This window comes from Aquila chrysaetos, chromosome 10 (genome assembly GCF_900496995.4).
Source record: "Aquila chrysaetos chrysaetos chromosome 10, bAquChr1.4, whole genome shotgun sequence".
In the NCBI taxonomy this organism is placed as follows: Eukaryota; Metazoa; Chordata; class Aves; order Accipitriformes; family Accipitridae; genus Aquila; species Aquila chrysaetos.
Window position 1 is genome coordinate 5,235,240 of NC_044013.1, and position 50,755 is coordinate 5,285,994.

The following is a 50,755-nucleotide window of genomic DNA, read 5'->3' on the forward strand; positions in this document are numbered from 1 at the left end:
TGGCTGGGGCGAGTTACGGAGATTACACGCCGCTATTGTCAGCCAAGCCTGAAGTCTTACTCGGAAAGTTGATCTTCAGTCAAGTAACTCTTGTCTGAAGTGAATAGGCCCTTGATTAAGGACAGAACAGGCTTTCATTAAGACTTTCTTGGCCTATTCACGTTAGATGTGAACTTGTTATGCTTGCTGAAGTAAATATTGCATCCGCTGTGAATACTGGCTCGTACGACGCACAATAGGAGCCCTTATTCTGCAGCTTCTCGTTCTGGGCAGAGTTTTGTTGTCTCTCTGGGCTCTTGCTGCAGCCACAAGTTATCCAAGTGAAGCCCGGCAGCCTGACAGTAAACAAAAGGACATTGTCAAAGCTGCTTAATAAACATGCTCTGCGCCCAGGGGCCTGGGCAACAGCAGGGCCCACAAGCCAGCAGAACATGCGAGCACCTGTTTAATTTCATTTGCAGCCAGCAAATTGCTGAAGCAATGGGAGAAGAGTAAGCAGCAGCTTATTTTGGTGCAAAGATGCTGTGCTGGTAGGTCACTTGTACCTGCAGATGACTTTGGAAGTGGCTTTTTCCACACTGTAAGTGGGGCAGAACGGAGTCTTGTGTTCTCTACGTCTCCACAGGCAATGCTGTATGCATTAATCTAAGTGCTTGAAGTGTATGGCTTGCTATAGGTGCGAGATACTGTGAAAAAGACGGAGCCCTTTGTATATGTACCTGTACCTTCAGAGTTAGTTGTCTTCCTCTGCCAGGGAGGAAGGGCTCTCCTCCCAGCTTGAGTGGGCCCAACGTGGACAGCAGGGATGGCTTCCCCCACCACGGGGTGGGCAGGAGAGAGGACAACGGGTCCCGTTTGTGGGAGAAGCTTGTGCACAAAAGGGCTTGGGCTCTCCCTCCTCCTCTTTCACAGACCCATGTTTGATAAAAAAAGGCTAAGATGCTTTATTGCTCCAGCTGGAGAAGGACCTCGGTTGCAACAATGATTTAAAGAGCACATCTACGGAATGCTAAAAGTGCCACTAGTGCTAATGTTGGTCCTTACCCTGCTCCACTTCCCTGAAAATGCCACCGTGGCTCTGAGCTCCCTCCCTCTGCCAGTCTCCACTGTGCTCTGTTGAGTATGAACGCAGCATTGGGATAACTACAACAAACCATCACACTTGTGAAAGATCAGTAACTATATTCTAGTTTATTGACTGCAGTCAAGTTTTATTATGCCTCAAATAATTAAATACTGCAACTGTGACATTAAAAATACAGGCCAATTTACCAAAATAATTGTATTCTGAAGATTATGTACATATTATACATTTTACAGTATCATGTAAACTTTTTTTTATACATAAGGTAAATCTGATTTATGGTAACTAGAAAACCCAAAGTACTTGCCGACAAAAATATTCCTATGAAACATAAGCACTGTGTCTGGGACATTAGGAAAATTGCAAAGAATGGAAACCAACTATAAAACATAATATAATTGAGTTAGTAGAAAAATGAATTAAATTACATTCATATAAAAAGTTAAACTAAAAACATTGCTATGCATCATCATTAAAAAAGGGAAAAAAAATCTCAAACGTTCTCCTTTTATATATTAACACACACTTTCACGGGGAGCTACTGTGCGCCTCATTTCCAGCAATGGGGCATAGCCTAGGAAATCCAGATTCCCATTCTCCTTTTAACATATATTAAATAACTAGGGTCTGTACCAATACAAATATTGTATATATTCATGCACTGTGATTATGTTCATAGTAGCCTACCAAGGCACAATTTTTGTGTGGTTCCCCCCCCACCCCACCCCCGCCCCTTATATTTTGGCATGCAGTGCTAGAGATGTTTGCTGTTCAAAAAAAACTTCTGTAGGATTAGGCTCTAGTCTGATTTTCACACTAGCGGACACAGAAATCCTTCCAGCATAGACTTAAAAATAAATAAGTAAAAGAAGGTAAAGGCCTTAATTCAACATCTTGCACCAATCACGTCAACTCAGTTAACATGACCTAACTCTTTCTACAGTTTCCAGAAAGCATGTCACTGAGGTGATGTAATTATACTTCTCCGGTCAAACATTTTATATATTAACTAGAACAACAAAATTGTTCCTTCTGTAAATCTTCATTCATGTGACAGCTGTAGTGTTTTGATTTGGCATAATGGATCTTCAAGTCTAAATTGGTTTCTAGCTCACATCTCATCTCGGCATACCACCATTTGCATTATCTGCTATGTAGTGCATGTAATTAAAGTACCTAGGTATGCTCATTAAAATAAATGCATAATTTAACTGTATATAAACAGCTGCCAAAATTAACAGCTGTTAACCTGGCTGTATTTTGAAGGCTTGTAAAACTTGCATATTTTATAACTGTTCTGCACCATAAAAGGCCTGGTCCTGCAGATTGCTAGGCATGTGCTTATCTTCAAGGATTTGAAGAATCTCATGAGATAATAATGAATGAAACTACCCCTGGGCCTCTACGAGCACCGCAGATCGTGCCTTGGACGGGTAGTGTGGCCAGCCATTAGTCATAAAAGTTGTGTCAAGGAAGACAATGAGAGTTGGGGTGACTAATGTCGACTGGGTTTAGGCACTAGATATATTCCCTCAAGTGTTGAATGTATCTGAAATTAGACCAAACGCCTCTGTCAGGCTTGGACAAGGTAAAAGTGTATTCCAAGATGGCCTTTATAAAACATGCCCAGCATTACAAAAAATTAAACCTATGATGTCTGTTTATGTACAGTTTTAATAGAAAAGAAATCCTAAGCTAGAGTATCAAAATACCATATTCATATAAACATATGAGAGCATCTAATAGAAAAGTAAAAAGTGTAAAACACAAACTTTTTTGGAAATTAAATATCCTAAAAAAGTTGTTGGTTTTTTTAAAATAAACAAAAACCAAAACACAGGAATTTGTGTGCTTAAAAAAAAAAGACTACATCTCCCCTCGTCTACGAGTTTTTGCTGCAACAGCTCGGCCTTCCTCCTCTTCCTCCTCTTCCTCCTCATAATTTTCTTCATGAACTTCTTTCTGGTTGTTCTCTTCTTGCATTTCTTGATCTGCTCCTCTGTTACTCTTTTCATCTGCCTGATTGGGGGCAGGGGGAAACAAAAAAAACCCAAAACACAGATTCAGTACAACTGCCAGTTTCCTTATAGTTTATTTTAGGGTGATGAGATGAAGTTAAGGAAAAGGAAGAATGACTGTCAGCTGGGGTTGTTACTGCTGATGGACAGAAACAGGAAAAGATTTTTTCAAAGTCCTCCAGGCAGCAAGAATTGATGTGGGGGTGGAAGGATGAGCAAAAGGAAGTTGGGACAGCATGAAATTTTAAGGTCTTTGATTGAAAGCAAGCTACAACAATTATTACATAAAGTCACTGTGACATGATTGCAGTTATGTTAAGTGTTTAATCGTGTCACCGAGTTTGTGGGTTTACACAGTACTTACATTTTCGTCATTTTCACCATATGGCTCTTCAGCATTGCGTTCCAGTTCTCGTTTCTTCTCTTCAGTCAAATCTTCCTGGATCTACAAAGCACAGAGATGTTCTGTGTATTTTGATTTCCTTTAAAAAAGTAGCCTGTGGTGTAAATGTACATGTTTTCACAGCTATACTTTCACAGAATGATGATTCAAAAGAAAGGGAGGAGAGGGCATGGAGAGGTTAAAGGAGGAAAAAAAACCCCAACAAACCACCACCCAAAAATTGGGAAACTTGCATCCTCTCAGACCATACTTAACTTTTAACTACAATTTTCACAGCTAACACATTTAGATTTCCATTCCATGTTTTAACTTTACATACATATTATTTTCTCCTTGTCCTTCATGGTAAGACTGTCATGACATAGCAAAGAGACATTACTGACACTTCCACTGCCCACACCCCCTGTGGACTCCTAGAACTATTTCAGTTCTGAGATGCAAGGTAGGTATTGAATGGTAACTTTGTCCACGTTTTCCCAGCAGTTGAGTGATCCTTCTGCTAATTGCTCCTGGAAAACCACAAAGGAGCAAGGGGGGACTGGGAGTGAAGAATAATCTCTTCCAACTCTATCCTTGAAGAGAGCAGGCCACACTGACTCTGTTTTCCAGGTGTTCAGATCTTGATCCAGCACTTCTTTTATGTCAGCGCTCTCCCTCGCTTCCATGTCCCTTTACGGTTAGGTGCAGATTTGAAAGAGGCATGCTTTTCAAAGTAAACTTGATTTTCTTTTGGACAATGCTGTTATGCATATCTGCTCCAAATGGTGTCCTGCAAGCTGGGTAAGATGCTTCTGTAAGGCCATACAGCTGTCCCCATGGAAAAAAAAGCTGTTTCACCTGGCTGGGAAACATTCACCACTCAGTGCTGCCACCTACCCCTGCCACAAAGAGCAAGGATGAGATTGCTGCTTTCGACAGGGCTCCCTGCCTCTAGCAGCTGCCATCACCTTCTCCTGAACAACAGCAGCAACGGCCTTCTCAACATCATCGGTAGCAGGAGAGTGTATTTACCAATTACTTCCAACAGGAGACAAAGCTGCTTGTGAACAAGTTCTCTGAGGTTAGGTATTGCTGCCAGCAGAAGGGCAGCCATCAAACCCGGATTGCTTTGAGGGATATATGGGAAAGATCTGAACAACAGCAATGTATAATATTAGAGTCTACCTACTAAAGAGACTATTCCTGATTACAGCATCTTAACTCTTTCTTGATTGCTCATTCAATCACTGTTCACTCTTTAATACTTCCAGTAAGCACACTGGTCATAGTCCTTTATGAAACATGTATTAAATTACTTCCTGTAAGCCTAAGAGTAGTTGCCAAAGGCCAACTATTCCCAGTTCCTAATGACCTGATTTGATTTAAGCTACTGTATTTTGAACTGGTGAATTCTAAGTGCATACCAGCTAATCTAGACAAAGTGTTCCCCATAAGGGAGTAATGAGTAGCTGCTTCTGTTGCTTTTTGTAAATCATTATGTATGAAGTAGAAAATAGCAATTGATTAGGTATGTATTGAAGAACTGCAGGGCAACTTATGCTAGCACATGCATAATGAGCATGCCATTCAACATTCAAAAGAAAAAGTCCCTTCCCCTCCTTTTCTCCTCCAGTTCAAAGCAATGTGCTAAGAGCTTCCTGACTATTTGACTCCACTAATAGTAGGGGCTTACAGAACTTGGATTGCTTAGGAGGATAAATCAAAGTCAGAGCTAAAGAGCAAGTAACTGGCCAAGGAAGCAGTTTGCCCAGAACAGCAGTGTGCGATTAGAGATGCAAAGTTGGGGTTTTTTAGTGACCTGCAGAGGGCTTGAGGTTTTCAGGAATTTTTCCTTCTATTGTGAATGGCTTAATCTTTTCAATTATTGCACAATTAATACCATGTTGCATGGAAGACTAATAGATTGCAGCACGTAAGTATGAGTAATACTAAATATGTCCAGAAGTGGACAGCAGAGTAATGGCAAAGACTTCCTAGGTTTCACGAAGTCAGGCAAAGCTATTTGGGTTCATCTTGCAGTTACAAAAGATACCAACGTTGAACATGAATGGAGTTGTGCTATGCTACCTGAGTCCACATATGCCTTATGTCTGTTTTCTTACCTCCTCTTCTCCCTCTTCCTGGTATTGTTCATCCACATTATCTTCCTGCTGGTCAGGATTTCCTGCCATCTGCAGAAAGATCATATAAAAATTCAGTTCTGTGTGCATGCCTATTAGCTTTAGAAGACTGAAGGTTAAAACTTCTTGTTCTGGAACTAAAACTTTATGTAAAGCTAAAGTAACAATAATAGCATAAGAACTTATAGTGCGTTCATTAGCATTAATGATAGCCTGGCTACATGATTTAGAACTGCCCTGAATTAAAAAATAGACAGCAGAATGATTATAATAAAAATCACTTCACAGAATAAAGCAAGACTTTCCATACTAAGCAGGAAGACAATGAAATAGTCACACCATTAAAGACTAATGCCATAAAAATACAGGTTCTCTCCCTGGAGGAGTTCACAGTTTAAACATGGTTGAAATGCACAGCATTCACCGGAATGGCCACAGAAGGAAAGTGATGCCACTGCTTACAGTTGATTGAGTGTTGATGGTGTGGAAGCGGCATAGAAGGGATTTGTGCAAAGACACGATTGTATGAATGGGTGTTCTTGCAGGGGCTTGTGTGAAGGTAAAACACAGGGGCCCTGAACTATGAGACTACAGAACCTCACTGAGTGGAGCCAGTGATGAAAGACATACCAGTGTATCACCAGGAGTAATTCCACACTTTACCTGTGCATGTCATATGGCTTAAAAGAGATCTTTAGAAGTCAAAGTTCAGTGTTCTCTCACCAAGCTGTGCTAAACTGTCCTTAAAGAGGACCTACAAATGTTTCCTTTCCCTTTACTGACCACTAGGTGCTCTTCCATTCCTGGATGTCCTTGTTTCTGACTGGTTTGCTTGTGCTTTTCATTTTCATCTGGTAGATTTTCTTCTCTCTCTTGCTCAGCTTCCTCAAATTCATCTTCTCCCTGATTGTTGGGGTCATCAGCAGGATTCACATCTTCCACGGCTGCTTTCTGTAATTTTCAGAAGTGAATGTTAAATACTTACTTTTATCTCACAGTCAAATTCCATTTCACTTGAAAGCTACCCCTAGCATGAGCTACGTTAGAGCCAACTCCATACCCACTGAAACCAGCTGGAACCTCTCTACAGGTGTCAGGGGTCAGTAGATCAAACCCTAGCCAATCCACAAGTGTCAGTTCCTGAAAGAAAAAGTACTTCAGCACCGAACACAGACAGAACTGCAGTATGGGTATCTGCTAGAAAGCGGATTGAATCTGATGACTTATTTCACATAGGCTGTAGAACTCCTTTTGTTTACTGACTATCTGACAACAACAATGCCTGATAAGACCAGGTGCAAAAAAGATAAGAGTTTAAATGCTCAGAGCTCAAAAGAGCTGATGTGATCTTTCAGTACCAGTCTGTCCTGCAATATTGACCTTGTCTATGTCTATAATAAAACAAAAGAAAACAACACTTGCTCTTGATCATACCTTGCTGTTCAGAAAATGAGCATTTTCTTTCTGCTTATCATTCAGTAAAAGCATTTCTGATATCTTCATAGCTGACAAGTTAAAGATCCTTTAGAAATATTTACTATACAACTCTAATTTGCTGAGGGGGAAGGGAGTAAAGATGATACGCTTTGTGTTCCACAACGTCAAGTAAGATGGAACCTGGGGGAAGGCGTAGGACTGAATCTCCTGCATCCAGATCTCTGTGCAATCAATACCATGGCTGTGTTCAGTGCTGAGGTATGTCTTCTTTCAAGATCTCGCACTTCTTCTGTACTGACTCCAGCTGGTTTCAGTGGCTATTCAATTGGCTCTTACCCTCTTAACTACTCATAGCATAAAAATACCGTCACCTCTCTTTTTGACTGACCACCAATGAGTTACTCCTGTTGTTTTTTCTTGAATCCAAGTTTATCTGTTCAAGTCCCAGCTAAGTCCAAATCCTTTATTCCACCTAAAGCATGGATCAAAGGAATGTAGAAAAACAACTTCCTTCCAACAAGGAAGCTTTTTTTGATTCCTTCCCAAATCAGTAAGGACAACTTTAAATAGATCTTAGATGTAGTTTTAAACTGTCAAACTTGTCTTCCTAGCAGACCTCTGGTTCATCTTATTTCTGTAACGTGCAATTATGTTAGATGAGACTTCTGGGTTTTCACTTCAGTAACGACTGCAATCCATAGCATCTTAATTCATACTCACTGATTCATCAGCCTGCTGATTTTCTACTTGATGTTCTGGTTCTTGCTGTTCATTTGGATTATTTTGATCATCATCTTCACCTTCATCCTGGTGGTGGTGGTCACGTTCATAAGCTGACAAATTTTTGACATTATTACTGTATTACAGCAGTTTTTAGTTAGCCTTTTTAAGACCCTCCTATATACTAGCTTCCATACGTGCTTTTAGCAGTAGGCAGCCTTTACCTAAAGAGCTTACCTAAACATATAATGCTAACAGAATTGTTTTACTGCTAGTAGGATACTGACAGTGAAAGATTATACAATTTGAAGAGATCAAACAAAATCATAGGCAGAGCCAGGAATGTAACCAAGATCCACAAAGCCCTATCCTAGCAGCTCAATCACAACGACACTTTTCCTTTCAGGAATGTGGATATGATCTTTAGCAATTCCTGTATTTCACTCAGTCAGTTCAACCAGTGTTATGTGAGCTTCTGATTTTAAATTGTGAGTTTATATTTCACTTGAATCCAAACTGGGTATGAAATGAATATTAAAATCTCACAGGGAACCTGCAAACATGGTAGGGACATACATTTTATCTTACCTCCTTCCTCTTCCTGAATACCTTGCTCTTCTTCCCCTTGTACAATATCATGGTCCATGTTATCATAATGAGCCTGTTGGCTGAGAAAATTAAATGCAAATACATCATTTTGGTTTCAAAACAGTGTGGTTTTGCTTTAATAAACAAACCATCCTACTGCATCTCTGCCCCTTGCAGCTCCTGCCGGAATGGGTTCCAGTTTAGCTTTCTATTACCTAGCATGTTTTCACATCACCTTTCCTGAAAGAAGATAAACTTCATAGAACAAAGACTTTCTTGTCCTACTATACTAACTTCTGTGCTTGTATTTCTCTATATATCAATAGGATCCACTTTGTATTTTCAAAACTCCTAAGCTAGTATATTCCATAATCAAAGCACAAATACTATGAACTGGAAGCAAAGAACCTCTCAGATAAAAGGTCTTAAAGACAGACTACATGGATCAGTTATTCTGTTGAATAAGCAGTTTTAGCTTTCATCTTCAAAGGAGTTTACTTGTGTGGTTGTTCTTGCAGGACTAGTATTTTGACTATCAATTTATGAAAGGTGCTCTCATACCAAAATCCTTCTAGAACATGGGTCAAGTTAATAATTAATATTTCAATGTTTCAGCAAAGAAAATTCAATGGGCTTAAGATTCCAAAAGACAAAAAATTGTCACTAACAATTTTAAACTAAGCATAAGGGAATATGACTGGGAGGGTAAAAGGCATATAGAAGCTACAATATCATGAATGTAACTGCATTCACAATTTTATGACACTAACAGGGTGTTGGTTTCTCCTGAAATCATGCTTTTGTCTCTACAGTGCAAATAACACTAGTCACTCTTGTCCAGAAAGTCCTCGTGGAATTACTTAAAAACAGCATCTCACATTTAAAAGGAACTTTAGCTTAGGTACTTAATGCATATCTGATACTGGAGCTCCTCAGTACGAAGAGATCATAATTGCTGCTTAGCAGAAAATAATTACTAATTTAAAGCAAGCTTTAAGACAAGGGACATTGTATGTCAGCCCCTAACCTCTCCCAAGGATGTGCATGGCAATGTACACTCATTACTCCAGACTTCAGAGGCTTCCAGAGCAAGAGGAAAAAAAACCTTAAAATAGCAATCAGATTGATCCTTGGAAAGGAGGAGATAAGGCTCACTGAATTTAGTTTATGGGTAGTCTAGGTTTATAGTGTTAAACCACCCTCTTTGCAAAGGTGGTATGGTGGAAGCCATAAAACCTAGAGCACAGAGCATGACAAACTCATGTCGAAGGATTTAACCTTAGCTGGTTTTTATAGAGTTTTTCTCCTTGTTCTGCCTGTTTCTGCAGTTGAAGCTCTTTTTCTTGAAGCTGTTGCTGCCGTAATAGCTGTCCTTGCAGTCTTTGCTGGTGTAGTGATTCCTGATGTTCTCGTAGCTGATTGGCTTCCTCTGCTCTTTGGGCTGCAAGCTGTTGCTGCTCTAGTTGTTGTTCATAAGCTGGCTTATGTCTTTTTGTTACAGCTTTTGTTGACGTTATCTGTCAAAGAAATGTGTTAGTCATAGATTAATCATAATTTCAATGATCAGAAACAAGCACGCAGAAACCTGTGACAAGACAGATGCTACATGCAGTAGGCAAAATTACAGCAAAGTTATTTTAAGTTTTCTTGTCTCTGCTTAAAATTTAATTATTTTTTTGAACACAGACTGGAAGTGTTGGTATGTTTGTGGAGGACATGGGGAAGGAAGAGGAGATGCTGGGAGAAGCCATGCTTTTCTTACACATCAATAATAATAAAATGCCCCAATGTATTACCAGTAAAAGGAAGTTTTGATGGCTGACAATTAAGACAGCGAATATGCTTCCATTGATTTAACTGGTAATTTCAGTAGGGGTTGCTTTGAGCCTTAAGTGAGACACTGCACATTTTCTACAGCCAGCAGTAACTTAAAACTAACTCTAGTTTCACAGCTTAACTTATTGCTGCTGTTCTAATCCACTGCATCTCTTCAACAATGGCTTCTCATCACACTGGAGTTATACAATTAATCTGCTAGAAGAGTGTTTACAAAGCCTAAACTGAGATCAGTAAAATGTATTTTCCACTGGAGATCTGATCTAGAATGTAAATCCAGGATTTGCTGGTTTTATTTAAAGCTGCATAGACCAAGACTTGCCATTGCTGCGCACTGATTTCCCCTGGCTATTTTAGTCATGTTCATCTTGCAGTTAAAATTTCCTGTCAAATGACAGCGAACGTTTAGATGGAAATGTGTTTACAGAAGGTAGTTATATCTGACAAGGAAACACACTGCAATTTGCTGAGATGCATCAAATTAGTAAGGCAGGACAGCTCTCCAAAGTGCTGAAGCTAAGTCTCATTCTGTCGTCTTCCCATCAGCTACCACAGGCCTCAAATTTAAAGTAGGAGATGGGATTCAACCTGACTGCTCTTTTTTTCCATCTGTTGCTTTTTATCAGCAGAATTAATGTTCATTAAGCTGCATTTGGCAAGCACTGCAGGATGTGTGTGCTGAAGTTGAGCCTGAATCCTATGCATCCAAGTGCTTTGAATCTCAAATTTTCTATAAACATGACACTGATTTTACCTAGAAACAGGCAAGTGTAATACAGGGCCAGCAATGATAAGAGATGCCTCCATTTAAACAGCAAATCTAATAAATTAGTAGAGAAGAAAAGAGCTCCATACCTCTGAATGGAGGTGATCACCCAACATGTTCGTTTCTTCTTCTTTCTGTTCCTGTCTTTTCCACTCATGCTCTTCTGGTACTTGATCCTGTTCCTCCTCCAAGTGCTCAGGCTGACCTGCCTGCTCCATTTCTTCCTCTTCAAGTTCTTTTTTGCGTTCCTCTTCAACTTGATCAACACGTTGCTCATCATCCTCTCCAGCTTCCTGTTGCTCCTGAATATTTAGTTCTTTGGCACGCCGGCCCTCGTTAGCCCTTCTTTGCAGATGAAAAGGCTCAGCTCTGTCTTCTTTTTCCTGGGTATTTATTTCTTCTCTCTCTTTTGGCTTCTCATTCTGCAAAACATACACAAGATTACGTGTGCAGAAGATATTATGGATTTCATATTTTGAAGAGAGCCAAGGACCAGATACGGATGCCGTTATTCCAGCCTGCACTAGTGAAGCTGTTGTCAGGAGAGCCAAATACCTGCTTTGGAACAAGCTACCCCTCCTGCGAAACGGAATCAATACCTGATTCTTGACTCGGCACAGCTACAAAAGGTGTTGTAGAATTGCATCATAAAGAAGATTAAGCCTTGTTTTATCTGAAGTGGAACAAAACTATTACAATTCCGTATCTACAAAGGAAGTTTTGTATTTTTATTTCCTGTAGGTTCTGCTGGCCAAGAGCTCTTGTAAAACAAACCCATAACTAATATTTTAACTTCTAGACTTTACCCACAACTTTTGTTTGTTTCTTTTTGAACAATGGATAGTGTGCCATTTTTAAATATACTGACTTAAGTGTGCCACTGAAACTTTATAAAACACATGAAAAGGCAATTTCTTCAGAACTTGTTAAAACTTTTCTGTACCACGAGTCATCTAAAATTTGAGAGACGACTTATTATTCAAAAAATTAAGATTTTTAGCAACTTTTTAAAACAGCTTACATAAATCAGTTTTAAGCACATTTACAGTCATGTGAGAAAAGGTCATCATGAATTTAGTTTTCCACTACTCAATAAGATTAAACTGTTCCTTACTACTTCACTCAAGAACTGACAAACATGTACAATTAAACATACACTTCTATTGGAAGTTAAGCACATAGCTAGTATTTTGCTGAATAAGAACCATTTCTTATAGCGTCTGTAGCCAGTGAGTACTTTATACCTCCTTCTGCTCTTCAGCCACAGCTTCATGGTGCGTTGGCAAGTCACTGCGGGGAGACGGTGCTCGCACCTCTGGTTGCTCATTTGGTCGTTCTAACTTCTCAGGCTGTCGGAAACTTGGCATTTTGTTGAGCGTGTCCTTCAACTGTTTGTATTCCTCCACCTGGGACTAAAGTCAACACATTAATTATAGTGTGTCCAAATCAATTTCTTAACAAAACGTAGTCACCTTGGAGTAAACTTGCTGGCAAGACACATAGTAGAGAGACTCAATATTCACATTAGAGCAAATATCAGGGAGGAGAAGGGACGGAAGCTTTTAAAATTGGTTGTTTCCACACGCTAGATAACATTGATTCATCACAATCTTTTCAGCCAAAGTGCACATGCATACAAAGTATATTAGAAAAATCTCTGTGGGACAAAGATGAAGATTTGTTTTATTCATGCCAAGCAGGAGAATTGTCAAAAGGGGATGATGCAGTTTTCCTGGCAGACTAAAGCGAGGGAAATCGAGAGCACCACAACTTCTCCTTTACTGGTAGAAAGAAGTGCAGTTCTTTCAGAAACAGTAGTTTTAAAGTATATATACACATTATGAAAACACCAAATCCTCAACACTTAGACAGGTGTTACACAAGACAACAGCCAATGTACAGAACTGAGGCAAAGGAAGTCATAGTACACTGTTGGTGAAAAGCAAGGAAAAAAAAGAAGGAAAAAAAAAGAAGAAGAAGAAGAGAGAAAATGTACATTTCTAAAGTCTTCCTGAAATTCAATAGTAAAATGTTGTAATTTGATTTGCTGTTTAACTTTGTACAAGATCAGGATACTTTCAAAAAGCTTTAAACTGCAGTGTGAGAATCCAGACTGGTTGGTACACCAGTCCCTGTCTCTGCAGCAGATGTACAAGAAAGATTATCCCGTAAAGTAAAATTTTTGAGATGGACAGGATTTATAAAAGCTGACCAGCTGCATATACAAAAGGTGGTGCCCCATGAGAGGGTTTCTCTGTTGCTCCAGGGGAGGTGGTGGGTGTGTTTACTACCCATTTTAAACTCAGAGGTGCATCTCATAATCCTTTTTAAAATTCAGGTTAAAAAATGGCTACAGTTTCCACTCAGTGACTGTGTATGTCATTTTGTGTGTTATGTGGTATCATAGCAATCAATAGTACAGCAGACAGGCATGATGCATTGATGTACAATGCATAATACTCATACAAAACAATATCCACAGTGCTACAGATTGACATGATGCAATGCATAACAGCTCCGAAGCTAGACGCACCTCGAAGCATCTTCAAAAGACTATGGCATCCATTAAAACAGACGGGCCTAAAAGCAAAGCAGAATGCACAGTAATTACTCTTGTCATTCCAGAGGGATACTTCTGCTTCCTGATTAACTGCTGGAGAGTCCAATAAGAAATTTTAGAGGAAAAAAATAGTATTTACTTAACATAAGACTAATAAGCAGGTGTCTTGATTTCCCCCCCCCCCCACTCACTGACCATGCAGACACTAATATGCTAGGATATTTAAACAGCACACAGCCAGATCAGAATTCAAGTACTCCGTTCTGCTGCACGACTCGCTAAGCTGAACATTGTGATTCAAGGCCATAGCTTAAAAGGTATTAATACTGGCAGAAAGACAGGGTTTATAAAAATATATAATGAATCTGTCTGGCTGTTTGAGCTATGGAAAAATACAAAGATTACAATGCCTTAAAGATTCAAGTGACAAATTCGTTAGTGCAATATTGACTACTGATATGTAATGTCTAGGATACACTTAGAAATAGAGGGGTCATTTATCGAGCTGTGTTTCTAAGCAATAATCCCTTGTGAACTTTCTGTAGCTGGTGTGCAGGAGAAACTATGCAACTGTGCTACATACCTTCTGTTCTGAAAGAATGTGCAAGACCCTTCTCTTGAAGGAAAGGTTCTCTATATGATAAACGCCACATTCTGATTGCAGATAGAAAGGCTTTGTGTGACACAGGTTTTCTAATTAAAGAACTGAATCAATGCCAGGAGAAGTATATGGAGCTTCCCTTTGGATTTGGTGAACCTTAAATCAGACCCTGCATCTGCCCTTGTGGAATTTCAGATGTTAGCAAATACATACCAAGTAGCTAATGTGGCCAGTGGGAGAAGAGCTTAAAAGTAGCTGCCAGCATATTTTAGTACTGGAAATTAAGATTCGTCTTATATTTAGTCTATGAGGGACCTTCCTGGTCTTGCCCTGTTTTTTGAATATCTACACATATGGATATGCACCGCAAGCAGAAAAAAAAAAGATCCAATGCTTTTAACACTGCTAATGATTTTGTGGACCATGAAAATACTTAAATGAAGAAAATTCATCAGGAATAAAAATAACTTCACAATGCCTCATTGCCTTTCCCTTTGATCTTTCACCAATAGTCTTCCTCTGCTCCAACGTTACTCCTGCTTTCAGATTCCCTGTGGGCCACACAGCTTGTACTGGCACACCTGACTGAATCTGCAATAGTCTAGCAAAGTTTGCACTTCATGGTTAGTTCACTTGAAAATGACATTCAAGAAAGGTAATGCTGTTTCCTCCTTTTAATTAATTTGAGTTCCACCTGGAGTTTACATTCCTCCATATATACTCTACCTCTGTTGCACTGATGTATACAGCCTTATAAATCTCCCAGTCATACACAAAAAGAGACTTTATAGTATACCAGCACCCAGGCCTTCATAAGTGATACACGTGAATGTCAGAGTATGGGATGTTAAACTGAGAGAAATTCTATCAGAGAAGACAGAGAAAGAAAGGTATTTGACAGCTCTCATGGAAGCAGAGATACTCTTCTTATCAGTAATACATGCATTCTTGGGCCTATAACACAGCTTTTCATTTTCTGACAGCCCTATGATTTGTTGCAGCTTCTTTTTAAGAGCAACCCTTTAACTCATGCATTTCCCTGCAGTGTGCAGCATGGTGCTAACTGCAAATACCCCATGCGAAAGGCTACATGCAAAACATTACAGTCAGCTGAACTAGGAGAAACAAGTTTTAGGGAGGTTAGAGCCAGTAGAAGCTGCTTTCCTTTCTGACCTGTGCAGCAGCTAGTGCACTCTTGTGGTCTTCCAATGTCACTACAAGCTGGTTGTGTTGGGAGAGTAAGTTCTTATGCTGTTGCTACACAAAAAGAAGAACATTACATGTTTCACATAAAGTTCATTCTAAAGGTAAATTAGGTAGCCTGGGGGATTTTGAACTAGGAAGATAATTCAATTTATTTCGAAAAGAAAATCCTGAGTTGGAATGACAGCATTTATTTATTTCACATGGAATGCATATTAGACAGAGAAAGCGAGCACGCCAGGAAAGAAAATTCAGAGGCCAGGATTTGCTTAACAAATAAAGTTAAAAGTTGGAGTAGATGTTGATGAACGTTTAAAAAAAATAAGGGCTGGAAAACATTAATTTCAGCAAACTTAGTTTGCCAAAATACAATTCATAACTTGCAAAATCAAACTTCCAATTCCAATTTCTATACTAAATACTTCTCTTTTTTCTTTTTCTTTTTTTTTTTTTTTTTTAAAAAAAAAGAGCATGTACCTAGAGTGCAGCTGGCAAAAGCCAAGAAATCCAGTTCAGCCATATTCTTCTCCTTTTTGCCACATAACAGAAACTACAAGTCTTCAGCATAGCCCATTTCTGGCTTGTTAAAACTTGGGAAAATTTTTCTTTTCTTAATGGTCTTAAAAGTTCTCCTCAAAACAAAGCCTACCTTGACATCTTGTAGCTGGGTGTGAATGTCTTGGTGAGCTTTTCTCAACTGTCTGTTCTCCTCCCGTAAGTTATACAGGGATTCTGTTTAAAAGAAATTACATAGAGAATTTAAACCCGGTCAGATTTACAATACTAGATTAAAGGCCAAAATTAAGACTATAACACAAACTACATAAAATCCTACACAATTGCTACAGTAAAAATGGATTAGAGTAATTGTATCGTTTGTTTACGTTACATCTCTCCCCAGCCCCATAAAAAGCTTTACATTTTCAAGCAGAAAATTTCATATTAGTGCCCCCAGTCTGCAACTGGAATTATGCATCACTGTTCACGCTAGGGACTGCAGACGGCAAAATTCATTACGGTAATCTGAATCTTTTAAAGGCAGAGAGGAAGCCACCCTCCTTTCTTCCCCCACATCGCATCTGGTGAGTGAGAATTTTATGTCATAGGACTAAGCTATTCTTTTGGAAGAGGTGCCCAGATGGCCAGCATACTTAAAAAGCTTTACATTCTGGGACCAGGGAGAGGGGCTTCTCTTCCCACTTCTTACATTATGTTGATGTGGAATATTGCAAGCAGACACAGGCAAGCTCTTCCCACACTGCAAGCTGCTAGGCAGCAATCCAGCTCAGTCCAAGAGCTAGCTGTATGACTTCATTGGTGTGGTGCCAAGGCAGAACCCATAAACACAGCCTCTGCCTGCAAAATACTGTGCAGACAAAACGGCAGACAGCTCCAAAACTAACTCACTCATGTGTTAGTGACACACAGCAGAAAGTGGCTGAAGGCCCTCGATGGAGAAAGCCTCATCCTTTTGTTCTGTGCAATTGTGTAATTAGGATTGAAGAGGTCCGCAAACTGCAAAGAATCTCTTTAATAGGAAACTGGACACCAAGAGTAAAAAATTAATACTTCATCATCCAAGTACACAGATGCAACATGTTTCAGAGAAGCTGATACATATGAGAAAATTACGACTAAAAATGAGGTATGTAAAGTCACTTCATAAAGAGGCACAATTAACTCTCTGATAGTAGTGGCATTCTTAGATTACCCTTTTTTGTAAAAGAAAGGCAAAGAGGCACGTCTATCTTTCCAGGTTCATACAAGTCTTAGTACTAAAAATGAAAGACTGGATAAACCATCCTCTGACAGTTGATGGGCTTTTAAGTGCTGTGCTTCTTACTATTTCTCTAGTCTAGATAGAAACACGAAGCGCACGTATGAATTCAGAAAGAGGCCACAGAAAATCATCCAAGAAAATGTAACTTATCATCAGGAGGGATAAGATGCATGAATGACCTGTTAGTGAGAACAGAGATGATGCCTTTCTGTCTCACATCACACAAAACACAATGACAAATACACATTTTAATATGGACAGCCAGATACAGGTTGCATTTACCCTTCAGCTTAGAGATCTCCTGCTCTTTTTCCTGCTGCAGTTGCAAGTATCTCTCCTTGTGATCACTGAATGTTCTGCTAAACTCTTCTCCTTGTTTTCGGTGATCTTCCTCAAGGTCAGCATGCTGTTTCTTTAGTTCTTCATGTTGACTCTGCAAATACCAAGTTGGAAACTGGAACAGTTCTGTATCTGCATATCTGGCTAATATTGTCTTTGGCAATTTGTTAAATAAGTCCAGATGAATAGGAAGCATTCATAACAAGAAGTTTATTATTCAAAGCATGCATATTGCAGCTCCTCTCAAACACAGAATGATCTCTGTGATGAGTAGTCTCCTGTTCTAGGGCTATGTCACCTCACCCTGCAGTTGCATTGTCCCATTGGGAGCTGCTGAATGTGTCTAAGAAATTCCTTACATGCCAAACTATGTAAAGTCTGATAAGTCAGCATACCATACAAGTAATTGCATTTGATAAGATTAAATTACCCACTGGGAAGCCTGACTAAGAAAAACTGCAGTAAATCATCTTTTAACGGTTCTGTTGTAAGAGGAAGGCACCATCGATGTACTGACATTCTGGAGCGAATTACCAGAAGCCAGTGAGGCTGTATCTCCCTGACACAGCAGAATACCAGTGTCCTGTGAAACTGGGTTTCTCAGTTACCTACCTTCAACATCTGGTGTTGTACACTGAGTGCACTGTATCGACTATTTGAGTCTTGCTGTAAAATAAAAACACTAGTGTTAAACAGAACAATACTGTCAATTCCTCTAACCTCTGTACATGCAGTTATTTAGGAGTCACAAGCAGGGACCTAACTCCCCAGGAAACAAATTAATCTCTCCACTTGCTTTGGAACATAGCAAGCACATACACTTTGCGCTTACTGCGGCAACAATGTATTTTAACTTAGGTTACTCAGCTCACAAACTGCTCCCCAGTTTCAACATGAAGTAGCCATAAAATCCTAATTTACTCACTTTATAAAGAGTTCTCTACAGGTGTCTCAGTCCTTTGCCAGATACAGCTTTCCTTCTGGCACTTGGTATATAAAACAAAGTTTCTTGATGTTTTCACACTTGCCAGTTCAAAGACCACGTTAGAAAGTTGTCACTGTCCTTTTCCCTGTGGACTAGGCTACAAGAAGATTTCTAATGCCTTCTTATTCCCCCCCTTCCCCTTAAAAATAGTAACATTATGTTTGAATTACCACAATATAAACAGGATGATATTTTCTAAATTAATTTTCTGGAAAGATATTAGTACCTCCTGCTACAGCTTAAATGATTAGGAATTGCAGAGCACTTATCCATGCAGAGTAGAAATGGGATAAGTGAGAGCTCTTTCAATTAGTATTTTGTAAGACCTCTTCCTTTGAACAGTTATAATTGCAAAGTATTTCCTTTTTCTTGCGACACAAATAGCATCGACTATTAAAAACTTGTACTAGGAATGATGACTTACCCTTCCTTTATTTAGTGTTTCCTGTGCTTCTAGTTTATAAACAAGAAAATCTACAACATAAAAGGGAAAATACTGATTAAAAAAACTGACGAAGATTAGAATCTGTACTTAAATAACATAACTGTTGCATACATAAATTCTCTTAAAAGCTGAATACTTAAGCAGTTACAATTTTCCAAAAGATCTTAAAAAAAAAAAAAAAAAAGCTACGGAGAGTTTAACCAAATGCTCAAATTTTGACAAAATATTTTCATTAAAGAGTTTCATAGTTTCATAAAATATTTTCATATCTTAGTGTGAGATATAGCGGGTACAGGCTCAAGACTACAGACAGGTAATTAAATCTGTTACATGAACTCTCTCAGTAGAGGCCCAGCAGCATCATTCAAAAGTAAAAAGACATTTATAAATCGTGTATTCTTGTATTAGGATAAAAAAAAAAAAAAGTACTTTAAGAAGTGTGAAAGTCTAGACTAAGTTTAAATAAAACAAAAATTTCTCCTTTCGTTCCCTGATCCTCTTTTCAGGATTTGAAAATGCCAACTCACCCTTGCATAGCAATGGGACAGCTCTACACTAGATGGCACCAGAAAGCTATCGAGAACTGCACAATAAGAATAATTTCTTACAGGTTCTTAATCTTTGCTAAAGTAGTTGTTTTAATTCAGCGGTTGAGTCCTCAGTTTTAGCCTTAGTTTAGCCTAAGTTTCAGGCTTTACTCTGAAAATTGTAGTGAATTCAACATAACAAAAGACTCAGAGAGAACTCAGAGAATTGCATTCTGCTGAGGTTTCATAGAGGGTAGACGTGTAAGAAATACAATGTGTGCCAACATTTCCCCCTCACACACACCTAGAACTTAGTTTTAATTGGAAAAAGAATGTAAGCATGTGTTTACCCTTAAGCATGTGTAAAAATTCTGATTCAGGGTCTAATTTCACATTGATGGAATGCAGGAAAAGATCCCATGGTTTTGGTACAAGTTTTAAATTTTCAGCATGCCGGAACAGGATTTACACATGCCTGTACTCCACATACATGTTAGGTTTATGTACACCGATATATACATATTCTCTATGTATACTATGCCATGTTGCAGTGATCTGTAAACAGTACTAAAATGATGAATACTTTTTCAAGAGTTAAAAAAATAAATAAAGAGATGTACTAAAAAGACCACCACAGATCTGCCAAGGTGGTCCTGCTAACGTGTTATACGTTGGTAACTCATTTAAAATGGAACAAAATACATCTGAAGTTACTTTCTAAAGTAATCAAGTTATCTTAAATGTCAAAGTGAAAAGCACTTTTTTACCTTCTTTTGCTTTCTTATGTTCAAGCCTTTCCTTTTGTAATGACTTTTCTAATCTTGACCTGTGCTCATATACAACTGAAAAGAGAAATTTTGTACACAATTCATTTTAAAAGTAATACATACATAAAACATCACCCACCCCCAGCATCCCCAGAGAGCATTGGCACAGAAAGTACCAGGAAAATACAAGTGGAATGAGGTCATAGGATAAAGGACTGTTTGTGTCATTTGGGACAGTAACTTTTTTTCTTTTTTTGCATGCTTTATTGATCCTGAATTCTGGGTTATTTCCACTGCATAAACATAGAATGTGATAACCATGTAAGTGATTTGTTTACAGAGACAGTCAGCAATGGTGGATCTACATGAAAGCTACCAAATCCTCTTTCCTTCTTAGGTATGCAGGTACACATTTTCCCGTGCTTTCATTCTCTCCTGCCTTGTTTGTAAAGAGACAAGGAAATAAGACAGGACAACCTTACTGCCAGCATAAATCCCTGCAGCAAACAAATTGTCACAAGGAGGGAAGAGAGATGCACAAGAGCAGGACAGCTTAGAAAGGTGCAGAAGTACACCAGACAGGCTGCTTAGACTAAGACATGGAGAACCTGAGATCCATTCCTAAATTATTCCAAAAACTTGGACAACTCAGTTTTCTGCAACCTTCTTTTTTGTAAAGCCTGGGTAACAGTAGCCTTTCACACCACAGTGCTGTTGAAGACCCACAGACTGCACAATTAAATGCTTAGGTATAGTGTCCTGTATTTCTTAGTAAGCATGCGCTGACAGCAAGTATACATATGCTAAAGCACCCTGTTCTCACAATATCCGTGTAATCTGAGGAGGATTTGGGGGGGTTTTGAGGGATTTTTCATGCCCCAGTTAAGGAGATAAGGCAGGAAGAACAAAAGAAATCATCTGAAGGGCTAGGATAGCTAAAGTATAAAGCTAAAGTGGATGTTTCTCTGTAAGGCTAGGGTATATGAGACTGCTCATCATGAAATCATTTCAGTTTGAGAGTAAAATTTAATCTTTACTGATTTTTAAATGCATTTATGCATTTTCTTTAATGGAGTCAAAATACCCATACGATAGTCTAGAGATGAATGAAGAAGTGGTCTGCGTACAGCGCTTCAGCCAAAAAGCAACAGCAACAGCAAAAGCTGAGGTTTTAGGGGCACTACTCATAGTAAAACCCGCAACATCCTCAGCGGACCAGGTAACAGTAGTCATGCAGTGTGGCACGCGGTGTGTCACTGTCCCCTCCAGCGGGGTCACTGACTACAAAAAAAAATGCATGTTTTTTTTGAAAAGATGCTCTGACATCTTTGCCAAACTCTACAAGCCCTTTGAGCTGACACTGCTACCAGAAGAGGTGGTTCTGCTGCTTGTTCTCATACTGTCCTTCCCTTCGCTCTCACTCCTGTGGGTGATGGGACAGCAGGACCTAGCAGCTGGGGACAGGGTGCGTAACGATTTCTGGTGGCGGTGCTGGCTTGTACAGTTCATAAGAGAGCAGTAGTGATGACTGGCAGTGACCTGGAACTCTGGGTGGCATGGCAGGAGACGGACTGCTCCAGGTTTCATCGCAGAAAGCAGAGACAACCTTATTTCTAGGTTTTTTTTACCGTATGACAACTGCTCTTGGTTGTATCAACGGTCCAACGGATCAACCGTGCCATCTCTCAAGACCTGACAAGAGCAGATGCCTAATATAGACTTTACACAATGAGTTTACAGTATTTCTTTGGCGCTGTCTCCCAGCAATTTATGCCTCCCAAAGACTGTCCGAGGTGCCCGCAGGTCCTTTGCATACACCATACCAAAATCGATTTTACATTTATTAATTTGTCTAATTGTTTGTTGTATCCATGTGTACTTAGGACATCCAATATCCTGTGGCAGGAAGTCCCACCATTTAGCTGCCAGTAAAGCAGCATTTCATTCAGCTTGTGTTTTAAACATATAGTTTCTCACAAGTGATGGGGCACATCAGTCCCTATTTACCCTTTCCTCACCGCTCACTAGACTGAAGGATCAGTTTCTGAAATAGCCTACCAAGTTTGCAGTAAAGCAAAGATACTAATTAAAACTCCTGCAAATGTACAATTATATTGGTTCAAGCTCAGTTTAACACATGTACATTTCACTGTCCAAATTATAATTTGCACTCCTTTAGAGAGTTATTAATTTGTATTAATGGAATGCATGATTTTTCAAAACTAGGAAACTCATTTTCCGAGAAGTAAACCGTTGGTGAACATAAGCCTTTAACAGGAAGCATCAAATAAAGACTTGTATCTTGCCAGCCACAGAAAACTCCTCTTGCACCTTAAAACGTGTTCTTAATTCCACCAAGGTGCATTCTGCAGGCTCTTTTGCTACTGGCTTATCTACAAGTGTTTACGTTTTGGCTTAGGAGCTGGATTGCTAATCAATCCTTGTCACCTATCTCTACTTTGCTATTTATCTTCTGAAGTCAAGGGCATCAGTCAAGATGAACTAATGTATCAACATCCTCTGCAACAAAACAAGCATGTAATGAATATTCACAAAGTCACCAGCGAGTAAGCTTTCAGAGGAGGGAAAAAAAAATGGCAGCACTACAGTAATGGTTTTATCTAGGCACCAAAGATTGTGAATGCTGAATTACATTGCAAAAGGAACAGTAGTTGTAGCATAGCAACTCAGGACAGAAATGAAAATCTATAATGGGTTTCCCCTCCCACGCAATCAGGGGCAGAAATAGGCTTTTTGGCAAACAGACTAAACCACAAACAGATTCAGAGGTAATATTTTGCATTTCACTTCTTTGTCTGCAAGCCTACCTTCCTCAGCTCCTCCTAGTGTTTTAACAAGTAGGGGGGAGGGGGGAAACCCTGCACAACAAACCCGTAAGAGCAGGAAGAAAGGAGAAAGAGAATGCAATAGTTTGGGTTTTAGGGACCGCGGTGCTCTGTACCTTTCACAGCTAATTGCATCTCTGCTGAGCTTCGGCTTTCCTGTCTTCACCCTGCACTTTCAAGCAATGTCTCTACATCCCTCCCAGGTAGTGCACCCTCACTGCTACCTTCTGCGAGCTAACCTTTGAAATATTGGAACAAAGCTGGCAAGGTCTTAAAATAGCCCTTCAGATGGCCAAAAAGGACTAAGAAAAACTTCTTCCTACACCTCTCCCCTTCTACTTCATTTACTTGTCGGTTCAGCAATGTTTTTCTCTGATAAAAGTTCATAATGTGCAACATAATGAAGATTTTGATGAAGAATAATTATTAAGAACGCATGACTTCCATATTTTCTCACTTGCTCTTTTGGCAAGTAGGTTGCAGGTCAGATTTTTAAGTACATATAGGAGTTTATCTCCCATAAACATAAATTATTCCCACCAGTCAGGAACTTCCTAGACAAGAAGAGTCCAAACTACAAGGCTCTTGTTACTACAGCAGGGGGTTTCTCTTTCTTCACTACCAACCTGGATATAAGATGTCTGAGCAAAATTCTCCAAGAAATAAATACACTAAAAAACAAGTTTTCTATTATAGGTTTCCCAGCTGGGGGGCAGAACCTATATAAGGAATTTGACAAATTCCTACTGGTGTGATGCACCGACAGGGCACTTCAACTTCACAAATAATTTGTTCCTAGGGTAAGTTCTTAATTTTGTACTGATCATTGCACAAATACTTGAACTTCATTTCTATGTTATATTTAATAGAATGGTACACTGGTCATCTAATGGCTAATAGGCACTATTCCAAAGCTGCAATAACTGCAGGTTTCAGTTTATTCTTTAAGTTACCTATATAATGTAACCTACATGAATGAACAAAGAACAACAAACTCACAGAAAGGTGATCCAGTCTCAGAGAGCAGAGCCCAGAAACAGAACTGGTAACATCACAGCTAGTTAAAACACCCTTCTCCTTCAACAAGGAAATATTTAACAGTTCTTGAATTGATCCCAATTAAACCAAGTCCTTGATTTAAGATTTTTCTCATACAGAAAAGAAAGTGGAGGAGAAGGGGGGCGGGGGGTGCGATGCTCTGTAGGTTCTCAGAAGATTACACCACTTTGACCACTGCTGAACGTTAACTGCAATACAGGAGTCAAGCGATGTGATGAAAGAAAGCTTATTTAACGGTCATGGTTATTTCTCTTATCTTTGCTTTGCACATCTAAGCAGTAAAACTGTTATTGAGCAAAATACGCCATTATTGTACATTTAAAAGAAAGTATCTCCTATTTTACATTACCAGCAATTTTGCAGCTGTGTTACTTTGGTATTTTGGTCTGTCAGAAGCATGATTCCAGAGTCTAAAATACCTCAGTTCCCACTATCTTACATACTGGAAAATTAAGTTTACATTGGGATTTAAATATACATGATGCAAGAAATTTTATTAATTTCAATGTTATTGTTTCTTATGCAATTCTGCAATCTTTCTCTGAGCTTAGAGTAATACCTTTCATTTAAAACCAGCAGATTTCAGTAGTCTTGGCAACATTCAATGTTGCTTTCTCACAGACTGTGGCAGAGTTGAACTGAACCAGCAGCGTGTGGTAAGCCACACTGGCACTTTTCTAGTAACACTATGAAGGTCTGTAGAACATAGACTTGTTATAAAAATACAGATAATTTCCAATTCTTGTCACTGCAAATAGAACCATTTAAAATGTGAACCCATGCAAATAGCTTTTCTGCTGAGTGCAAAGCATTTCCATGAGCCAAGGAAGAATCCCTTCAATATGGCATGTAGGATAGATTTTCTAGTCCAATGACAATAATTAAAATTTTGATCTCAGAAGATATTTCTTGACTCATCTGATGCTAACGTTTCATGCTGTGAGAACACGTTATTAATATAACAAGACCTCCTCCCCAAGCTTCCAGCTCTGTGTTAGATTAAGTCAGTGAATTTGGCTTCAAACAAGGAGATCCACTATTTCACTACTAATAATCTTATCAGAAACAGATTATCAAACTGTGGGTAGCTCCTGGACAAGTATCAGGATTCCCTACCACAGTACAACCCATATGGTCACAGCATATACTCCATCTATTTCAAAGACTCTCAACTGAGAGTTTAGCAATAAATGGATATTCCAGTGACATTGCAAACATCTAAGAAACAATGGATGTATTCCCACAATAAAGACTAGGAAAACTGTGGTTTAAGTATAGCGCAAGAAAATAACATTACAGAAACCATATATTTACAATATACTGAACAAAATATTGAAGCTGTTTCATATTTTATACCCTTGAAGTTTTCAGTTTTGAATTTATACAAAAAGGGCAGAAATAGAAGCTAACATAATGTGAAACTGATTGCATGTGAAAAGCATTTTTCTGGCTTAATTATGGAACAATTTTACATACAGGCAGGGATGGACTGCTCTCATTTTGCTCACTGAAAACCACAACTAGCATTGCATGACAATTACATTTACTTTAAAACAAACTCCTACGCTTTTCAATTTACTCACATGAAGAATGATCAAGTAATAGCTTTGTCAAATTACAGCCAGTCACTGCAAAAGAGCAGAATTCCTCCTAGCAAACTAAACCATGCATCAGCAGTTGTGCTCAAAAATAACCAGTGCTTTGACTTAATTCGCTAGGCATTTATGTTGCTCAGAGTATTAATAATTTTAAGAGAGAAGTTTGTATTTAATACCTGGATCTTCACATTCAGGGCTTTTGTAGTGTCTGTCATAGACCTACCACTGATTTGAGTTGCACAAGGAGAAAGCATAACATCTACTGCTTTCAAAGATCCTGCACCAAAAATAGCCTATCAATTAAAATAAACCTGTTCCTCTAATAAGTTAGTCAGTACTCCAGTAAGAAACTACAACTGATGAATGGGACTTGAGCAAATTATGGAGATTTGGGTCTGACTAGCTTGAGTGCAGGCAGCTAGCTGTACACCAGAGCGACGTCCTGCCGCACCATGCTCCCAATGCACAGAGTGGTTCTGCACGAACGAGATGCACCACTGCTGCTAAAACAGCTCCACACAGAGCTGTAGACGGAGACGGATCAAGTGCCTGCACTTAGGTCAAAGTTTAGCCGTGAACTACTTACGATCTACCCGAAGATAACAGAGAACTGACTATGTGCATTTTTAGGTAGTATTTTCCATCTTGGAACACTGGAATTTTTTCTGGGTAAATTGGAATATACCTGAAAAACCAAAGAATAGTTTGGGAATTACCTGTATCCTGGTAGTTGACATGACACTGAGTGTTGGGAATCCATTAAAGCTCATAGCTGACTCCTTAACTAAAGCTCTGAGACTCCTGCTTTTGGCTCTACAAACTCCAACTCAGTCCCCGGTGTCTTGCCCAGGACAAGAATTATCACTGATGCTCTCTATGAAACTTGCTTTCTATCAAGGGTTTTTTTCCCACACTAACATTGCAGAGCTTGGTAACAGATTAGACAAGGTATCAGAGCCATGACAGAGAATCATGAGAGAACTTCAAAAAGCTCTGGAATGTGTGGAGAGTTCAGATAAGCATATAAGTATATTCACATGCTTATCAAACCTTCAGCTTTGCATCCTCAAAAAGAAAAGAGGAAATCTGAAGCACAACGTGGAGAAGCGTTGCAGATCTTAAAAGTTTTGCTTTGACTGCAGTTCTGGAAATGGGGGAATGCTAGGGAGTTTGGCACACTGATGTAGTTTGCCCCAGAAACACATGCTTATATTTCTAAGAAATAGTTGTCACCTCTATTCAATTATAAGGATGACATGCAAATTAATTTCTAAACTGGAGTAAACACCTACATTTAATAGAATCCTTTTACTCCACCCTGCCTCATGTACTCCCTTTCTCAGAAGTCAATAACGCCTCTAGGAAACAACAGATTTAAAAACAAATTGCAAGATATGTTGGGATATAGGGAGTTATTTATCATGTTGAAGCAGTAAACTGTAATAGCTGCTGCTAAAAATAAAAGTTTGAGAAGCAGTATTAAATGCGATTAAATATTTAATCCCTAACAGTTAGGCTTCAGACATGACTTTTATTAGGAAAGAGACCATGTTTTCCATCCCAGAAAAGATTTCCTGCACATTCCACAAAAGATTTCTTCCAATCTTTGATGCCACCCGCGGTTATGACATGCTGGGTCAGATTAACATCTCACCTTGCATATGCTGTTTTCTATACACCTATCTATGCTAAAGATTTTCTTTTGAAGTGATGATAAATGCAAATAGTTCAAACAAAACCTGTGTAGTGATTTTAGACTTAAATTCTTAAGGTTAGCAGATTTACTTCTAGAATAATTTCATTCCCTTTTCTTTTTATGATTTTCCCTCCATTATTCTGCCATTTTTGCCATGACACACCAGATCATTTTGAAGAAAACACACAAACATTCAGAAGAGCTGCAGAGACAAGTTTCCTTCTCACATCATCTCTGAATGTCCGAGTCTGCTCCACTCTCAGCTCCAGGAAACAAGGGCCTGTTCTTTCTCTCAAAAATTGTTTTAGCCTTTTTTTCAATTTTATGCAGAAGTCTCATGATTCTGTCTACATGGTGTTAGGATCTATGTAAATATATATATATATATCAAAAAACTAGTGCAAAATCGACACTGAAGAAATGCGGCGTAATCTGTATATACACACACACACGTTGTTTTAACGGTCTCTTCTAACTGAAACATACATCTGCATTTTTATTGTAATGGAATATGGCAAAAACTGATGTAATAGCTATGGTTATCACCTTACAAAACTGCTAAACCACTTCCTTAAATTAGTTCTCAAGAGCTCTAACACAGGGGACTTGGAGTCACCTCCAGTTGTATGTTTTGAAAAACTGCATACAGAAATCAATAGTTTGAGTTAGTGGTTCATTATTTATTTACTTTTTTGGTAACAGAATATCACTGTCAAACCTCAAAATATGCATCCAAGTATGACAGATTAACTGAAACACTGAAAATAGCATTTTTCAGCGTCGTGGCATGGATAGGAATAGACTATGCCCTCCAGGAGCACAAGCAGGCACAACATCTCTGTAATTAAGCCCTGGAAATGACTGCCAAATTCGGGGATCTGAGTCACCTCAGGAAAATAAGATACTAGGCTAATTTCAGATACCTTGGTGGGGGGGTAGGCAGAATGCAGAGGAAGAGGTGGAGTAATTGCAGTTTCTTTTATTTCTTAATTAATGATACATAGTAGAAAATCTTGGGAAGTTTGGTTTATGCTAGATCACCAGAAAAAGATCAGAATTGCATCCAGCTCAGAAGACCCTTCTTTAAACAAGGAACAGCATCCAAAAAGGCTGAATTCCTTAAGTGCTTACCTTAGGCTCCAACATGGCTAGCAAATTCATGCCCTGAATCCTAAAAATCCCAAGAAAAATCACCTAACAAAAGATTCTGCCTTAATTAGTTGTTCTGCATAGTTCATTTTTTTCAGTAATCTGAATTATTTAGCTTTCATTACCATTAAACCTCAAAACAGCACCTGACTTTCAGCAGGACAGATTTAATTACTTTTTCTATGCAAGGATCCTATTCCAAAAATGAGCAAAGTGAACTATATTAGCCACAAATTGCTGGCAATATCTTCACCACTATGTAAGAGATGCTATAATGCGTACTCAAATCTCAGAGTGGGTGGAAACCTTACTCATAAGGTTGCCCCACCCAGACATACATACCCCTGCCCAGCAAAACAACCAGCCCAATGAGACAATGCGTTTGGAACATCACATTTAAAACTTAAGAATTCAATCAGTTTTGCTTACGTAGGAAGTAAGGAAGCAATTCCACTCTGTTGTTTAGGCTTTGGTTTTAACAGTAAACCAACAATCTCCGCACCAGGAGTGCCTAACTCTCAGATATTAACTTTAAAGTTTTGTCAGTACAATTGCAAAGTCACAACCCCCCTAAGACTCTTCCCACATTGTGTGCTTAGCACAGCCAGACATCGCTTAAGCTACGCTGTTGCCTACAGGATTTCTGGCTCAGTTCGCAGCTACAATTGTCAGATCATGACCGTGGCAGTTTCATCCTCTGCTTCTCTACTGGTCTCCCTCCGACAAAGCTGATGATGTTTTAGGTGATGCAGAAGCTTCTGTCAAACCTTTGCCTGCTAGGAACGTGTGACAGAAGTCGACTGTCAGAGAAGCCAGAATGCAAACTCACCAAAGCATCCACCCATCTTGCCTCCCTTCTCCTCTCTCAGCTCCGAAGTCTTCATAATCACAGACAGATCAATCACTTAGAAGCCTTAAAAGGCTTAAATCATCATCAGTAACAAATAGTTCCAGGATATTGGCTCTATCTTGCATCAGTCTGCTAGCTACCAGGCCCAATATTAAACTGGGGAGAGGGAACAACAAAACCCAGGGAACAAAACCACCCTATTACCTCATGCTGCTTAATATTCCTTCAGACTACATGCTCTGTGATCTTCAGCCCAGATTCCAACTTGGGTGCAGATGTAACATTGCAGCACTGGTAGAAATTTATCCTAGAATTATTATGTCCGCAAGGAAAGTGATTGAAGGGCACTCAGGCACACATTACAGGAATTAAAAGAAAAAAAAAAAAACCAAACCAAAAAAACGGGCATTTGCTCAATTTATTTTTCCAGTCATAGGATTCAGCTGCTGGGACTCTCACTTACTATGGACCTAGAAGCAACAAACCAGCTCCCTGAGTTAACTGAACCAAACAAAGCTCTAGCACCTTTTCTGTACCCGGATTATTAAGAAATGTTGGTAATTCCAGAAAACCTGAAATCTCCAGGCTGAGCTGCAAAACAGACATATATCTATCAAAATACACATTTTATACATACATATATGTATGTACAAATGCATATATGCATACACATTTACAGCATATAGATCTTCCATACTAAAATTTTGCACAAATAATTTCAAACGTTTAATGTGTTTTAAGCATTTAGAACATTAAATACCCAGTGGAAAATGTGAACGGAAGTACAAAAGACAGATTCTTAGATGAGGTTACACACCAAAGCATACCATTTCAGGAAGCCAGGTAGCAGAATTAGGGATGCTGTATTTACCATTTCCTGCAGTACTGTACTTGGTGTTGAAGTAGACCCACGTGCCAATAGTACACAGAGTACTAACCTCTACTATTACAGTGCTACCACAGATCTTTCAGATCTCAGATAGCAACAAAACACAATCAAAATAAGCACTGTAGTGTTACGTGCAATCTGAAACCAATAGGAATGACAGGAATTCAGGCTGCTGTTATTATGGAGAACAACCAAACCATACAGGAGCTGCACAGATGTAGCTCTACTTGTATGACGCATGTGAAAAATAAGCCATCAAAAGTACTGTTAGTTCTTCCTAGCTCTGCCAACTTACGGTACAAGTTTAAATAGAGTAATCTAAAAGAGGGGTGAGATAGTGAAGTACATCCACATCTGTATGTACTTCACTAAGAACAGCTTTGGCATCTATGTAGTTAGCATGCAGACAGACATAATAAATATTAACCAATAAAGTGACACGGAACTATGATCTAGTGATGTGTGATGTGAACTATGAACCGTGATGCATTACACAAGCCTCTATACATAGAGCTGTTATAGATCTGATCAACCTCTAGCAGGTCACCTCCAAGAAGGGTCCTCGGTTTAGGACAAGTGGCACAACAGGCACAGAGGAATTCTACATTTGCTTTTCAGCTGGTGCTTTGTAGCACTGGTTCAGACAGCTTTGAGGAAACCCACACCTTGTCTACAGTAGGACAAACTCTGAACTCTCAAGTCCAGAGTCCCTGCTGGCTGGCTCCCAAGATTACAGTACGGTCTCAGACTGCACAGAGATTGCCTGAAGCTACCAGATACGTTAAGACTCCAAAGATAAAGAGCAAGAAAATTAAGGTAGTAAAAGGCACTAAATGTAGGCTGCTATTAGGATTAGGGATTAAAACAGATTAAACAGATTAAAATAGTACACAAGGGGTTACTTAATACCCAGAGGATGAGAAGACAGAAGCTGTAAGGGCTAAAAAGACATTTGTAGATACATTCAATCTTGAAGCAGTCAAAGATACGATCAGGTTCATCTATAGCTGTTAATGCATTTCTGTTCGAGCAACTGAAGTCTGTTCCTATATGGCCAATAATTTAAGACTTAGTTTGATGCATCTTTGTAGGAGGCAAAGAGTGTCAAATTTTGGTTTTATCGTTTTAAGAAATACTAAATAATCTTATCTTCATGTTTTGAACATATAATGCTCAGAGAATGAGATTTAAAAACAATCGGCTTACTGGGAAGATCAGCTTCTCTATGAAAGACCTTATAGATATGAATGACTTCAGGTTTTCTTAGCAGCCAAGAAATTTTGTGTCATCTCTAAATTTTGCCTCTGGCATTCCCTTTGTGGGTTACAAAAGCAGCCCTACTTTCTCCATGCCCATCAGAACTTTGTTAAAGAGATAAAAATGCCAAAGTTTGACATTCTTTTCTGTGGGAAGTTTCACTTTCAAATACAAAACCTTCTACAACGTGAACTGTCTAAAGGAGGCGAGCTTAAGATCCCAGCCTCCCCAAGCCAGTTGTTCTTACCATGTTCCCCAAGTCTGCCAACCTTCCATTCGCACCCTGGTCTTACTTCAAGAGGCCCGAATACTTCTCAGCTGAGTAGCTGAAGCTGTGAAGACGAGAAAAAGCAGAACTCCCTACAACCACAGTCAGGTGCAGCCCTCTTCAGTTCAGGTGCATGGGTTAAATGATTTTGAGACTTCTTCCTGCACCATTTTTCAGTGATCTGTACATTCTCCCTTGGTGGATGAGAGTGCTATTTTCCCACATATACAGAAGATTTAGCCTGCTTCATGTGCTGTGTTTGAGCAAAACGAGTCAATGAGAAAGATAAAAATCTAAGACACCTGGCTTTTCGAGCAAAAACAGAAAGCGCTGCTCATTCAGGTGTGAAGAACTGGCAAGTACCAAAAAGAAGGTTCTTACCACCTACATAGATGAAAAACCTAAAAAACTGTATGTACAAAGACAGAAAAATAGTAGAGGGGACAGTAGTAAGCGAAGGGAGGCTGCACTCCAAGCTACATCTGAGGATCCTTCTTAAGATTTTGGGCAGACCAAAGGCATTCAGGTGCAAAACTGTGACCTTATACATAAACTTAGGAGTGGCCTATGATCCTTAAGCATTTCACAAACTGACTGAAGTTTCACCCAGAAGCCCTGAGAGTGCTCCTCTGTGTACAAACAGGAAAACAAATGTCTTCATAGGCACCAACAGTCACAACAAAACCCAACCAAAATTCAGAAAACAGGTGACATTTCACTGTCATCCAAGTGTTTCAATCCAGTCGGCCTTCCAGGAGCAGAGCTAGCCTGGCACAATACAGCTTCAGGATCCTCAAAAGATCAACTTTAAAGAGTTGCCTTTTTTTTTTTTTTTTGATTTAAAACAATAAAAGCCTACTGATGAAACAGTTGTTCAGGAAGTAGAAGTCCAAGGTTCAGTTCTCTCCTCAGCTTTTAATGAGCTGTGAAGTCTTATTTAATCACCCAGAAGAGAGCTGTAAACACTAAGAAATGAACCACTGCTGATACTGCACCCTCTTTTCCTCCTGGCAATGCTATGTCAGTGACCTTGCCCTTTAACTGGTTCCTTTTTAAAAGATTTCAGAATGCTCCTATCATACTCCACACCCCAAAAGTTACCTCCAGACCAGTATCTATAGAGAAACTGATTACACTGCATGGAAAAGGTAAGTTGCACTGCTTTAGTAGTGATGCATTTTATTGTTCTCATAAAAGAATAATCTCTCATGTTGTTAAGGACAGCAAACAGATGTAGCCTAGAAATTCTTAGAGGTTTTTTTTTTTTGTTTGGCAACAGAAACATTGTTGATTTAAAATCCAGGCCATTTAAAATCAAAAGTTCAAAGTGCAGTCAAATACTGCACCTGCAAACACAGGATTTTCTGACAGCATTTTATGCTGTTTCAAAGTCTCATGTTTAAAGAAAATTCCTTCCTGTTGTTCCATATCAAGAGTTAAATAGGAAAGGTTCAGAAATGGTTTTGGTGTTGTACATCACCAGTTAGCATGGTGCTTGCGTATCTCTGGTTGAGTTGCACATAGGCACAGGTTCTGAATTATCTATGTTCTCCTCACTAATAAACTCCTACTGCAAAAATCCAAGCAATTATACGGGGAAGGCAATCCCAGAAAGAGTCACTAAAGGTACAGGGAAAGACAGGTAAGAAAAGTTTATTTCTAGCACACTAGGCCCAAATCCTCTGAAGTCCTTAGGCATATAGCTTCCATTTACTTTAGTGGGAGATTAGGCATCTAACGCTTGCTGCTGCGTTTAGTGTGTCTCTGGGCTCTCAATCTCACCCTCTTTTAGGTATACTAGCTATTGCCATAATACAGGCAAATTTAAAGAACTAATTTTATTGTTACATTGTATTTTTCCTTGTATTCTGTGACTTAATTGCTAGTAATTATTTTTCTTTAAACAAGGTTTACTGCTACCATACTAGCATAGATCAGATCTCCTGCTTAATAGGCTTGATACATTGGCATGGGTCCCAGAACCACGTGAATTTATTGCATTGATAATCAAACATATTAATGTTTTTGGATTCCAGTCCGTATTTTACATTTCTCATTGCTATACTGAAACAAGCAAGAGAATACTTACATAAAATGCAGCGCTGTCACAGCATTTATCAACTACTAGTTACCTGCTGCTTCCATGAACTTGCTGGGATAGATGATGGCTACTCAAAATAATGTTTCAGATGTGGAAAGTTTAAACTAACAGTCCAGACCTGATATAATCTGATCAAGAGAATCTCTCTTCTGTGTTAGGATAGTTTGTTGCATGCTCCTCTTCGGTATAGCCAGAGCAACAGAAAAAGCTAACTTGTTGAATTTTAGCTTGAGAACAAGATGTTCCTGTGTCCTCTTCAAATACTGTTGGCAAATACACAGACTAGCAAAAGTAGCCCTTTAGCCATCTGCCACATAACCATCTCCTGGCCAAACATTTACATCTTTTTCGTGACTAAAATGAAGGTTTCTGTCAAATGTTTCCATGGCACTACCTGGAAATGTCCTGAAAATGAAATACTAAGTAACAATGGTCTCAGATCGTAGCTAAACATATTCAAGTAACAAATCACTATAAGAATCTAACAGCATAAGCCCGATTCTGCACTCTCTGCATAAGAACTGTATACTTCTATGCACGCTTTTCTGTATGCTTTCACAGGGAAAAGTATGGTTGAAGATCACCCTGAAGTTAAGTACTGTTACAGCTGCTACAGCAGACCACTCTTATTCTTGTTTTATAGAGTTTTGAGAAATAAAACTCTAAAGAGTTTTGAAAGTTGGCTCTGGACTTTGTATATGCTGACCTGATAGCCTTGCACTTGACAATTAGAGAGGCGCTGAGGTCTTGCACTTCCTAGAGCACTGATGCTTCACATATATACCTGCTGCTTTGCATCTGATTTCTGGACACGCAGATGACAGACATCCGCATCTTTTCATCTTCAAGTACAGGATGCCCATATTTGGTGCCTCCTTAAACCAAGATACACAAGGATCTGTATTTATGTGGCACCTTTAAGCCAAGAAAATCAAAGTTATGCCAAAAGCAACAGAATAGCCGTATCCAAATAACTTAATTGAACTTTACTTTCAAATTACCCTTTAAAAAAATGCTTTATTAGCATACTCCTCTCCTCCCTCCTGGAGCTATTTAAGGTTTATGCTGCCCAGGAACTGCAGCCTTGCATTTTTGCAGCCGAACGTTCTCTCAGCAGCATAAAATTAATACTGCTAAGACAACACAGAAGCATGCAAAAGTCCCACAACTAGACGTGGTCTGCACTGTTAGATGACCGGTGGGCAGCACGCTTGCCTTTTCCGTTTATACCGGGAATTCCAAAGTGATGCGCAGTCCTTTGGGAATAAGAGTCACTCTATAAAATGCGTGGGAGCGAGGGGGAACGCGAGCTCTCTAGCAGTCCGAGACAAAAACTCACAGTGACTTCAGCAGGGCTAGGATGCTTCCTACCCGCGGTTAGATACCGAAACCCCACAGGCTGGAGGGAGAGAAGGGTTAGAAGCGCCTAAGGAGCAAATCTTTGCGAGAGGCTGGACAGCTGGAGCCCAGACTTCCCCAGAGGAGGAAGGAGGGTATTCTGCAAGCCATAGGAAAGGGCGGCAGAGGCTCCTGCCGAGGTAAGTACCTTGTAACTGAGCTGAGAGGGACTCTTGATGCTGCTGGTACTTGAGCGCCGTGGCCTCAGCCTTCCTCAGCTGGCCCTGCAGCTCGTAGTAGAGCATCGCCCCGTAGAGGAAGCCGAACACCACGGTCAAGAGCAGGAGGGTCTGGAAAATCCGCTTCTGTTTTCGGGAGCACATCCCGTTGCCCATGTCCCCGGCGGGGTCCCGAGGGCCCCCCGCCCCTCACGGCTTAGCAGCGGGCAGCTGGAGGCGGCGGACGACGAGGAGGCGGCGGCGGCATCGGAGGCCCCGGGCCCGCGCCGGGAGGAGGAGGAGGAGGAGGAGGAGGAAGAGGAGGGAGGGAGGGAGGAGCCGGCCGAGCGCCTCAGCCCCTGGGCACCGCGGCGGCCGCGACGCCCCGGGCGGCTTCCCCCTGCGTGCGGGCCCTGCGCGTCGGAGCGGAGCCGGCGGGACTCTGCGCGGCTCGGGGCGGGTTCCCCAGCCGCATGCTGCGGCCGCAAGGCTGCCCGGTGCCGCCCGCCCCTCCGGCGGCGGGAGCGGGGGGGCGGCCAACCGGCTGACTGTCCCGGCCTGAGGCAGGGGAGGAGAGGAGCGGAGCGGCGGGGCGGGGGCGGCTCCCCGCTCTCTCCTCAGGCGGCGCCTTCAGCCCGGCCCGGCCGGTGGCCGACTCCGCCGCCGCCTCCGCTACCTGAGAGGAACAAAGGCAACTTCCCCGGCCCCGCACTTACGTGTCACCTCCGCTCCGCCGCGGCTCCCCCGCCGCGGTGATCCCCGAAGGAAGTCCCGCTCCGGGCGCGGCCTCATTGGGCCCAACCGCGGGTCTCTCTCCTCCCTTCGGGGCGGCGGCGCCTGAGCGCATTGGGTACCCGCCGCGTCCGTCCGTCCGTCCGCCCGCCCGGCCGGGGCGCTTCGCTTCCCTCCGCCCGCCTCTTCTCCTCACGCCCGGCCCGGCCCGGCCCGGTGCGGGGGGCTGCCGGCGGAGCGGGTCCCCCTCGGCGGCCGGGGCCTGTGTGCCCGCCGGGCCCCCGTGTGAGGGAGCCGGGGAGGGGGGGGAGGCTGAGTGGGGGCGTGGGACAAGGCGTGCGGAGCTGTGACAGCCGCTGGGGCGGGGGGCGGCGAGGCCTGTGGCGGCTGGAGGGCACCCGGCCCCCGCAGCCACACCGGGGCCCACGGGGGCCTGCGGGACGCCCGGCTCCTGGCGGGGTGGGGGGGGGGCTCGTACTGAGAAGGCAAAGTCCCAGAGAGGCTGTTTTTAGAACCAAGCACCTGATTTATTTACGCTCTTCATCACGTTAATCTATTTTTCTCATAGGTCGTTGGCCGTCCTCTGTTTCGGGGTGCTGGCTGCACCCAAGAGGTGCTGCGCGTCACGGCCTTCGCCGCTCTTTGCCTTGTCCTTCTCCAAGCTCGGGCCGCTGGTGAATCTTAATTCAGGGGCAGAGCTTGTCTCTGCTAACGCAGTGCTCCCAAATGCCACTGTCGCGCGTAAAAAGGTGAGACAGGTCTTGCGGCGTTTATCCTTAATCGGCATGATTTCAGAATTGGCGTAACTAGAGTTCTCTCTACTAGTGTGTTTTATTACAGGAAAAAAAAAACAAACCCACAACCAAGACTCAAGCTGAACTAGAAGTAATAATAAGCAAAAAAATCAAAGGCATACTCCAAAGTTATTTTTTCGAAAAATATCTAACCCATTGATCTGTGTTTTTCACAGGCATTATTCTGGCCTTAAAAGAAAAACTACATCAAAGAAGCTTTAAAATTTGTTATTCAAATATTCTACATATACCAGTAATTAATAGCAGTCAGTACCACAAGCTGGTATGACTTCTATCTAAATGTATTTCAAATTTGTATTTGTTGTCTTTTAATTTAACGGAATGCCTTGGTCTCCGTTTGAGGACTTAAGTGTTCAAAATCATGAGTTAGACACTCAGGAAGAAATTGTAAGTGCTCTGAAATAGTGATACTTTAAAAAAAATCATACTCTTTTCCCTTGCCTTTAAGAAGCTTCCTGAAGTTCTTGAAGTTCTATTTAAAAACTTCTGTTCAAAACCATGAGTGTTTCAAATTGTCTTGTCTTCATGCAGGTTTATAGTATCCATTTCTTTCACAAAGTAGTCCCAGTAGGGACTAGGTTTCTTAGTATCACCCAAACTCCAATGTCCCTTCCTCTCCCAGACTCCTTCAGAGACGTCCACTGCATTTTTGCATTACCAGGCTCCTCAGGCTGAGCGCAGTTAAGTAGAATGAGACAATTCTTTATTTCTAGACTGAGACTTTGAAATCACTGAAGGTGATTTATACTTCAGTACTGCAGCTGTTCAAAGTATTTAATTTCTTGTGTTTCCACTTGTTGCTTACGTTGCCTTTCGTAAAACCAGTCTACGCCTTTAGTTTTGATCGCTGTGCTGGAGAACAATTGGCTAACCAGCAATTTCATCTGAATATGGTGGTCACTTTGGGTTATCATTATGATGAATAGACGTTATTTTATACCTATTCCAAATACATTCAATTGATTATGTTGTAAACGTACCTTATCTGCTTGTAGAAATTGGCAGTACCATTAACAAATGCTGAGAAAAAAAGCAAATTGGTATCTCCTTTTGCTTAATCAAATATTACTTATATTCAGTAATAGCTAGTGATATATCTCCTCTTCAGCTCATGTAAATTGTGATTCTTCACGAGCAAACCAATTAGAGTTAAAATGAGGAATTTATTGGGAGCAAGGGACTATTATGCAAAGCTATTCGGCAAATTTGAATTGCAAGTCCCAAAATAGAAAGGTTTGGACCTAAAAGAGACTGTAATATATTAAAAAGCATTAAAGTAGTTGCTAGGAGAGGAACATTACTTTGACTGATCACTGAATAAGTTACTGATATAATCAGAAAAGTTGGGGGATAAGTGCTTTCTGAGCCATGTTGTACCATGGGAAGCACGCTCAGAGGCTGCAACAGGGAATTCATGGGCAGGCATTAATACACACCTATTTATCATCTTTAGCTTAATTTCCTAAGCAAATGAGGCTCATGCAATCAAACCGTCTGTCAGTTTGCACCTTGTAGTATGAGCAGTTGGCCAATGCATTGGCCAATTTCAGACAAATTTAACCGGGTTGTAGAAATGTTGAGCAAAATGAAGTTCCTATAGGTTTTGAGAAATTAGAGGAGCAACCTATAAAGTATAACCCTGTAAGTTCACTAACAGAAGGAAAGGCTACACGTGCTCAGACTCTGTCGGGTAACAGAGAACCTGTTCAGGGGAAAGATGTTAGAAATATCCCATTTCTTTGGGACATGGGTTCTTACCGTCAACCACAAGATGTGTGAAGCCAGTCCTCAGTAAGTTTGGACATCACAGAACTACATGGGGTTTTATCTCCTGTGTTTGTTTTCCTCCTCTTAATGTAATTCTCTTGTATTTTCTTCTGTTTTTTCACTGTCAGTTTTACTAAGCTTGATTCCGTGATTATTTTGTAGCTAGGGATACCAGTTTCTAACGAAAATGATCATTGAACAGCTTTGAGTTTTTCCAGAATGATCCAATGAACACAGCAGTTAAATAGATCAGGCAGCAGGTCATTTTTTTTTTTTTTTTTTTTTTTTTTTAAATCCTACCAATCAATGGATCAGGGATCCAAAGTGATGGAAATGTACAGTGAAGGTTGTCCCATACAAGTCACAGCCCATTCATTTGGTTGCCAGAAGTTAAGGAATGTACTGGCAAGGCATATGTTATTACCTCTCCAGCTACAAAGTACATTCCAGCTGCAGATGTTAGGCAAGAATGACCTTTTTGTCCAGTGACTGAAGCTTACTAATGCGTACAAAGGTTGTTTTAACACTCAGTGTCATTTATTAGTGGTCAGGAACTGAAGGAATAAAGAGGTTGGACTTGAAGAGGTGAATGCTCCTGGGAAAATTGAATTTATCCTTGCCTGAGGTCATACTTTGTGACATTAGGGGAAGTCAGGTTTTTTATAGCTGACCTATCAGCTGCCTGTGTCCGAGTGTCCAGCTTAAGTAATCGGTTGAACTCTGTTCGGTGATGTCCTAATTTGAGGTGAGGACAAGGAGAGCTGTGTTTTAATATAGAAAGTGCTGTGCTACTTAATATTCTGAAAAAAAAAAAAAATCAAACATAAGGTATCCCAAACTGGACACTCAAAGTTAACACAGCTTTGACATTTGTTTTCTGGTGCCTCAGTTCTGGCTGTAGAACAGTAGATGATGACTGACTTCTACCTCATGGATGCATATAAAGATACGTTTTTCTAAATCACTCAGCATTCACGGTAGGAGTGGGGAAGACACACAGTCAGAAAATTCTGCATAGGTACATAGAATAATTTAAACAGCGTTCCATACTGAGGTGAGAAAATGTGGTTACTAGTGGAGATGAGTAAGGAGGCTACACTCTGACTTTGAATATCTTGTTTCTGGTGCTTCCTGACTTAAATAGTCTTGTCGTTTTACTGGCTCCAAAACATTATCCTTTGTAAATAATTAATGCAGGTAAGCAGATGCACTAAAAAGTACAGTTGTTTTAATAGGACTGGGAAGTAATGGAGCTATGTATGCCACAGATCTACAAATTCACTATACGTGTGACACATAGAGGACGCACTTGGAATTGCCATACATTATGTCATTGCCATACAGTCACCACAGATGAACTTCAAGGGGCGGTACTCCAGTGTATCCTGTGTTGGAGCTCTTAGTTGCCTGTCAAGGCAGAACAACTTCTAAGAAACACTAGAATTTGATCAGCCTTTTGCTGCAATCCCCAGGAAAAAACCTCATACCGTTACGTGCTCCATTGTTCTTAACATGACAGCTACCATAAAAACTGATAGTAAACACTGAAATATTAGGATCCCAAATCATTTAAATACCATGTTAAATCATGAATTGACTTTAAACAATGGTCAGATGATCCACCTTATAAGAAACTTGCCATTGGAAACCCTGTGTTCCTGAGGGGTGGTGGTTTACAATAAAGAAAAATAATAATGTTTGGGTGCTAATGATAATACGAATGCTCTTAGGATTAAGGGGCTGGATATTTGAGCCTTTAGGCATTTACCTAACAGCATGTTATTTGCATAGCACAGAAGTGCTCCGAGACAGGGATCTGTGTGTATTTTGCTTCTGTGTGTTTTTACTACAGATCAATCTGAACCACTAAGTGAAATGCAAACGACAATAACGCTCACTCAGCCCCATGCAGGTGGATGTGTTTTGTAGCATGGGCAGCTACACATAAAAGACATGGGGCTGTGCCTGCAGTGAGGTGGGAACAGGAGAAAAATCTAACTCCTGGGGGAGCACCATGCAAACATAAGAACGGTTTGGACACAGGAGCCTGGTGATTTTTCCGCATGGTAGAGTGTTGGGGAATCCTGTGTCCTAGCTGAAAAATTCTGCAAGGGAAGTGGGCTTCCCCATTTTACTGTTTCAAAAGATAGCAGTTGCATTCCGTATTTTATGAGTTAGAGGAAAATATTGAACTTGGGAACACGGACTACAGACATTGTTTCTTCTGATACATAGAGTAATCCCCAGTGATTACATTTTCCTGGTGCATTTCCCATTGGGCTGTCCAGACTGGAGGCCATGGCAGGTGGAGGAGTAAATAGGTCAGTGAATTTTGAATTGTTCCATTCCCTGCTTTTTCCAGTCTTGTCAGACTTGTCCTTTTTTTTTCACAGTCTTTTGGTTTTCCAGCACCTGAATAAAAGCCAGGGTCTGATATCCTACAGCTGTAAAATTGTCTGGCCTTCCAGAAAAGAGAAATCTCATCTTCATAATTGTTTCCATTATCATTGCACTGTAAGATAAGGTAGTGACTGATGAACTAATATATGTTTCACTGATGTTTATATCCATGATATCTTTGTGATTTTTTAAGGGTCTGAAATGAAGACTTTTAAGCAGAGTTTGGAAAGAACTGTTTACTTGCAGAGTTAATTTGAGGAGAGAAAACAAACACTCAGGAATTTATGTATAAAATCTGAAGAAATGTAGATAAAGAACTTTAAATGAGATTAAAATGAACTCAGGACTTTAACAGCCATATTCACATTCATTTTCATCTTCATAGGAGTGCCATCTCCATTAGTGATATTATCATAGCCTGCCAGACTCAGAAATAGAAACTGTTTTTCCAGTCAGTTACAGGATTATCCCTGGATTGTAGTTTTATTTTAATTTTAGTTATTTACTTCTACCTTTTCTGCTGCTCTTATACACCAGGAAAATATGTGTAGGCTTGTCTCACAAAGCATGACTATCTGTCCTAATTGTTAGTCTTGGAAGTGCTTTACTCTTACATTAAAAACTAAAATTAGTTGCAGTGCAAAGGAATTTTACAGATTTGTTTGGGAACATAAAAGAGTATAGAGGAGTGGATAAAATAGCTGAATATGAGAAAGACCTGTCAGAAAAATCTTAAGCTTTTCTCCTGAAAGATTTGTAAAATTTTGTGTTTCAAGTGTCACTGTTGAATTTGGTAGGAGTGGTTGCACTTAAACACATATGTACTTGTTTGCAGTGTCTAGACCTCAATTTGTGAACGGCTATCTAGGAACTTACTGAGCTCTTGCTAAAGAAAAGAAGTCCTTAAATTAAGTGAAAACCCTATTCATTTGTTGTGTTTCAGAAAATTCTGCAATTTCCCCTATTTTTTTTTTTTCCCCAGTCTTCAGTACTTCATTGTGTGCGGGTTTTTTTGGTTGTTTTTTTTGTTAGCATTTACTTTTTGTGCAAGTATTTCTCTTACCGGTAGCTCAAATGCCTTGAAGAATTTGAGTGGAATTCTTTACCACGTGAGCTGCTGTAGGATTAACATGGTCCTGGTGTTCAGATGGCTCAATGCACATGACTGGACACCTTAACAAGATGCGATGATTCCGGTCCCCAGGTTTGCAAACCTTTTCTCCATTTTGCTGATACAAGTACAGCTCTTCACTGTGTTTTAAGTTGTTCATCTTTGTGCACTGTGAATATTTTATGCCTGAGATAGCCAAAATTACTTCAGTCCTGTTGGTGAGGAATTACTCTTGACTGTTTCCTCTTGAGAGAAGTAGTAGTTTTTTGTTTGCTACCAAAAGCTCATTGAGCCACATTTTGCCAGATTCAGTTTCTGTTTGAGTTCCCTTCAAAGGGTTTTGTGTAGGATTCTCTCCCCCTCCTCCCATTTACCAGAAGATAAATGCCTGCTGGCAGCTCTCAGTCACTGCCACATCGGTTTTCCTCACAGCTTTCCCTGTTTGTCCAGCTCATCAGTCTGTCTGGGATAACGGGTATTCTTGCAGAGGTTAGGTTTATTATGCATGCACATGTAAGTGAGGATGACAAAGTAAAGAACCACTAAGGACTTGTTGTACAAAGATGGTCCTGAAAGAAGTAATTAATGGTTATACCAGTAAGGTTCTTGAACTAGCTGTAGAAATGACATTGGAAATTGATCTTTTTGTCTGTGAAAAAGCATAGCTTGTCTTTTGGCTTAGATCCGTGCAGCACTGTAAGGACAGAAAAAAAGATCCCAGGAGCTGTTTGTTTTTGCAGTTATTAAAACCGATGAGCTCAGTGTTTGGAAATGCTGCAAAAAGGGAGAGAAGACCTGGAGCAAAGCAAGGGAAATTCATATGCAGGGTGGAGAGAAAATGACTGTCAGATAGTCGGTGCCACCTAGTGGGAGCTCTCCAGAAGATTGAGTAGAACCAGGCTGCTGCTTTACACCCTAAAGAAATCTCACAGAGGTCAGGCTGTGAAATAAAGAAATCATTGATGAGGGTGTGGGTGCTCGGCAGCATCAGTAAGCGAGGCAGGGAGTGTGTGAGATGAAGGCAACAGCTGGTGGACCATGTGTGGGTGAAAAAAGTAAAGTTAATTAAATCTCTGATACAGCTCTGTTATAAGGGGACTTGTGTCTTTTAGAGTTAGCTAACAAAAAAAACCCCTAACACTGCTCAGTCAGTGGAGAGGAGCTCTTTGCCTGTGATGTGACACAAACCAACTGGAGTATTGCCCTGAAAGGTTAGGGAGAGACAGGAGACAGTGTGCACATGCATGATTTGTTAATCATACCTGAATTGTAAGTGCTTTGAGGCAATGGAGCTCATAAAGTTTTACAAGCATTTACACAGCACATTTACACTGTGAATAAAGAAGTGCTATGGCTGCTATTAAGAAACTTTGTATGGAATTACTGCATAATAAATAATGAGCCTTGAGAGTAAAACCTACTCATCTATGTTGTCAGACATTCTTGTGTTCTGGCCATGATGATGAACAGTCTCTGAGAGGCATGAAGTCCAGCTCAGTGCATGACTTTTTTGTTTGACTTTTGGTTGTTTTTTTTTTTTTTTAATTTAGTTTCCTTAGGAAATGATGCTGCAATCAGCCAAGGGTGTTGTGTTTATGTGTTGTTCTCTTTAAAACCTTGCAATTCATTGTCTGATTCAAGCAGACTTATCAGAGGGAAGCAATCTCAGATATTACATTCCTGAAAGTTTCATGCAAATAGGTGGCAGGGTAGAGGAGAGTGAGCCATGAGGGAAAGGCTGAAATGTGGTATCAACTAGCATCTGATAACACGGAAAAATACTTTATAAATACTGGAAGCACAGGCAAAGCTACCATTACTTTTGGTAGTAAACTATAAACCACAAGATTTTCAAAGATGAGCTTCTGTTGGAACTATTTGTTTAGGCAAAAGTAACAGAAAACTTGTAGTAAAACAGGAATGTGAACAGGATTAGGGTATTAAGCAGCATTGGTGGTTTTACTCCTGATTACAGTCTCTGAAGTGGCATCACATTGCTAGAGTACAGTTGTCATCATACCCCAGCACACTGCCCGGTACCGTGGTACCATTTAGTGCTACAGAAGTTCTTAGCTGGAATACATTTATATCCTGGCAGAAACCCAAGGACAGTGTTTGTCTTACCTAGATTTCTCTTGCTGTTTCATGGTAGAATATCCTAGTATACTGTGAACATATTCTCGCTATTTTCCACTCATTCTATTTTAAACATTAAGGTAAACCTTGTCCCCAGTTGGGGGTTCAGAACTATAATATGTGACTGCCAGCAGACTGAGGAACTGATAGTCCCTGAAGAAGGTGCCCTGTGATTTAAAAGAGGGTGGCAATTCACATAGTCCTAGGAAGAACAAATAGGAATGGACTGAACTCCCTATCTCTATGCTACCGCTGGGACTCTTGCCTCTCTCCTCTCCAGGCTCAAAGGGGATCTCCCTTCCTCCCCACCTATTCAGCCCTTGATCTGAAAAGAGGGGGGTTTGACTCATGGGGCAGTTAGCCTTGCATCTGTATGAATCAAAGTTCTATTTACCGTAAGTCAAGCCAATCCTTGAGGAGGAGAGGGGGAAAGAGAAGAGATACCAGCAGTCCAGCGGCCCAGATCATTGGTGACAGTCCACATGTTTCAGCAAATATCCCAGATCCCTGCAGCATCAGGTACACTGTTGTTTCTCTTTGGATATTTTGTGCTTTTTGGAGTCTCACTTATGCTGACCTGCTAGAGGGCTGGGACATGAGATTTTGTAAGACTAATTATACATGCATGTTTCTTCTAGCATGTTGTTTATTATCTACTCTTCAAAAGGAATCTCCTTTTCAAACAGCCCCACAGAAGTTCCTGTATTTAAAAATAACAACCATAAAGAGCATTCTCCTTTTGGCTTTTCTTCTTACGTATTGCATGATTCAAGAAAAAGCCTGAACATAGAGGGAGGAAGTGACACAGACATACTGTTCATGATGAGAGCACTAAGCAAGTGGAAAACAGAAAACAGAAATTTGGCAGAAGGAAGTAGGGGAGGTTAAAGTACATCTGGAGTAGAGCTGTGTTATTCCAAGGGGTAAAATAATCAAAACAATTGGAAATCAAAATACATTATTGGATATTTTAGCATTCAGATACCAGCAATGAGGAGAATCAATTTGCCAACTTTTGGTAAAATAATATTTTATTATGATGAGCTTTCTACAGTGACTCAGGTAAACTTCCTCATTACTTAGAATTAACTTGTTTTACCTGTAAAGTGCCTCAAGGGATGGAGAAGGCTGCTGCAGCAAAGCGACATGGCTTTTGAGCTCATACAGTATCTGTAGAATAAACATGCTGCCAGGAAGCTGATGTTTTTTTCCAGTTTCAGGTAGCAGAAATGTCCGCATCTGCAGGTTACAGTTAGGTAAAATAATTCCTGACCTCCTACCTTAAGAATGGTTGAATAAAAGTGCAATTCCTAATTCAAATCAAATATGCATATATATTTACCTAAGGTCTTCACTTCTCAGAAGAGGCGCATACTATGTAATGTGTATTATGTATATAAAACCCTTTAATTCCTACAGACAGTTTTCTGGGTGACATACTCGTTCTATTAAAGTCAACATCAGGTTATTGAATGTAGTGTACTCAAGATTTCACTTTTACTTTCTTTTCACTTTACAATTTAATATGTGATTACTTTGTTTTGACTTGACTTACAACCTAATGCATGACTAATGCTGATATGCAGTGATAAAACTTCCTGTTAGAGTAAATCCCAAGGAACTCTAGTAATTTTATTGTCAGTTTGGACTCATACCAATGTTACAGTGGAGAATTTTTTCATTTTTATTTCCACAGTAAAAGTAAGAGGCCCCAGCTGAAATATGACAGCCAGACTGCATGTTGGAGTAGTTTAGGTCCGGAGCCAGACCTGTATTCTGCAGTCTGAATCTTTTTCTAATTAAAATACACTTGATCTACTGTTATAGTGTTGAAGAGCTTTTGAAGTCAGACTCTCACTTTTTGACTTTTGCAGGGTATTTTGAGGAAAGAGGGTTGTCTCTGTTTTGGGACACATAAATGAAGTTTGGTTAATAGATTATAGTAACCATAGACTAGATCACATTGTAAGTTTCATACTCCACTTTGATTTATTTGTCCTAAAAACCTGAAATTTTTACTGCATTCATCACAATGGCATTTGGAGACATATTAGGTTTCAAAGTGGGCTTTCTGAACTTTCTGAATCTGTCTTTTTTTTCCTAGAGGTCAGCGTACACTGTCTTTTAGGACTCTGTTCATGTGTTTCAGTGCAAATTTTGAAACTAGTTCAAGAAGTAGGTTTTATATGATTTTCTGAAGACTTGAAGCCTCAGGATCAGTCAGGATTACCCATCATCTTTGGACACATCACTTATATCTAAATATGCCAATATTTCTCTATAAATATCAAAGGCACATGGTCTGGTCTGAAACAAATTAATTTATTTTTTTTTTAAATGGAAAATAAATTTCCATTTTTTGAGTGGGATTTATGGTATCTAGGATATTTTGCTTCAAAACAGCTTCCTTCCCTTATTTGAAGGTAACAGCTAAAAACCTGACTTTCAGTAGCTTCACACTAGCAATGTACTTTTTACACCTCACTTTAAAACCCATGCAAATATATCATGTTAGCTTATTTGTGTGTGATGCAGCACACAACTGAAAACTTCAAGGTTTGCAGAGGCTGGATGACACTCTGTAATTGGGGAAAACAGTTGTTCCAGAAGAGCAGGATTTGGTTTAAACTTGATGTTTGGCATATTAACTACCTTTTCAGGCAAGCTAGTACTCCCACAAAATTCCTTCTCGGAAAATATTGGCCTGTAAACGTCGTGGGATAGTAAGAGTGCTCTGGGTGACCTGCGTGTGCATGTATGGAAGCTACAGCATCCACCAGGTTGTTATGCTGGGTGCTGTCGGGGGACCAAAGCACAACTGGACACACAGATGCCTTGTTGCTGAGAGAAAGTAGGCTGCCCTCCACACCCCTCCACCTCTGGCTTCTCAGTTCAGATCCTCAGAGAAATCCTAGAAGTTGCTTCAAAAGCTGACCGGGAACATTAACGTTTCCTGTTCTAATAGACAAGTTGATTTTATGGCTCTTAGAGGTTTTCTGACTTTGCACCATCTATTAAGTTCTCACTGTCCCAAAGGTACCTCTCCTTCTGCTGCCACAGGGTCAAAGGAGCTTGTCTCTTTTGTTGCGTTAGTTTACCCCTAACATCCTTTCCTTTCCCAAAGTGCCAGCACCCTCTTTCTCACAATAACTGATTAAAGCAGTTAGATAAGGTTCTTGGTGTAGGCAGCTCAAAGGTTGGTGCTTCTGGCTTAGTAGATGAAGAAAATGGAAGACGTGCAAGAAATGGAACTCCGTTAAATGAGGAACAGTAAAGAAGCAAGCATGTAGGTATCATTTACCTTCTAAAAGGCATATGCAGAGTATCCTCTGGTGATAAACCTGTAAGTTGCATATGCCTGATATTTTCAGTTAGTACAGGATTTATTCTGGCAATAATAAACACTATTCAAGGTGCCAGAGCTGTTACCACTAGTCACAACTTCTCTATGCAAACATGTAGAACACTGCAGCGTGTTCCAATTGGTTGGTGCTTACCTAGGTATTATGCCAGACTGCAAAGCCACAGACTAATGATAATAGTTGTTTTTTTCACTTTCAAAGGAAATTGTGCAATTAAGCATATGTGTAGCAGTCCTATATAATAGGAAACTTCGCCCGAGAGATCTGGCCATAGGTCTTGAAATCACTGGAAATCTTTTTAGTACTGCATGGGCCCCAAACCCTCTATTTATAAAACAGATCCAGAATACGCATCCAAGCTTTCTATCCTGTTTCCGTGCCATAGTGCTTTGTTGGGACACAGTTTAAATTCCTTTGAACTCAAATTCTCCTTGACTACAAGAAACATTCACTGGGATCCTGCCTTTAAAAACAGCAAAGTAAATGAGCCTCTACGCTCAATCACAAATAGTCAGGCCTTTGTTATCTGAGCTGCTTTTAACATAAAGATCTCCTATGCGAAAAAAAGAACACCCTATTTGTCAAAGCTCTGTTTCTGAGATGGAGGGATAAGTCTTGTCAAGAGTCCACAGCAAGGCAGTGTACACATAAAACTTACCTGAGAGATGGCAGATGGAGGTTACAGTCTTCTTTGAATCAGGGAAAGGAAGAATTCAACCGTGGCTGCCTCACACTATGTTAATATCCTAGCTACCGGGCTTCTGACTGTTTTGGATACTGTGTTGCAAAGTCTTGATGTCATCCCAAGCCGGATGGGGATCATACTGTAAATCTCCAGGTTTTGTAGGCTGGGGGAGAGTTTCTCACCTCAAATAATGAGCTGCTTTTACTGAAACAACCAATTAGGAATGTGTTCCTGCCAATTTATGTTACTTTCCTTTGCACCTAAGGATTGAGTCTGGAAAAAATGTTTTTTGATGTTATGCTTCAGTTATACTGCTTCTCTGTGCAATATCTTATAAATACCTTCTGCCTTGAAGTTTATGTGGACTTTAATTTGAGGCCATATTGACCCCCGAGATCAGGACCCTGTTGTTGAACAGAATTTGGAAAAGGGATCACAAAATACGGGGTATGAGCACTTCATTTTGGACGTGATAAATGTGCAGCGAAGAGCTTTTAACTAGTGTATCTCCATCACTAGAGCCCATCTAGTAATGGCCAATAGTGCTGATAAAACTGAAAAGAAGAGGATGATGGGGGAGACAAAAAGAAGAGGGAAACAGGCTAACTGATGACACCCAGCTCATTAGTAAGCTTTTTAAAAGGAGGAAAACACACTAAGAGTCCTTACTCCAAGTTCCCTGGTATGTCTTATTTTCTATGTACCTTCTAGAACACGGCTGCCTTTGGACAAAGGCCACCTATGTTATGCCATATTACATGTTTCTGATGCATATTCACCAACAAGAAGCTTATCCAAGCTGTTTTAGGAATCTCCATTTGGATTGAGAGGTGCGTGACCTGTAACTTCATCTTTTCATGACGATAAGCACCACAAAAGTGAATGACTCAAGTGTATTTGTGGCAGTATTTGCAGAAACAAATCCAACAAATCCTTCTGGGGTTCTTAGTAACCTCTCAGATGCTGAATAGTAACTCCTTTGAAGTGAGTACATAATCCTTTTTGGGGGTTTTCAGTGAAATGTGACTTCACATTTCAAGATGTGGCAGTGATATGGAAGCCCCTGTATGCAAATCAACTGCACCAATTATTTTGTGCCGATGAGAAATTGTTTTACTTTTTAATGAGACAAGAAACACTGACTAACGTACAGTCATGTTATACATTAAAAAGGAGCAGTATATTTGTTAGCCAATTTTAACACCTTGTAATGAGAATGTATAGTGACAGAAATATTTCTTACAAGTACAGCCTGGTGGTAAAACGCTGAGATGTTCTGGCTCTCAATTAGCACAGTACAGTTCTACTTTATATAGGTACGTGCGCTGCCACGATGGGTTGTTTGCTCTGAAAACTCTTCAGGCGCGGTTCCAATGTTCATTTTTACATTGTGTTTATCCATTACAGTGTATGGATGGCACTGACCTGTGAAATTCTCAGCAAAAGCAGAGCATTCCTGGTCACTTACTCCAATCCACCCGGTGCTTCACTCTGACACGAGCTTTTTTCCAGTAATTCTGTTTTCTGCCATTCAGGCATCCAAGCTGGGAGCCGGTTTGAGATTTATTTTCCTCTTCTTTCTTCTCTCCTTGTTCGATGATCTTTAACTACGACGTCTTTAAATTTCTGTTCTGTTTACCCTCTGTGATTCCTCAACAGCAACAGCATCTGTTCTGCTTCTGTATATAATCCTAAGGGTCCGGCAGGCGTTAATTCTGAAAACGCGTGTTTACGCGGCTGTTCCGTCGGTGGCATTTCGGACCTTCGCGTGGGCCCAGCGACGGCGTGTATTGTGCCCGTGGGCTAGAGGAGGCACCGCAGTGACACGGATGCCCCTCTGCCACCCACTCCAGTTCAGGGAGAAAAGGGAAAGGTCGCACCCCATGATCTTTCCAGCTCCCTTCCACCCCCGGGGCCGCGCTCCCTTCCCGCCTTGCGGCTGACGGGCTGGGCTTGCAGCCTCGCTCCGCCAGGTGGCACCGCCTCACCGAGGCTGAGGGCGGCTGAGGGCGGGAAGGCGCCCCTGAGGCGGGACAGCACCCCTGAGGCGGGACGGGACCCCCTGAGGCGGGAAGGCGCCCCTGAGGCGGGACAGCACCCCTGAGGCGGGACGGGACCCCTGAGGCGGGACGGGACCCCCCGAGGCGGGAAGGCGCCCCCCGAGGCGGGACGGCACCCCCGAGGCGGGACGGCACCCCTGAGGCGGGGCGGGAGCGGCTGGGCGACGCAAGGTGTGCTTCGGCGTCGTCCTCGTCTCCCTTTTTGTCTGAGGAAACTAAGTCCGGTGAGAGTGAAAACG

At 40.5% G+C, this 50,755-nt stretch overlaps 1 protein-coding gene across 5 annotated transcripts; it reads right to left on the reverse strand.

Moving 5' to 3' along the window:
* Positions 1–1,172: 1,172 nt before the first annotated feature.
* GOLIM4 (golgi integral membrane protein 4) lies at positions 1,173–36,255 on the reverse strand. 5 transcript variants are annotated; one of them, XM_030028031.2, is made up of 16 exons: positions 36,165–36,255; positions 20,180–20,254; positions 18,865–18,914; positions 18,068–18,121; positions 17,399–17,549; positions 15,986–16,068; positions 15,307–15,390; positions 12,217–12,384; positions 11,062–11,394; positions 9,649–9,887; positions 8,371–8,450; positions 7,783–7,895; positions 6,409–6,582; positions 5,608–5,676; positions 3,467–3,547; positions 1,173–3,103 (listed from the first exon to the last, which is right to left on the reverse strand). In XM_030028031.2, the coding sequence occupies exons 1-16, from the start codon at positions 36,238–36,240 to the stop codon at positions 2,951–2,953; spliced, it is 1,983 nt and encodes a 660-aa protein (XP_029883891.1). In that variant the 5' UTR covers positions 36,241–36,255; the 3' UTR covers positions 1,173–2,950. The 5 variants fall into 5 exon arrangements, with proteins under 5 accessions (XP_029883891.1, XP_029883887.1, XP_029883888.1 ...); XM_030028027.2 differs by having other exon boundaries at positions 35,439–36,221; XM_030028028.2 differs by having other exon boundaries at positions 6,409–6,576; positions 35,439–36,220.
* Between the last annotated feature and the right edge of the window lie 14,500 nt (positions 36,256–50,755).

What these genes read in the sequence shown, in the direction of transcription:
- GOLIM4 (XM_030028027.2), bottom strand. Translation starts at nt 35,625, where the DNA reads ATGGGCAACGGGATGTGCTCCCGAAAACAGAAGCGGATTTTCCAGACC. An exon ending in GGAGATCTCTAAGCTGAAGG is followed by an intron (nt 16,069 to 17,398) that starts GTAAATGCAACC and finishes TCTTTTAAACAG; the next exon opens with AATCCCTGTATAACTTACGG. An exon ending in TGGCTGAAGAGCAGAAGGAG is followed by an intron (nt 11,395 to 12,216) that starts GTATAAAGTACT and finishes TATGTTTTGCAG; the next exon opens with AATGAGAAGCCAAAAGAGAG.